Here is a 72,089-nt window from a genome sequence, read left to right on the forward strand (position 1 = left end):
CTTCCTCTCCCCCTCCTCCTCCTCCCAATCCCCCCGACCTACCTCTTTCCCCTCCCCACAGCACCTGTATATATGTATATATGTTTGTACATATTTATAACTCTATTTATTTATTTATTTTATTTGTACATGTTTATTCTATTTATTTTATTTTGTTAATACGTTTTGTTTTGTTCCCTGTCTCCCCCTTCTAGACTGTGAGCCCACTGTTGGGTAGGGACCGTCTCTATATGTTGCCAAACTGTACTTCCCAAGCGCTTAGTACAGTGCTCTGCACACAGTAAGCGCTCAATAAATACGATTGAATGAATGAATGAATGAATGAATGAATGAACTTAGGCCCTCTGATTCCTAGGCCCTGGCTCTATCCAGTAGTCCACGCTATTTCCCAGTTTCCTAAAGAAGCTCCAAAACTAGGACAAAGAGCCAAATCCATAGTTAAGCAGAAGAACCCACGGTTCAGCTGAATCCTGGCTTCCTTAAGCACAGAAACCCTTTTCCCATCTTCCGGTCTCATTTCCAGGGGAAGGGCAGGCCTCCGTGAAGCCCGCAGAGTGGATGGAGCAATTACCACAAGTTCCTTCAGTCACATTTATTAAGCTCTTATTGTGTGCGGGACATTGTACTAAGCTCTTGGGAGAGTACAATAGAGCAATAAACAAAAACACTCCCTGCCCACAGCAAGCTTACGGTCTAGAGGAGAGACTTCCATTATCCTCGGAACCCATAGGTAACCCGACCTGGAATTCCCTCCCTCCTTGGGAAGTGTTTAATTTGAATTGGGAAAATCCAACCAAGGGGGCAGGAAGAGACAGGGAGATATATGGAATCTGATGGACAGATAATTAATCAATCAATCAACCAATAGCACTGATTGAGCGCTTACTGTGTGCAGAAATTGTACTGAGCACTTTGGAGAGTAAACACAATAGAGTTGGTAGACTTCCTCACCTTCAAAGTCTTACTAAGGTCACATATTATCCAAGAAGCCTTTCCTGATTAAGCTCTCCTGTTCCCCTATTCCCTCCCCTTCCTGCCTGCATAGCCTATTCACTTGGATCCGTACCTTTTAAGCACTTCATATTCAACCTACCCTAAGCCCCTCAGCACAAAGTACATAATTTATTTATATTACTGTCATTCTCCCCCTCTGGACTGTAAACTCTTTGTGGACAGGGAAGTCGCCTATCAACTGTGTTGCACTGTACCCTTCCAAGCGCTTAGTACACTGTTCTGCCCAGAGTAAGTGATCAATAAATACCAAGGATTGTTTGAGTGTTTTGTGTTCTGTCATATCATGGAACCAAAATGTGTCAGTACACAAAAGACAAGCAAAATGCTGAACGTCATCAGAAAGAATATTGAAACCAAAAAATTGTTTCATCATGACAACAAATCATCATCATACAATGATGTCAGTCCACACAAGGATATGCGGTGTCATTTGAGAGAGGCAAATAAAATGGTTTTTTGTAATGCATTTGTTAAACACTTTTTATGTGCCAGGCGCTGTACCAAGAGCTGGGATAGATACAAGATAATCAGGTTGGACACAGTCCTTTTCCCACGTAGGACTCACTGTCTTAATCCTCATTTTACAAATGAGAAAACTGAGGCACAGAAAACTGAAGTGATTTGCCCAAGGTCACACAGCAGACAAGGGACAGAGCTGGGATTAGACCTCAGGTCCTCTGACTCCCAGGCTCGTGCTCCAGCCACTAGGCAATGCTGCTTCTCAGGTGTCACGGATAAAAAGGAGCTTCTGCAGGAGGCTGTTTGATTTTGAAGGTGGGGACGGGAGGCTACGGCCTAAGTAAACGTTGAGGGGCTCAAACTGGCAATGGGAAAAGGAGATGGAGCGGTAGAACAGAAGAGGTGGGAGGCAACAAACCCCCATAGGTGTGGCAGTGAGCACCAGAATGATCGTCATAACAGTGGACTGGCACACTGGACTGAAGGAAATCCAGATCCATACTTTGTGACAAGAAGCTGACACAGGAAGCAGGAAGTGACTCTGGATCTCCTCTCAGAAGGAGGGCTGTATCCTCCACTGTCACATTATAGTTGGGAGTGGAGGTAGGGACCTGTGAACAATCAAAATCATATATTGTAATTTTTTTTATATTTATTAACGCCTGCCTCGCATGCTAGGCAGTAAGCTTGTGGTGGGTAGGGAATATGTCTACCAATTCTGTTGGATTGGACTCTTCCAAACACCTACTACAGTGCTCTGCACATAGTAAGTTCTCAATAAATACTATCGATGTTGTTAGTCAACAGTAACCCAAAGGGGATGAGACGATGATGGAAGAGATCAGTCAAGAGCACACCCAACAACCACCCAATCAATGGTATTTATTTAGGACTTACATTGTATTTTAATGGTATTTATTATGAGCTTACTACATGCCAGGCACTGTACTAAGCAATGTAATAGATATGAAATAATGAGAACAGCATGGCTCATTGGTAAAGAGCACGGACTTTGGAGTCGGAGGTCATGGGTTCAAATCCCACTCCGCCAATTGTCAGCTGTGTGACTCTGGACAAGGCACTTAACGTCTATGTGCCTCAGTTACCTCATCTGTAAAATGGGGATGAAGACTGTGAGCCCCCCGTGGGACAACCGATCACCTTGTAACCTCCCTAGCACTTAAAACAGTTTTTTGCACGTAGTAAGCGCTTAATAAGTGTCATCATTATTATTATTATTAATGAGGTTGGACATAGTCCCTGTCCCACATAGTCCCCTGTCCTTAGAGTCTTAATCCCCATTTTACGGATGAGGCAATTGAGGCACAGAAGTCAAGCGACTTGGTCAAGGTCACATAGCAGACAATCAGTGGAGGCAGGGTTTAGAGCACAGGTTGTTTATTGGAAGTTAGAGGACCTGTGCTGTAACCCCGGCTCTGCCACCTATCTGCTGTGTGACTTTGGGCAAGCCGTTTAACTTTGCTTTGCCTCAGTTACCTCATCTGTAAAATGGGGATTAAAACTGTAAACCCCACGTGGGACAACCTGATTATCTTATATCCACCCCAGCTTTGAGAACACAGCTCGGCACATATTAAGAATATAAAAAATGCCATAATAATAATGAGACCCAGTTTTTTCCACTAGGCCAGGCTGCATACCGTATGCGGAGCCCAACACCAACTTCTTGGAAGGGCCCAGTAGAAGAGATGGTGGACCCATTTCTTGCCCACAGTGAGCTTACATTCTAGAAGGGTAGCTACAGTGACAGAAATAGTTGACAGTGATCAGTCAATCAGTGGTTTTATCGAGCACTTACTGTGTGCCTCTGTGCTGAGCACTTTACTAAGCATTTGGGAGAGTACAATAGAGTTGGTAGACATGTTCCCTGACCCCAGGGAGCTCGGATATGCATATAGGTGCTGCGGGGCCGAGGGTGGGCTGAATATCAAGTATCCAAAAGGTATGGATCCAAATGCATAGACGAGGCAGAAGGGATCCTGTAACACAAATCAATAGGATAGAATCAGAAACTCGCTCCTGAGAGCAGCAGGACAGAGGCTAGAGGAAAACAGAGATGCAGCTGAGGCTGGACACTCATCGCCCCACAATATCGCTTTCCAACTCTCCCTCCTAACCCTTCCCTTTCCTTCCCTACCTTTGAAGCCCACATTATTCGCCTCTACCACCCCCTCCAGATTCGTGTAGCCGTTATCTACCGCCCACCGGGCCCCACCTCCAATTTCTTTAACGATTTTGACCCCTTCCTCACCTTCCTTCTCTCCTTTTCCATGCCCACTCTGATCCTCGGAGACTTCAACATCCACATGGATATGCCTGGTGACTCCTCTGCCGCCCGCATTCTATCTCTCCTCGACGCTGCCAAACTCATTCTCCACCCAACCTCACCCACTCACCAACTTGGTCATACCCTCGACCTCATCATCTCCTGTCACTGCACTGTATCCACCCTCACCAACTATGAAATCCCTCTCTCTAATCATAATCTTCTCACCTGCCTCCTCACTCACACTGCTTTCCCCTGTAAATCCATTTTACTCCCTCACAGAGATCTCCGCTCTCTTGACCCCATCCATCTTTCTGAGCGCCTCACACCCCACCTCGCCTCCCTCTCCTCTCTACCCAGTCTTGATGATCAGATTACTGCTCTCAACTCTACCCTTTCTACTCAGCTAGACTCACTCGCTCCCCTTTTCCTTCACCACTCTCGCACCACTAACCCAAAGCCCTGGATCACTGCCACTGTCCTCTTCCTTCGCTCTTAACCTCGAGCTGCCGAACGCTGCTGGCGAAAGTCTAAACACCATGCCAACCACGTGAACCTCAAGTTTACCCTTTCCTGCCTTAACTCAGCCCACTCCTCTGCCAGACAAAACTATTTCTCCTCCCTTATTGACACCCATGTCCATCATCCCCGCCAGTTCTTCGGTACATTCAACTCCCTTCTCAGGTCCCCAGTTACTCCCCCTCCTCCTTCCCTCACCCCCAACGATGTGGCCTCCTACTTCATTGACAAAATTAAATCCATCAGGTCCGACCTCCCTAAAGTCACTCCCCCACTTTCTCCAACCCCCGGCTCTCAACACTCTCTGCTACTCTCCCATCCTTCCCAGCAGTATCCTCAGAGGAGCTCTCCTCCCTCCTCTCAAGTGCTACTCCAACCACCTGTGCTTCTGACCCCATTCCCTGTCATCTTATGAAATCTCTCGCTCCATCCCTTCTCCCCTCCTTAGCTTCCATCTTCAACCGCACACTCTCCACTGGTTCCTTCCCCTCTGCCTTCAAACATGTCCATGTCTCTCCCATCCTAAAAAACCCTCTCTTGACCCCACCTCACCTTCTAGCTATCGCCCCATATACTTCCTACTATTCCTTTCCAAAATCCTTGAACGAGTTGTCTACACGCGCTGCCTCGAATTCCTCAACACGAGCTCTCTCCTCGACCCCCTCCAGTCTGGCTTCCGTCCCCTACATTCCACGGGAACTGCCCTCTCAAAGGTCACCAATACCACCTGCTTGCCACGTCCAACGGCTCATACTCTATCCTAATCCTCCTCGACCTCTCAGCTGCCTTCGACACTGTGGACCACCCCTTTCTCCTCAGCACGCTGTCCGACCTTGGCTTCACAGACTCCGTCCTCTCCTGGTTCTCCGCTTATCTATCCGGTCGTTCATTCTCAGTCTGTTTTGCAGGCTCCTCGTCCCCCTTCCATCCCCCTACTGTGGGGGTTTCCCAAGGTTCAGTGCTTGGTCCGCTTCTGTTCTCGATTTACACTCACTCCCTTGGTGACCTCATTCGCTCCCACGGTTTCAACTATCATCTCTACGCTGATAACACCCAGATCTACATCTCTGCCCCTGCTCTCTCCTCCTCTCTCCAGGCTCGCATCTCCTCCTGCCTTCAGGACATCTCCATCTGGATGTCTGCCCGCCACCTAAAACTCAACATGTCCAGGACTGAACTCCTTGTCTTCCCTCCCAAACCCTGCCCTCTCCCTGACGTTCCCACCTCTGTTGACGCCACTACCATCCTTCCAGTCACACAAGCCCGCAACCTTGGTGTCATCCTCGACTCCGCTCTCTCATTCACCCCTCACATCCAAGCCGTCACCAAAACCTGCCGGTCACAGCTCCGCAACATTGCCAAGATCCGCCCTTTCCTCTCCATCCATACCGCTACTCTGCTCGTTCAAGCTTTCATCCTATCCGGTCTAGACTACTGTATCAGCCTTCTCTCTGATCTACCATTCTCATGTCTCTCCCCACTTCAATCCATACTGCACGCTGCTGCCCGGATTGTCTTTGTCCAGAAACGCTCCGGGCATGTTACTCCCCTCCTCAAAAATCTCCAGTGGCTACCAATCAATCTGCGCATCAGGCAGAAACTCCTCACCCTGAGCATCAAGGCTCTCCATCACCTCGCCCCCTCCTACCTCACCTCCCTTCTCTCCTTCTACAGCCCACCCCGCACCCTCCGCTCCTCTGCTGCTAATCTCCTCACCGTGCCTCGTTCTCACCTGTCCGCCATCGACCCCTGGTCCACGTCATCCCCCGGGCCTGGAATGCCCTCCCTCTGCCCATGCGCCAAGCTAGCAATCTTCCTCCCTTTAAGGCCCTACTGAGAGCTCACCTCCTCCAGGTGTCCTTCGCAGACCGAGCCCCTTCCTTCCTCCCCCTTTCGTCCCCCTCTCCATCCCCCCATCTTACCTCCTTCCCTTCCCCACAGCACCTGTATATATGTGCATATGTTTGTACTTTTTTATTACTCTATTTATTTATTTATTTATTTTACTTGTACATATCTATTCTATTTATTTTATTTTGTTAGTATGTTTGGTTTTGTTGTCTGTCTCCCCCTTTTAGACTGTGAGCCCACTGAGTAGGGACTGTCTCTATATGTTGCCAACTTGTACTTCCCAAGCGCTTAGTACAGTGCTCTGCAAACAGTAAGGGCTCAATAAATACGATAGATTGATTGATTGATCTGGACACCCACATGAGAGGACACGTTTTCTGCGACTCCTAACAATAATCCTTGGTATTTCCCTGAATCCGCATTTTTCCCAAACTCCTCATCAACTATTTTCTCCTGGCCTTTACTGATCATGGGGAGTCTTTGCAGCACCTTGGTCCAATGGAAAGAGTCAAGGCCTGGGAGTTAGAAGACCTGGGTTTTAATCCGGCTCCGTGACCTGGTAGCTGTGTGACCTTGGGCAAGTTAATCAATCATTAGTATTTATTGAGTGCTTACTCTGTGCATAGCACTGTGCTATGTGCTTGGGGGAGTACAACACAACAGAACTGGCAGACACGTTCCTGGCCCACAACGAATTTGTAGCCTAGATATGAAGATGTTTCACTTCCCTGTGCCTCAGTTTCTTCATCTGCAAAAGGGGGGTTTAATACTTGCTCTTCTTCCTACTTAAACTGTTTGGGACAGGGACTGTGTCAGATCTGATTAACTTGCACCAGCAGTTAGTCCAGTGCTTGTCACACAGTAAACGCCTAGGAAATACCATACAAACATCAGAAAATCTGTCATATGGGGATTAGGGACCGTAGGGGGCTCTCCAGTGAGGACAAACCGGGACTCTGGACTTCTCCAAACCCATTAGGGCAAAGGGGAAACTCGGCTCGCTTTTCAGGAGGGGAATCCCGGGGCCAGAACAGTCACACTGGATTTGGTTTGCAGCGGGAGAGAAAGCCTCTCCTTGTCTTTAGAGACGTGGCCCAGGCGCAGTCAGGAGAAGAAAGGAACCAGAGTTGGACCCAGGAAAAGACTCAGGGGTTTTTTACGTTCCCTCAGCTGAGACTCCCTCTAATCCACCTGCGGGTCTCCCAGCCCTCTCCCATACATCCGTCTCCTCTTTTACCCACTGACATCTTCATGTAAATCTTCCACCGTGGCCACGGCCTCCTCCTCGCTCTCAGGGCGCTGGATGCGCACCTAGGCCTGGGGGTCGGTGGACAGGATGGTCAGAAACTGGTCCAACACCAGAAGTCCCTGTTCTGGCCTCAGCCACAGATGACACAGCTCCCGCAGCTGCCCCAGGGCTTCACAGGGCCCGGACACTTCCCGGTTGTGGAACAACTGGAAGCGCTGGCCGAAATTCTCACCGTTCCCCTGTTTTTCCGCTCTCCAGATTTACTCCCGTCCCCCTGAGGGCTCCTCAATCAATCAATCAATCAATCGTATTTATTGAGTGCTTGCTGTGTGCAGAGCACTGTACTAAGCGCTTGGGAAGTACACGTTGGCAACACATATAGACGGTCCCTACCCAACAGTGGGCTCACACTCTAGAAGGGGGAGACAGAGAAGAAAACAAAACATATTAACAAAATAAAATAAATAGAATAGATATGTACAAGTAAAATAAATGAATAAATAGAGTAATAAATACGTACAAACATATATGCAGGTGCTGTGGGGAAGGGAAGGAGGTAAGGCGGGTGGATGGAGAGGGAAAGGAGGTGTAGAGGAAGGAGGGGGCTCAGTCTGGGAAGGCCTCCTGGAGGAGATGAGCTCTCAGTAGGGCCTTGAAAGGAGGAAGAGAGCTAGCTTGGCGGATGTGGGGAGGGAGGGCATTCCAGGCCAGGGGGACGACGTGGGACGGGGGTCGAGAGCGGGACAGGCGAGAACGAGGCACGATGAGGAGATTAGCGACAGAGGAGCGGAGGGTGCGGGGTGGGCTGTAGAAGGAGAGAAGGGAAATGGGGTAGGAGGGGGCGAGGTGATGGAGAGCCTTGAAGCAGAGGGTGAGGAGTTTTTTCCTGATGCGCAGGTTGATTGGTAGCCACTGGAGATTTTTGAGGAGGGGAGTAACATGCCCGGAGCGTTTCTGGACAAAGACAGTACGGGCAGCGGCGTGAAGTATAGATTGAAGTGGGGAGAGACAAGAGGATGGGAGATCGGAGAGGCGGCTGATACAGTAGTCCAGACGGGATAGGATGAGAGCTTGAATACGAGCAGGGTAGCGGTTTGGATGGAGAGAAAAGGGCGGATCTTGGCAATGTTGCGGATCTGAGACCGGCAGGTTTTGGTGACAGCTTGGATGTGAGGGGTGAACGAGACAGCGGAGTCGAGGATGACACGAAGGTTGCGGGCTTGTGAGACGGGAAGGATGGTAGTGCCGTCAACAGAGATGGGAAAGTCGGGGAGAGGGCAGGGTTTGGGAGGGAAGACAAGGAGTTCAGTCTTGGACATGTTGAGTTTTAGGTGGCGTGCAGACATCCAGATGGAGATGTCCTGAAGGCAGGAGGAGATGCGAGCCTGGAGAAAGGGGGGAGAGAGCAGGGGCAGAGATGAAGATTTGGGTGTCATTAGCGTAGAGATGATAGTTGAAACCGTGGGAGCAAATGAGGTCACCATGGAAGTGAGTGTAGATCGAGAACAGAAGGAGACCAAGAACCGAACCTTGAAGAACCCCCACAGTAAAGGGATTGGAGGGGGAGGAGGAGCCTTCAAAAGAGACTGAGAATGAACGACCGGAGAGATGGAGAGATCTCCATCTGGATGTCTACCCGCCACCTAAAACTCAACTTGTCCAAGATTGAACTCCTTGTCTTCCCTCCCAAACCCTGCCCTCTCCCTGACTTTCCAATCTCTGTTGACGACACTACCGTACTTCCCGTCTCACAAGCCCGTAAACTTGGTGTCATCCTCGACTCCGCTCTCTCATTCACCCCTCACATCCAAGCCGTCACCAAAACCTGCCGGTCTCAGCTTCTTAACAGTGCCAAGCTCCGCCCTTTCCTTTCCATCCAAACCGCTACCCTACTCGTTCAAGCTCTCATCCTATCCCGTCTAGACTACTGCATCAGCCTTCTCTCTGATCTCCCATCCTCGTGTCTCTCCCCACTTCAATCCATAGTTCATGCTGCTGCCCGGATTGTCTTTGTCCAGAAACGCTCTGGGCATGTTACTCCCTCCTCAAAAATCTCCAGTGGCTACCAATCAATCTGCGCATCAGGCAGAAACTCCTCACCCTCGGCTTCAAGGCTCTCCATTACCTCGCCCCCTGCTACCTCACCCCCCTTCTCTCCTTCTATAGCCCACCCCGCACCCTCCGCTCCTCTGCTGCCAATTTCCTCACCGTGCCTCGTTCACGCCTGTCCCGCCATCGACCCCCGTCCCACGTCCTCCCCCGGGCCTGGAATGCCTTCCCTCTGCCCATCCGCCAAGCTAGCTCTCTTCCTCCCTTCAAGGCCCTACTGAGAGCTTACCTCCTCGAGGAGCCCTTCCCAGACTGAGCCCCTTCCTTCCTCTCCCCCTCGTCCCCCTCTCCATCCCCCCATCTTACCTCCTTCCCTTCTCCACAGCACCTGTACATATGTATATATGTTTGTACATATTTATTACTCTATTTATTCATTTATTCTACTTGTACAGATCTATTCTATTGATTTTATTTTATTAGTATGTTTGGTTTTGTTCTCTGCCTCCCCCTTCTAGACTGTGAGTTCACTGTTGGGTTGGGACTGTCTCTATATGTTGCCAGCTTGCACTTCCCAAGCGCTTAGTACAGTGCGCTGCACACGGTAAGCACTCACCTCCTCCAGGAGGCCTTCCCAGACTGAGCCCCTTCCTTCCTCTCCCCCTCGTCCCCCTCACCATCCCCCCCATCTTACCTCCTTCCCTTCCCCACAGCACCTGTATATATGTATATATGTTTGTACATATTTATTACCCTATTTATTTATTTATTTCTTCTACTAGTACATATCTATTCTATTTATTTTATTTTGTTAGTATGTTTGGTTTTGTTCTCTGTCTCCCCCTTTTAGACTATGAGCCCACTGTTGGGTAGGGACGGTCTCTATATGTTGCCAATTTGTACTTCCCAAGCGCTTAGTACAGTGCTCTGCACATAGTAAGCACTCAATAAATACGATTGATGATGATGATGATGATTGATTGATTGACCGGAGAGATAAGAGGAGAACCAGGAGAGGATGGAGTCTGTGAAGCCAAGGTTGGATAGCGTGTTGAGGAGATGGGGGTGGTCCACACTGTCGAATGCAGCTGAGAGGGGGAGGAGGATTAGGGTAGAGTATGAGCCATTGGATGTGGAAAGCAGGAGGTCATTGGTGACCTTTGAGGGGGCGGTTTCCGTGGAATGTAGGGGACGGAAGCCAGACTGGAGGGCGTCGAGTAGAGAGCTGGTGTTGGCTCCTCATCTGGAGCCCCTCGTTCCGATGGAGAGCTTGGGTCCAGGACTCCAGGGCTGGTTCCCTCCTCGATTCTGCAATCAGCGGTCACTCCCACACATGCAAATCAACCCTGGAGCTTCCTCGAGCATCTCCTTGAGGCCATGGCCGAGAGAATGGAGCCTCCTTTCAGAAATTAGAGACACAGGCGGGAAGAGATCACACCCAAACCCTCCCTTCGGGGGGAGATTTTCTGAAGTGAAGCAAATCTGTTTTCAGGAAGAAGACCCAGGCCAAAATGTGGGGAAAGAAGGGCTGTACAAACTATCCAGAGACGAGGGCAGTAAGTAGGGAAAAGGGGAGAGAGAGGGAGCAGGATAAAGGCTCTGAATGAGGAGGCCAGGACCAGGGTTCTGCTCTAACTGGACACGTAAGCACTTAATAAATGCCATCATCATCATCAGCAGCATCATAAAAGGGCTCTCCCATTCATCAGAGGAGCAGATGTAGTCATACCGTCGAGCAGGCTGCCCTCCTCTAACTCAAATCCATATCCAGTAACGCCCAGACAGACAATATTCATTCTCACCCACCCTCGCCCAGAGCTGGCAGGTCTACGCTGCCTGACTCCAGCTCAGTACTAAGTCCTCCCGTGTTCCGGACAGGGGAGTGGAAACTGGTCGTTGGCAGAGCAACACGGGCAGGCTGGGTAGAACTGTCTCTGGCTCCACCCGGTCCCTGCCCTGCCCAAGGAATCGGACCATAAGTGCAGGACCACTTACCAATCAGTGCCACGGAAGTAGAAGGATCCAGAGTAGGAACAGTGAAATGGAGGCGTTACATCAACTGGAAAGATCTAAAAGGGAGAAAAGGCAGTGGATGGCTATTCAGCAGGGCCAGCTGAGTGGTGGCAGCAGTATTCTGAAAGAACATATCTGATTTCCCTCCATAACGTCTACCCTTTTGTTCAGATCAAACAAACATCCACCCTTCCGCCTCAAGAATTCCTCTTCCCTTCCAACTCGTCGGTATTTATTGAGCGTTGACTGTATGCAGAACACTGTGTTAAGTGCTTGAAAGCATTCAATACTGCAGAGTTGTAACCTGTTGAAGTAGGCAGTTTGGGACACAGTGAAAACGATGTCTGAGCTCAGAGCTGCTCGTGGACTTCGGTGACCCCAGCACAAGACAGGAGTAGCAGCTTGGTCTAGTGGTAAGAGCCCAAGCCTGGGAATCCCGGCTCTGCCACCTGTCTTTTGTGTGACCTTGGGCCCATCACTTTGGTTCTCTGGGTCTCGGTTTCCTCATCAGTAAAATGGGGATTCAATTAGCCTTTTTGTTTTTTTCACTGTATTTGTTAAGGGCTTACTATGTGCCAGGCACCGTACTTAGCTCTGGGGAAGACTCAAACTATTCATTCATTCGATCGAATTTATTGAGTGCTTACTGTGTGCAGGGCACTGTACAAAGGGTTTGGAAAGTACAATTCATCAATAGAGACAATCTCTGCCCACAACAGGCTTACAGTCTATAAGGGGAGAGACAGACATCAAAAGAAGAAAACAGACATCAATATAAATAAATACAATTATAGATATGCACATATATATACAGGTGTTGTGGGGTGGGGGTAGAACAAAGGGGGCGGGACGGGGCAATGGGGAGGGGAAGGGAGCTGAGAAAAAAAGGGGGCTTAGCCTGGGAAGGCCTCTTGGAGGAGGTGAGCCTTCAGTAGGGCTTTGAATGGGGGGAGTGTGATTGTTTGGCAGATATGATGAGGCAGGGGCATTACAGGCCAGAGGTGGGATGTGGGCCAGGGGTCACAGGCGGGACAGGCGAGAATGAGGCACAGTGAGAAGGTTAGCACCAGAAGAGCAGAGTGTCTGCGCTGTGATGCAGAAAATAAGGGAGGTGAGGTGGGAGGGAGCAAGGTGATAGAGCGCTTTGCAGCCAACATTGAGGAGTTTTTGGCTGATACCGAGGTTGATAGGCAACCACTGGAGATTTTTGAGAAGGGGGATAACATGCCCAGAATGCTTCTGTAGAAAGATAATCCGGGCAGCAGAGTGAAGTATAGACTCAAGTGGGGAGAGACAGGAGGTTGGGAGGTCAGAAAGGATGCTGATGTGGTAATTCAGTCAGGATGGCATGAGTGATTGTACTAACATGGTAGCCGTTTAGATGGAGAGGAAAGGGCGGATCTTGGCGATGTTATGAAAGTGAAACTGGCAGGGAGTTGTGACGGATTGGATATGTGGGGTTAATGATGATACTTTTAGACTGTGAGCCCACTGTTGAGTAGGGACTATCTCTATATATGTTGCCAACTTGTACTTCCCAAGCGCTTAGTACAGTGCTCTGTACACAGTAAGCGCTCAATAAATACGATTTAATAATACGTGGGAGTTAAGGATGACAACAAGGATCACACCAATCAGTTTAGACACAATCCCTGTTCCACATAGGACTCACAGTCTCAATTCCCATTTTACAGATGAGGTGTCTGGGGCCCAAAGAAGTCATGTGGTTTACCCAAGGTTACACAGCAGAGAAATTGCAGAATAGGGATTAGAATCCAGGTCCGCACTCTATCCACTAGAGCATGCTGCTTCTCGAAAGAAACAGATATGATCTGAAATGGGAAAAAATGCTGAAAACCAAATAACAGACACCATAAAAGAAGCTCAGTAGTAGATGTGCCTCAACGTATCATTTTGAAAACTGTGTGTGTGTGTTGCCCTGGGGAACTATGGGGGAAAAGGAAAGAAAAACGGGTCAGTGGGAAAGGATGACAGAGGAGGATAGAAGCCAAAGAGGCATTAGCATTAAGGGGTAGAAAGAATCATAGGAGGAGTGAGGATGTTTTAGGGAAAGGGAATGGGGAGAAGAGACTTTTCTTTCAAAAAGCCGGGAAATATGAAACACAGTAAGTCAGAAGCAGCCTCTGACTCAATCAATGGTATTGGTTGAGTGCTTACTATAGTAGTACTGTAGTAAGGGCGTTGTAAAGCACAATACAATAATCAGCAGAGCCGTTCCCTACCCACAACTATCTTACAGTCTAGAGGAGAAGAAAAACATTAATATAAATAAACTACAGATAAGGACATATGTGCTGTGGGACTGAGGGAGGAGTGAATAAAGGATGCAAATTCAAGAACAAGCGCGACGCAGAAGGGAGTGGGAGAAGTGGAAATGAGGGGTTAGTTGAGGACGGCTTCGTAGAGATGTGGCCTGAATAAGTCTTTGAATTGGGGATAGGTGGTCTGTTAGCTATGAAGGGGAAGGGAATCAAGACTCAATGCCTCCAGCCACATAGGAAGCAAATGAAAAACTACATCTTCCAGATTCTTGCAGACCTCTACCTCTTGTGATTCATCCGTGGCCCTAATTTTGCCACGAAGTTCTTAATTGAAAAAAAGAACAAAGTGGCTTTAAAGTACTCAGTCACCTTAATAATAATGAAACTTGTTAAGGGCGTACTATGTGCCAAACACTGTTTTAAACGCTAGGATTGATACAACTCAATCATGTTGGACGCATTTCCTGTCCAACACATGTGTCTCACATGGGGCTCACACTCTTAATCCCCATATTAAGTATGAGGTAACTGAGGCCTAGAGATGTTGAGTGATTTGCCCAAGGTCACACAGTACACATTGATTCATTCACTAGTATTTATTGAACGCTTTCTGTGTGCAAAGCTTTGTACTAAGCACTTGTGAGAGTACAATACAATCACAAACAGAAACATTCCTGCCCACAATGAGCTCACTGTCTAGAGGGGGAGATATACATTAATAAAAATAAATGACTAAATATAGAAATAAATAAATTATACGTATATAATTATATTGTATTATATATGTTGCGGGGGTGGGAGGGAGGATGAACAGCGCTGATTGGAGTGGGAAAAGAGGAGAGGAGGGCCTAGCCAGGGAAGGCCTCTTGGAGGAGATGTGCCTTCAATAAGGTTTTGGAGTAGGGGAGAGAAATTATCTGATTGATAAGAGGAGGGAGGGCGTTCCAGGCCAGACGTAGGATGAGGGGGAGACGTTGGTGGCGAGATAGATGAGACGGTGGTACAGTGAGAAGGTTAGCTTTAGAGGAACAAAGTGTGCAGGCTGGGTTGTAGTAGGATACTAGCGAAGTGAAGTAGGAGGGGGTAAGGTGATTGAGTCTTTTAAAGCCAATTGTGAGGAGGCATATGGCAGAGCTGGGATTAGAATCCCGATTAGTCTAACTCCCAAGCCTATGCTCTATCCATTAAGCCACGCTGCTCTATGCCTTCTCCTACCTCCTATGTTTCCCTCCTACTACAACCCAGCCCGCACTCCGCTCCTCTAATGCCTCTCACATCCTCTAGACTGTCAGTTCATTGAGGGCAGGGAATGTGTCTGTCATTTTCTTCTATTGTACACTCCAGAGGGCTTAGTACAGTACTCTACACACAGTAAGTACTCAATTACTACAATTGTCTATCACCCGCACATTCCCCACGGATAGTGGTGACTCACCCCTAGGGCCACACGGCCCCTCATTCATTCATTCATTACTATTTAGTGAGCACTTACTGTGTGCTCAGGCACTGTACTAAGCGCTTGGAAAGTACAATTCAGTGCCCGTGCCCAGCTCTCTCCAACACCCGGCAGGACGCCCAGACGTGTGTCTGCTCCTCGCCTTACCGCTCCACGTGGCAGCGGTCAGAGGCTTCCCCATACCAGTGGTACTTCCCGCTCCGCCCCGCCCTCCATCTGCCTCCCGGAGACGGTCAGTCAACCAATAATATTTATTAACGCTTACTGTGGATAGAACACTATAGTAATCTCTTGGGAGCGTAAAATATAACAATAAACAAACACATTCTTACCGACAATGAGCTTACAGTCTAGAGTGGGAGATAGACATTAGTATAAGTAAATACCCGACAGATATGGACATAAGTGCTGTGGGACTGGGACGGGGAATGAATCAAGGAGGCCGGTTAGGGGTGGGATGCCGGGCTGGAAGGGTCACAGATCTGGGGTTCCCCTGCCTCCGTGGACCACAGCTACACAGAGCCCCTTCATCATCCCTTTCTCAACCAATCACTTACTCACTCATTTAATTAGTTAGTCAGACAATCGTATTTATCTTTCCGTGTGCAGACCACTATACTAAGCAGTTGGGAGAGCACAGCACAGTAGAATCAGCAGACACGTTCCTTAGAAAAGGAGCGTGGTTCAGTAGAAAGAGCTCGGGCTTGGGAGTCAGAGGTCATGGCTTCTAATCCCGGCTCTGCCATTTATCCTTTGGGCAAGTCACTTAAATTCTCTGTGTCTCAGTTACCTCATCTGTAAAATGAGAATTAAGATTGTGAGCCCCACGTGGGACAATCTGATCACCATGTATCCCCCCCAGCGCTTAGAACATTGGTTTTCACATAGTAAGCGCTTAACAAATACCATTATTATTATTATGAGTTAAGTGCATACTAGGTGCCAGGCAATGTACTAAGAGCTGGGGTTGGACACAGTCCCTGTCCCACATGGAGCTCACAGTCTTAATCCCTATTTTACAGATTAAAGAACCGAGGCCCAGAGAAGTGAAATGACTTGCCCAAGGTCACACAGCAGGCAGATGATGGAGCCAGATTTAGAAACCAGGTCCTCTGACTCAGTGTCATGTGGGTAGGAAATGTGTTTACCAACTCGGTTGCATTGTAGTCTCCCCAGCATTTAGTACAGTGCTCTGCATAAAAAGAACTTATCAATAAATACCATTGATTGATCGACTGATTGACCTATCTCACCTAGCCCACATATTTTCTCTGGCCTGGAACTCTTTTCCACTTCAGATTCGACAGACCACCTTCCTCCCCGTCTTCCAAGCCTTATTAAAATCACATCTCCTCCACAAGGAACATTTTAAAGTCCTCATTTCCCCTACACACCATCCCCCTTGTATCACCTATGCATTTTTATCTGTACCCGCTGAGCACTTGATGTTCATCCCACTGAAATTTTATACATACTCTCACACTCCATAATTTACTTTAATGTCTATAAGATCGTGTAGACTGTAAGCTCCATGTCGCAGGCACCATATCTACAATCTTGATCGTATAGTACTTTCCCAAGTTCTCAGAAGAATGTAGCACGGGCCTAGCAGTCAGATGACCTGGGTTCCAATCCAAGTTGTCTGTTGTATGACATTGATTTGTTTGTTTTATGGTATTTGTTAAGTGCTTACTATGTGCCAGGCACTGTACTAAGCACTGGAGTAGATTCAAGGGAATCAGGTCAGACACAGTCCATGTCTCACATGGGGCTCACAGTCTTAATCCCCATTTTACAGCTGAGGTAACTGAGGTACAGACAAGTGAAGTTACTTGCTCAAGTTCACACGACAGACAAGTGGTAGAGCTGGAATTGGAACCCAGGTCCGGACTCTATCCACTAGGCAACGTTGCTTCAAGCTTGCTGCTTGGTAAAGACAATTCTCTGTGCCTCAGTTACCTCATCTACCAAATGGGGATTCAATACCTGTTATCTCCCCTACTTAGGTTGAGAACTCCATTTGCGACCTGATTATCTTGTTTATTATTGTTATTGTTATAACACTCACAACCAAGATCATTGCCCTAACCAACATAACCCTGATTATTATATCTGCTTCTAGTCTAGTTCAACATTTACCATGCCCACAAAACCCTGCATCCAACTTCTATAGTTGGATCAACAGGGCAGGGGGTGGCATGTAGGGGGATAGAAATCAGATTTTCTACCCTGGCTCTTGAATGTCAGAGGCTGCTCCTGCAAAACACATCCCTTCCCAAACCAGGAGAGCTGCTGCTGGGAAAGACTAATCAATCAATCAATCAGTAGTATTTATTCAATGATTACGGTGTGCAGAACATTGTACCAACTGCTTGGGAGAGTACAATATATTAGAGTTGGTACACACATTCCCTGTCCATAAGGAAAATACAGTCTAGAGAAGGAAATCAGACATTAATCAATCTATTAATGATATTATTGATCACTTCCTGTGTGCTAAGCACTGAACTAATGGCTCAGAGTTAGTGAACATATTCCCTGCCCACAACGAGCTTCCAGTCTAGAGGGGGACACAGACATGAATGTAAATAAATATTGAAGGAGCATACTGGCCAAAGCAGCCCAGCCAAAGAATAGGATCTATGCCGACTAGGATGGGGAAAAGTTCCCGTGCTATATTTTTTCTTTTCGAAAGCTTTCCTGCCCAAGAAAGTTGCTCATAGAGGCTTTCATGTCATGATTTCTCAGACTGTAGATGAGGGGGGTTTAGGGTGGGGGGAACTATGGCATACAACATGGACACCTGTATATCCAGTGCCGAGGGGGTGTCTGATATTGGCTTCAGGTAGACGAAGAATTCCGAAGAGGTGAAAAGAGTGACGATGAAGAGGTGAAGCACGAAGGTGGAGAAGAAGGCTTTGGCCCGGCCTGCGGCACCCAGCATTCTCAGCACGGCCCGGAAGATGCACACATATGAGACGACGATTAGCACGAAGCAGAGGAAACTTAAGTAGATGGCTGTGGCTAATCTCACATGTTCAGCGAAGTGGCTAGCAGAACAGGTGAGCCTCAGCAACTGGCGACCGTCACAGAAGAACTGGTCGACGTCGTTGGGGCCGCAGAAGGAGAGGGACAGAGTACTGGCAGGGTACAACACGGCGATCAGACTGCCGCTGAGCCAGCAGGCGGCAAGCATGGAGGCACGATCACAGCGGTGCATGATGATGTCATAGTGTAGGGGGCGCAGATGGCCACATAGCGGTCGTGGGACATGACAGTGAGCAGAGCCATCTCCGATCCCGCCAAGAAAATCACAAGAAAGACCTGGCCAGTGCAAGCCAGCAGCGAGTTGGAGTTGACGTTTGTGAGGGAGTTGAGCGTGGACTTGGGGACAGTGATGGAGATGTAGCAAACGTCTATGAAGAACAGGTTCCTGAGGAAGAAGTACATGGGGGCGTGAAGGCTCTGATCGAGGGCAGAGACGTGACGATGAGGAGATTCCCTGTCAGAGCCTCCAGGCAGGCAAGCAGGAAGAGTGTGGCATGGAACAGCTGCAGTTCCCGGTGCTCCGAGAAACCCAGGAGCAGGAATCTGGTCACTGTGGTGATGTTGATCAGCAGCTGGGAAATTCCATGAGCTGCCTTGGGGAGAGAAGGAGTTATCAGGAAAGGAACAAGCTCCAATCAAGTGTGGCTGCTAGGGCTGTTGGGACGTTTCTGGAGCAGCAGCGTGGCTAGGGAATCAGAGGGTCTGGGTTCTAGTCCCAGCTCCGCCACTTGTCTGCTGTGTGACCTTGGGCAAGTAAATATATTTCTCTGAGGCTCAGTTACTTCATCTGTAAAATAGAAATTAAGACTGTGATCCCTTTGTGGGACAGGGACTGTGTTCAGCCCGATTAGCTTGATGATGATGATGACATTTGTTAAGTGCCAAGTGCTATGTGCCAAGCACTGTTTTAATCTCTGGGGTAGATACAAGGTAATCAGGTTGTCCCACGTGGGGCTCATCGTCTTAATCCCCATTCTACAGATGAGGTAACTGAGCCACACAGAAGTGAAGTGACTTGCCCAAAGTCACATAGCTGATAATTGGTAAAGACGAGTTTAGAACCCACGACCTCGGACTCTCAAGCCTGGGCTCTTTCCACTAAGTCATGCTGCTTCTCTGTATCTACTCTGCTTGTATCTACCCCAGTGGTCAGTGCAGTGCCTAGTACATAATAAGCACTTGCGAAATACCAATATTGATATTATGGAGAAGACCCATCAATCAATCAATCATATGTACTGAGCTTTTACTGTATACAGGGTATTGTACTAAGTGCTTGGGAAAATACAAAATAATAGAGTTGGTAGACACTTTGGTAGACATCGAACAAATCCTGAATAGTAAGGGCAGAATCCAGAAGCCTAGCCCCTGGTCCCTCCCCGCTCAAGGGGCTCACTACGCACAATAGTAAAGGGTGCACCCCCAAGGCCAGAGCTCATGCTGGCCCATTGCTTGAGGGACAGTGCCAGTGTGGTACAAACCTGGGGCACTTTAGCTAATATAATCAACAGCGACTGGCCTCTGTGCCAGTCCGCGGAGATGCCGGTTGTCCGGCTTTTAGCAGCTGTGGTGGGGAAAGGCTCGAGGCCAAGGAGGGCAACGTGTGCCGCTGCTAGGAAGGACACCCACTGACCCTCGTGGTCTGCCGGTAGAGGAGACTGAACTGAGTACAAGTGGCCATATGGCGGGAACTAAAGGAATAGGTTCCCTACGGAGGACCTGGATGGGTTGCCCACCGATATGCTGAGGCTGCTGAAACTGGAAGGGCAGACCAACAGTTCCACTCACTACAGAGAAGGGAGACTAGAAAGGGGATCCGGCAGGCCCTGCCAAAGGACGGTGGCCACGGCCCTCTCACAGTCTGGGTGCTCTGCATGTGACCGTCCAAGTGAATGACCACCAAGAAGCCTCCTTTCTGGTAGATACTGGGGTTCTTCTGCGATTTTCACTAACCCCTGGGTCAAGTCTTACTTTTGGCCTGGAATGCCCTCCCTCCTCAAATTTGCCAGACAATTACTTTCCTCCTCTCAAAGCCTTACTGAAGTCACATTTCCTCCAAGAGGCCTTCCCAGTCTAAGCCCTACATTTTCTCATCTCCCATTCCCTTCTGTATCCCCTTGACTTGCGCCCTTTGCTTCCTCCATCCCAGCCCTATAGCACTTATGCATATATCTGTAATTTTATTTATTTATATTGATGCCTGCTTATTTGTTTTGATGTCTGTCTCCCTTTTCTGGACTATGAGCTCGTTGTGGGCAGGGATTGTCACTCTTTACTGTAGTTTCCCAAGCACTTAGTACAGTGCTCTGAACACAGTAAGCGTTTAATAAATATGATTGAATGAATGAATGAATGTTTAAACCTGCACTAACCAAGTTACCAAGTTTAGGTTTCAGGTACTAAACCAGCCTCTCATGAGAGATCAGTGTCTGACACTGCTGCTACCGGATACTTAACGTCTCCATGAAGAAAAGTTCCTGATGACAACCAGAAAGCATTTCTATTCTGTTCTAAACTACTGAAAAGATTGTGTGAATGTCTTGGAATTGGGTGGACCCTCACGTGTGTATAAGAGTGTGAATGTGTAGAGTGCTCTGCTTTAAGAGTTGAAAATATTGTATGAATGCATTGGGATTAAGATCCCCCTCATGTTTGCGTGTGTAGAATGGAGGATGATTTGGGAACGCCAAGAAGTTGAGATAATAGTAATACTAATAATTACACTGATGGTATTTCTTAGACGCCTACTATGTGTCAGGCATTGTACTAAGCGCTGGGGTAAATATTAGATAATCAGATTGGACACAGTCACAATCTTAATCCTCATTTTACAGATAAGGTAATTGAGGCACAGAAAATTTGAGTGACTTTTCCAAGGTCACATAGCAAACAAGTGGCAGAAACGGGATTAGAACCCATATCCTTCTGACTCCCCAGCCTGTGCTCTATTCATTACGCCATGAAGCTTCTACTTGGAGATTTGAGGTGATTCCTATAGAAAGATTATGTATATGGTTGTGGGGACAGGTTTGTTGGGGAATCAGAGCGGCGAAAGGCCAGGGACGGAAAACCCGAGTTTTATATAAAATTTACTCCGGAAGGCGAATTGAATTATTTAATGGTGGAGGTGCAATGAATTGAACTTCCCTTTCGGGAGGAATATGATTAATTAGTAATATTGGAGCTTCCCTAGTGGGAGGAACACACTCATGCGTAAGTCGCAAGTGGGTGAGGCGGCGAGCTCTCGCCACGTGCTTTCCCACTCGGGAAGAATCCACTTAAATTACGCGTGCGCGTGGTGAGGCGGCTAGACCTCATCATGTGCTCCCACTACACGGGAGGAATCCACTTGTGTACCCCGGCTGCAGCGGGGCACCTGGGTCCCACCCACGAGCGTTCGGCGAGACAGTCACCCGTCCCGCAGCCCTTCCCTCAGTGGGTCGGTCCTGGTTGCAGAGCGGGCGTCTGGCGCTCTGGGCAGAGAAAGACACGTGGGCCGCCGCCGCCGCTGCTGTTGTTGTGGCTGCGGCTGCTGTCCGTCTCGGTGTTCTGCCCAGAAGGTCAGAGGCGACAGGTATTTACATTAGCTGTGGCTTGTGCCATCCCGGCTTCCGTCCTCCACTTGCTCAATCTCCGCCCCTTTCATCCCCCATACTTTATTGGGTCGGAGGTGAGGGACGCTTATCATTCCGCCCCGCCCCCTCTGGCCAGAGAAGTTACGTCACAGGTAATATTTTGACCTTGGGATGGCCGAGGCCCAGGGTCACCTTGGCACAAGCAGAAATGATAATAGGTTGAGAAAAGGAAACAAGCGAAAGGCCTGAGGTTTTATAGCTAAGGAGATAATGTGGGAGTGAATATAGATGAGAGGGAATCCCTATGTCTCAGAAAGGAATGAGAATGTTGAAGAAAGAATTAGGCACTTCCCCTGGGGGTGGAAAGTGACCCCTCATTTGATGGGGAGGAATTGGCTGTACTCTGTGTCTGTAAAAGAGTGTGTAGAATGAGTTCTGTTAGAATGAAAGGAACGGTGTTATGAAGATGTGTATTGTGCTTTGCGAAGAGAAATTCCGAACTGAATTGGGGTAGCTCCACAGGTAGAGAGTCGTCTTACTGGTGTGGTGTTTTTAATATTTCCCCTTCCCTCAGATTCTTGAAGTCACTCAGTTAGTTACAGGAAATCTAGGGGGCTGGAGCTATCGGATTGGAAGATTCAAAAGGAATTTGTTACTTGAGGGAGAAAAAGCACCTCCCTCAATCAAAGGGTTGCTTCCCTCAAGTAAATGGTTGCCTTCCTCACTTGGGAGAGAATTTGCAATTGCTTTCTATTCTGAAAATCTACTGCATTAGAGTTTGCTTAAATTGATAAAAAGTGGTAAATAGAAAAGTCAAATACAAACTATACAGCAAGCCACACGGCCTAGTGAAAAGAGCATGGACCTGGGAGTCAGAGGAACTGAGTTCTAATTCCACCTGCACCACTTGTCTGCTGTGTGACCTTGGGAGAGTCACGTGACATCTCTGTGCCTCAGTTGATTCATTGGTAAAATGGAGATAAAGACTGCGAGCCCAATGTGTGACATGGGCTGTGCCCAACCTTATTTGTTTGTATCTACCCCAGCGCTTAGTACAATGCTAGGTACACAGTAAGTGCTTAACAAATTCCAAAACCATTATTATGTTCTCTGCTCACAATGACCTTAAAGTCTAGAAGGCAAGACAGACATTAATATATATAAATCCATTACAGATATGGATATAACGGCTGTGAGGCTGAGGTTGGAGTGAATAAAGAGAGCAAATCCAAGTGCCAGGGCGATGCAGAAGAGAAAAGGAAAAGAAGAAAAGAGGGCTTAGTCGGAGAAGGGCTCTTCGAGGGCATAATAATAAATAGTAATTATAGTATTTCTTAGGTGCTTACCATATGCCAAGCACTTTACTAAGCGTTGGGGTGGATACAAGCAAGTTGGGCTGGATGCAGTCCCTGTCCCGTGAGGGTCCCACAGTCTTAATCCCCATTTTAAAGATGAGGTAACTGAGGCACAGAGAAGTGAAGTGACCTGCCCAAGGTTACACAGCAAATAAGTGGAGTCAGGATTAGAACCCATGACCTTCTGACTTCCAGACCTGTGTTCTATCCACTGCACCGTCTGCTTTTCATAAGGCTTCGAAGGTGGGGAGACTGGTCATCTGTTGGATATGAAGGAGAGTGTTTCTAGGCAGAAACTGGATGTGGTCAAGGGGTTGGTGGTGAGATAGATGAGATCAAGGCACAGTGAGTAGGTTGGCGCTAGAGGAGCAAAGTGTTTGGGCTGGTTTGTAGTAGATCAGTGAGGTGAGGTAGGAGGGGGCAAGGTGATTAAGTGCTTTCAAGCCCTGTGGTAAGGAGTTGCTGTTTGATGCGAAGGTAGATGGGCAAACCCTGGGGGTTCTTGAAGATTGGGAAGACACCGACTGAACGAATGAAATATGGACTGGAATGGAGAGAGACAGGAGGCTGTGAGGTCAGTGAAGGACTGATGCAGTGGTTAAGGCAATGGCTGATTGCAGAAAACTTCCTGTCATCATGGGGGAGACAGAAGGGAGATGGGCATGCCAGCGCAGCCACAAAAGCAAATAAAAATCCAGGCACAACCCAGGGGTATTTCCATTCCAGTCAGCCAACTCGGAGCCATTTGCACTCTACCGATGTGCTTAGAGCTATGCCATTGAGAGATACTCTCTCGGTAGGGTTACTCAAAATGGGAAGGTTTAAGCTGAAGCATCAGACAGAGTTGATTCACCTGTGCTGGGCAGCAGCGGCATAGAAAAGAGTCAAAGAGACTCAAGTTTTTGCTATGTGGAAGAAGGCATTGGTAAACCATTTCCATATTTTTACCAAGAAAACTCTATGGAAAGACATATCAGAATGACTACAGATATAGTGAAGATGTAACGTTCTGGAGAAGATATATCTATTGAGTCGCTATAAATCCGGAAACGACTCGGTATTTGATGATGATGATCTGCCACCCTTTGTCCTCTGAGGTTGGTGTTGATGGTCCTGGCCTGGGTCCTGGGCTGGGGTCGGTCAAGTTGAAATCAGCCAGCTCTGGCAGGAGGTGGGTGAGAGTGAATGCTGTCTATTTGGCATGATGAAGGTCACACAGTCGAGCAGTATGCTCTCACAGTCTATGGAAACTGCAAGAGAAGTCACGTGGTCTAGTAACAGAGCCCAGGCCTGGGGGTCAGAGGACCAGGGGGTCTTGGATCATTCCCACTGTCCACCTCCTTCGCTCTTATACTCGAGATGCTGAACGCTGCTGGCGAAAGTATAAACACCACGCCAACCTTGTTCCCTTTAAGTTTATCCTTTCCTGCCTTAACCCTGCCCTCTCACTCTGCAAGGAAAAACTATTTCTCCTGCCTTATTGACACCCATACCCATCAACCCCGTCAGCTCTTCCGTACATTTAACTCCCTTCCCAGGCCCTCTGTTCCTCCCCCTTCTCCATCTCCCACCCCCAACGATCTGGCCTCCTATTTCTTCAGTAAAATTAACTCCATCACGTCGGAGCTCCTCAACGTCACTCCTCCCCCTTCTCCAACCCCCCCGCTCTCAACCCTCTCCGCTACTCTCCCATCCTTCCCAGCAGTATCTTCAAATGAGATCTCCTCCCTCCGCTCAAGTGCTACTCCATCCACCCGTGCTTCAGAACGCATTCCCTCTCATCTTATCAAATCTCTCGCCCCTTCTCTCCTCCCCCCGCTTAATTTCCATCTTCAACTGCTCACTCTCCGCTAGTTTCTTCCCCTCTGCCTTCAAGCATGCCCTTCTCCCCCATCCTAAAGATACCCTCCCTTGACCCCACCTCCCCTTCTAATTATCGCCCTATCTCCCTCTTACCTTTCCTTTCCAAACTTCTAGAACGAATCGGCTATACCCGCTGCCTCGAATTCCTCAACGCCAACTCTCTCCTTGACCCCCTCCAATCTGGCTTCTGTCCCCTACACTCCACCTAAACTGCCCTCTCAAAGGTCACCAATGACATCCTTCTTGGCAGATCCAACGGCTCCTACTCTATCCTAATCCTCCTCGACCTCTCAGCTGCCTTCAACACTGTGGACCACCCTTTTCTCCTCAACACGCTATCCAACCTTGGCTTCACAGACTCCGTCCTCTCCTGGTTCTCCTCTTGTCTTTCCGGCTGTTCATTCTCCGTCTCCTTTGCAGGCTCCTCCTCCCCCTACCATCCTCTTACTTTAGGGGTTCCTCAAGGGTCAGTTCTTGGTCCCCTTCTTTTCTCTATCTACACTCACTCCCTTGGTGAACTCATTCGCTCCCATGGCTTCAACTATCATCTCTACGCTGATGACACCCAAATCTACATCTCTTCCCTGCTCTCTTTCCCTCCCTACAGGCTCATGTCTCCTCCTGCATTCAGGACATCTCCATCCGGATGTCTGCCCACCATCTAAAACTCAATATGTCCAAGGCAGTCCAACAGAGTTGGTAAACATGTTCCCTGCCCACAACAAGCTGACAATAGAGGGGGATGGAAGGATGATGGAGGGACGATGGAGCGGTGATGGAGGGATGAGAGAAGGCCGACAGAGGGCCGATGAAATGATGTCAGCGAGACGCTGGAGTGGGTGACGTAGAACAAACAGCAGGTAAGTGCTGGTCCAGTTACGAAGACCATGCGACTGAGGAACTGAGCAGAGGTAGTGATTCCAGTACTAGTGGCTTGTGCTGTGGTATCTGCCACTGTGTCGTCCGTGGTTTCTGCTCCTTCAAACTCGCCTGCAATGCTGCCTTCGTCCGAACTTCAATCTGGAGGCCGAATGCGAGATTCTCCACAGACTCACTGGGGGCTGCTGGCCTCTCCCCGCCCCTCAATCTCCACCACAGGTCACACTCACTGGGGCAGCGTGGGGCTGGATGTCGCCGACCTCTCCTAGGTTGGGCTGGTCCCCTATCTCCCCTCGGATTCCTGGGTTCGGTCAGTCAAGGAGACATCTAGGAGCCCTCAGCCCCTCTCCACTCTCCCGCGGACACTGAGATGTTTCTCCAAATGGACCCCATTCCCCAAGATAAAGCAGCCGCCGCTCTGGGGGGAATCCCTTGAAGACCGGATCGGGGCCAAAAATAGTGAAGTGACTTGCCCAATGTCACAAATCAGATACGTGGTAGAACTGGGATTAGAATCCCGGTCCTCCTGACTCCCGGGCTCATGCTTTTTCCACTAAGCGACACTGCTTTTAATTTAGATAAATTGTGACTCTGACCTTGGTCATCCAGTTCATTCATTCATTCAATCGTATTTATTGAGCGCTTACTGTGTTCAGAGCACTGTACTAAGCGCTTTGGAAGTACAAGTTGGCAACATATAGAGACGGTCCCTACCCAACAGCGGGCTCACATTCTAGAAGGGGGAGACAGACAACAAAACAAAGCATATTAACAAAATAAAATAAATAGAATAAATATGTACGAGTAAAATATAGTAATAAATACGTACAAACATATATACATATATACAGGTGCTGTGAGGAAGGGAATGGGGTAAGGCTGGGGGGATGGGGAGGGGGAGAGAGAGGAGAGGAAGGAGGGGGCTTAGTCTTGGAAGGTCTCCTGGAGGAGGTGAGCTGTCAGTAGGGCTTTGAAGAAAGGAAGAGAGCTAGCTTGGCGGATGTGCGGAGGGAGGGCCTTCCAGGCCAGGGGGATGATGTGGGCCGGGGGTCGACGGCGGGACAGGAGAGAACGAGACACAGTGAGGAGATTAGCGGCAGAAGAGCGGAGGGTGCGGTCTGGGCTGTAGAAAGAAGAAGGGAGGTGAGGTAGCAGGGGGCGAGGTGATGGAGAGCCTTGATGCAGAGAATGAGGAGTTTTTGCCTGATGCGTAGGTTGATTGGTAGCCACTGGAGATTGTTGAGGAGGGGAGAAACATGTCCAGAGCGTTTCTGCGCGAAGACGATCCGGGCAGCGGAGTGAAGTATGGATTGAAGTGGGGAGAGACAGGAGGATGGGAGATCGGAGAGGAGGCTGATGCAGTAATCCAGTCGGGATGGGATGAGAGATTGAACGAGTAGGGTAGCGGTTTGGATGGAGAGGAAAGGGGAAAGGGCAAATTTCCCTCACCTTTCCCCTGCTCCTCTCCAGAGTCACTGAGCCTATCCAGGGCTGGAGAGCACTGAACTCTGCTGAGAAAGAGGTTCACTCTATCTCATCGATCCTGGACGCTGGTGGTAGTGACAGGAAAGTCTGACTGAGAGGTGAGAACTGTCAGGATCCTCCCTACATCTCCCAGCTGCGCTGCCCCCTCAGAACACAGCCCGGGTATTTCCTGGTGGATTCCCCGTGGGAGGACGTGCCCGGAACTACGCTGAGACTGCTGACTGTCCGGGAATCTCGGAAGGCCGGGATCGTGGGCTCCCTGTGGTCCCGGCCTCCACAACCTAAATGACTGTCCAGTCCCATGTGGTTCCCACTCTGGAACTCCTTCTTATGACAACATGAACAGATTAATCATCATTCCCTTTCTGTGATTAATAATAACGTTCTGGGTAAGATCTGAGATTTGGAACTTCATCCCTTGCCAGGGCTTGGGTCCATCTGAAAATGCAGCAATCCAACTTAGAAAGTTCCCTCTAGACTGTAAGCTCATCATGGGCAGGGAATGTGGCTACCAGACCTGTTATATTGTTAAATGGTACTCTCCCAAGCGCTTAGTACCAAGGTCTTCACATCGTAAGTGAAATTCACATAAATTTGATCGATCGATTGATATGCATTATTTTCCCCTACTGAATTCCTGTCTTCATTCTCCATTCCTCCCAAGTGCACCATCTCACTGTGCTTCGTTACCAGCTCCCCCACTCAGACCCCTACCTCATCACCTTTCCTCGGCATGGAATTCCCAGTACCTTCATTTGCACCAGACCACAGGTCTTCCCAACTTCAAAACTTCTTGCTGAAACTCTGTTAAATCCGCGGGACTTCCTCTGCAGCCCCTGGACCTCCAAGAAATCCAGGAGGAGGAATTCTGTCACTTCTGTGTGATTGGCCATTTCTTTCCTGCCATTTCAAGAGAGAAAGTCCCAATCACGAGTTCCAATGACGAAAGCAGAAATTCAGTCACTAATCACTTTGTGGGCAGGAAGGTGTCTACTTCTCCAGTGAAGCAGAGCCTGCCACTTCCTTAAAGACCTCCATGGGTGGAATCTCCTGCTCCAATTCCTTATCCCTGGTCTTAATTTACATGTCACCAAATCCTCTTCATGCTCTTTCATGGGCCCCCTCATTTTGGGTTCTCTTTGCTTGAGAAGCAACATGCTCTAGTGGAGAGGGCACAGGCCTGGGAGTTAGAGACCTGGGTTCTCATCCTGGCTCTGTCACATATTTTCTGTGTGCCCCTGGGCAAGTCACTTTAGACTGTGATCCCACTGTTGGGTAGGGACTGTCTCTATATGTTGCCAACTTGTACTTCCCAAGTGCTTAGTACAGTGCTCTGTATACAGTAAGCGCTCAATAAATACGATTGATTGATTGATTCTCTGTTGCCTCAGTTCCTTCATCAGCACAGCGGGCATTCAATACTTTATACCTACTCTAGAGCTGAGTCCAGTGCTTGGTATATCGTCCAGTGCTTGGTATATAGTAAGAATTTAACAAACACCATAATTAATCTCAATACAATATAGTTGGCAGATGCAATCTCTGTCCACAAGAAGCGTGAAGTCTCTCTCTCTCTCCATCTTTCTCTCTCCATCTCTCTCTCTCTCTCTCTCTCCCCCTCCATCCCTCCTTCTCTGTGCCCAACACCATCCGTTGTGAGGAGAAGTGGGAGAGTGTACCTCACAGAAATGCTTGGAACTGACATAGCCACAGCAATCATCCAATGGATGATATTTACGAGACACATACTCTGTACAGATCACTGTCCTAAATGCTTGTGAGAGTACAATAGAGTTAGAAGACATTACTCCCTTCCTTCAAGGAGCTTACAATCTAATGTGATAGATAGACATTAAAATAATTAAAACTAATTATTAAAACTAAGAGGAAGCCAGAGAGGATAAAGATGTGTCCATAAGTGCAATGTTGTGTGTGAGAGTAACCATGGTCATTGGGGAGGAAATACGGTGGGAAGATGAAAGAATAATCTGGGAATATCTTTTGATAGAGACGTGATTCTAGAACGATCTTGATTCAGAGAGTGATCATCTCCCGGATATGAAGGTGGAGGGAGTTCAAGGTAGGGGGAAAGCAAGAGATGGTGAGAAAGATAAGAATGAGGCAGGGTGGCATGAGAGGAATGAAGTGTGTGGGCTGGGGTATTGTGGGAGAGGACAGAGTTTAAGGGGAGAGGAAAAAGCTAAATGAGTGCCTTAAAGCCAGAGGTCAGGGTTTTCTGCTTGATTATGATTCCTTGCATTCATGCAGTCAATCAATCGATCAATCGATCAATATCCAACTTAGACTGGAAATCCCATGTGGGATAGGGACGGTGTCCAAACTGAGAAAAACCCAGTGCTTAGAATAGTGCTCTGCACATTGTAAGCACTCAATAAATACCATTGATTGGATGAAAGTTGACGACCTCCATCAAGCGACCACCCCACTGCACCTCCTCCAGCCCTTAGGCTGTTCTTCCAGCCCGCTGGTTCCCAAATGAACACCCCAGCGGCTCACCTGTAGTAGAGTTCAGAACCCAACACCGCCCCTCTCTCCCCGCCTCCGTTTCTCCAATTATAAAGTGTGGGCAGGGAGGGGCCCACCCAAGCCTACTTAACCTCTCTATCCCTCAGTTACCTCATCTGCCAAATTCAATCCCTGTTTTCCCTCCTACTTAGACAGTGAGTCCCATATGGGACCTGATCATCTTGTATCTACCCCAGCCCTTAGTTCAGTGTAATAGAGTATTACTGTATTTATTTATTTATTTTACTTGTACATATCTATTCTATTTATTTTATTTTATTAATATGTTTGGTTTTGTTCTCTGTCTCCCCCTTCTAGACTGTGAAACCATTGTTGGGTAGGGACCGTCTCTATGTGTTGCCAACCATTACTTCCCAAGCGCTTAGTACAGTGCTTGGCACACACTAAGCGTTCAATAAATACGATTGATTGATTGATTGATTCAGTGGTTGGTACATAGGAAGTGCTTAACAAATGCCACTATTATGATTGATCTCTACCCCCTTTTAGACAGTGAGCCCGTTGTGGGCAGGGACTGTCTCTATATGTTGTTGAATTGTACTTTCCAAGCGCTTAGTTCAGTGTTCTATCCACAGTAAACTCCCAATAAATGCGATTAAATGAATGAAAGAATTATTATTTTTTATTACTCTGATTGTCACCTCCATTTCATTCACATCCAGAGCACTTACACCCCCTTCTCATCATCAATGGTATTTGTTGAGTGCTTACACTGTACCACATACTTGGGAGAGTAGAACATAACAGAGTCGGTAGATATGTTCCCGGTCCACAACAAGCTTACAATCTTCCTGGGGAGATAGAAATTAATATAAACAAATAACCTATATAATTTAAAGATATGCATAGAGGTGTTGTGGGATTGGGAATGGGGCAGGTAATAAATACCCAAATATCACAGACCCAAGTGCATAGGTGGGGCAGAAGAGAGAACGAGCCAGGGAAAACAGGGTTTAATTAACAGGGTTTAAGTGCATCTCCCTTTTCGAGGAGATGCACGTTCAATAAGGTGGAGAGTGTGGCTGTCTGGTGCATATGAAGGGGAGGGAGCTCCAAGCTGTCTAAACCTGAAGCCCACTTATGCCACAGTGGACCTGGAGGTAAAACAACATGAGGGGTTCTGGGGAAAAAGAGAGCGTTTTCTCCCACCAATGGCAGGAGAACCAACTTTTCCTTCCTGAACAGTAGAGGGGAGAACTGAGTTGATGATTTAGAGAGAGGCAGCATGGTATAGTGGAAAGAACCTTGCCCTGGGAGTCAGAGACGTGAGTTCTAATTCCGTTTCCACCATATTCCTGCTGTGTGACCTTAGGCAAGTCCTTTAACTTCTCTGGGCTTCAGTTCGCTCATCTGCAAATGGGTGTTCAATATTTGTTTTCCTTCCTACGTAGGCTGTGAGTCCCACGTGGGAGTTGTTTTTCTTGTATCTACCCCAGCGCTTAGTTCAGTGCTTGGCACATCGTAAGCGCTTAACGAATATTCATTGATTCAATAATATTTATCGAGCGCTTACCGTGCTTAAAGCACTGTACTAAGCGCTTGGGAGAGCACACTACAACAATAAACAGGCACATTCCCTACCTACAAAGAGTTTACAGTCTGGAGCTGGGGGAGACGGACATTAATACAAGCAAATAAATTATAGATATGTACGTAAGTGCTGAGGGCCTTGGAGAGGGGAAGAACAAAAGGAGCATTTTCGGGGCAATGAAGAAGGGAGTGGGTAAAAAGGGGAGGGCTTAATCAGGGAAGGCCTCCTGGGAGAGATGTGACTTCAATAAGGCTTTGAAAGGGGGGAGAGTAATTCTATTTGAAGAGGGAGAGCATTACAGGCCAGAGGCAGGACATGGGCAAGGGGTCAGAGGTGAGATAGATAAAATAGAGGTACAGTGAGAAGGTTGGCATTAGAGGAGCGAAGTGTGTGGGCTGGGTAGTAGTAGAAGAGTAGCACGGTGAGGTAGGAGGGGGAAAGGTAATGGAGTGCTTTAAAGCCAATGGTGAGGGGTTTTCGTCTGATGCAGAGGTGGATGGGCAACCCTAGAGTTTCCTGACGAGTGGAGAAACATGTACTGCACGTTTTTGTAGAAAAACGATCTGGGCAGCAGAGTTAAGTATGAACTGGAGTCGGGGGAGGCAGGAGGCTGGGAGGTCAGCAAGGAGGCTGATGCAGTAATCCAGGCGGGATAGGATGAGTGATAGTATGAAGGTGGTAGCGTTTGGGTGGAGAGGAAAGGGTGGATTTTAGCGATGTTGTGAAGGTGGGACTGACAGGATTTAGTAATGGTCGAATACGTGGGCTGAATGAAAGAGAGGAGTCAAGGAAAAAAGAAAGTTCTAACATGTTTGAGTTTAGAAGCCAGAATGGCAGTATTCTTCCTGCCCTGAGCACAATAAAGCGTCACCAGAGAGGGATGGAAGGAATGACCCCTTGAGGTTGCTTCAGGCAATTCAATTCTATGATTGGATTCCCTGCCCTGTCTAATTGAGCCTCTCACCTCCTTGATCTCTGGGGACCAAAGAAAATGCCAAGTCAGCAGCACCTCCCTCCTCTCTATCCCCGTGCTCCTGAAACCCACCACCCAAGAGAGACGCTTTCAGCTGCAATGTCTACTGGGTCTAATCAGAGTTTTGCTTTTTGTCTTTTTCCCCAAGACCCCAGTTAACTTGCCCTAAATTTTCACCTCCGACCCTAGTCTGGCCTCACAACTGAGATGCAGAAGCCGAGAAAGAGCCCTTGGTCTCAGTTCTGCCTCTCCTCGTGATCGGGAGAGCGGATTCCTGATTTATGGCCTTCCATTCCACCACTGCGGTAGGATCTTAGTATCCCGTCTCGGATCTGCAGCTGTTGTGCTCATTCTACAGGTGGAGAAATTGAAGTCCGCTGCGGGGAAGATGCATTGCTACGGGAAACCGGTGATGTAGCCAACTTGGGTTCACCACTTTGATTTCCGGTTTCCATCCAAACTCCAGCTCAGCAGAAAGATACCCTGGGGTAAGGAGGCTATGTAGCCTACTAGTTTTGGGGAGAGGATGAGGTAGGATCAGACGTGGGCAGGGAATATCAGTCCTTTTCCCAGAGCCCTCTGAATGTTCAGGCTTCACTGGAGCTGCCCAATAGCTGGACCAGCCACCATGGGTGTTGTAGACCACCTAATTCCAAAAGATCCTTTCCTGTCTTAACCTAAGTGAGCCATTTTTTTTCATTGTTTTTGTCCCGTGGTATCTGTTTAGTGCTTACTATATGACAGATATTGTACTAAGCAATGGGGCATATTTCAGGTAATTAGGTTGGACACTATCCATGTCCAACATGGGGTTCACAGTCTTAATCCCAAATTTACAGATGAGGTAACTGTGGCACAGTGAAGTGAAGTTACTTGCCCAAAGGCACGCAGCAGACAAGTGGTAGAGGAGCTGGCTTAGACTGTGAGCCTCACGTGGGACAGGGACTATGTCCAGTTTGATTGACTTGTTCCTACTCCAGTGCATAGAACAGTGCTTAACACATAGTAAGTGCTTGGCCTAGTGGAAAGAGCACAGACCTGGGAATCAGAACGATCTGGGTTCTAATCCCAGCTCCACCACATGTATGTCGTGTGACCTTGGGCAAGTCACTTAATTCTTCAGGGCCTCGGTTACCTCATTTAAAAAATGGGGATTAAGACTGTGAGCCACATGTGGGACATGGACTGTGTCCAACCTGATTAGCTTGTATCTACCCCATCGCCTAGAACAGGGCTGGACTAATGGTAAGTGCTTAAAAAGATATCATTATCATCATCATTAACAAATATCATAAAAATATTTATAGGGCTGGGTCACGTACTTACGTGACAATGTGACTAAGGACCATTTTCCTGGAGAGGTGAAGGGGTCTCAGGAATCCATGTTCCAAGATCCTTTCATACATATCTTCATTTTATGTATGAAATTCTTGGTCATTTTAGTTAATTCTCCCTGTAAACTGTAAACTCCTTGTTCACAGGGAACATGTCTATCGACTCTGTTGCATCACACTTTCCCAAGAGCTTACTATTCATTCAGTCTTATTTATTGAGCACTTACTGTGTGCAGAGAACTGTACTAAAAGCTTGGGAAGCACGAATCGGCAACATGTAACAGACGGTTATATAACAAACGGTCCCTACCCAACAGCGGGCTCACAGTCTAAAATGGGGAGACAGACAACAAAACAAAACAAGTAGACAGGTGTCAATACCATTAAAAATAAATATAATCATATAGATATACACATCATTAATAAAATAAATAGAGGAATAAATACGTACAAATATGCACAAGCGTTGTGGGGGGGAAGAGAGTAGGGCTGGGGGGTTAGCGAGGGGAGGAGGAGGAGAAGAGGAAAGGAGGGCTCAGTCTGGGAAGGCCTCCTGGAGGAGGTGAGCTCTCAGTAGGGTTTTGAAGGGAGGAAGAGAGCTAGTTTGGCGGATGTGTGGAGGGAGGGCATTGCAGGCCAGAGGCAGAACATGGGCCAGGGGTCGACGGCGGGACAGGCGATAACGAGGCATCGTGAGGAGGTTAGCGGCAGAGGAGCGGAAGGTACAGGAAGGGCTGTAGAAGGAAAGAAGGGAGGTTAGGTAAGAGGGGCAAGGTGATGGAGAGCTTTGAGGCCGAGAGTGAGGATTTTTTGCTTGATTCGAAGGTTGATAGGCAACCACTGGAGATTTTTGAAGAGGGGAGTGACATGCCCAGAGCGTTTCTGCAGAAAGATAATCCGGGCAGCAGAGTGAAGTATAGAGCGAAGCGGGGATAAACAAAAGGATGGAAGATCCGAAATGGGTCTGAGGGAGCTGAGTCTTGGAAATACTGAGTTTTAGGTGGCAGGTAGAAATCCAGATGGAGATGTCCTGAAGGCAAGAGGAGATTCGTGCCTGAACGGAGGGAGAGAGAACAGGGGTGAGGATGGATATTTGGGTGTCATCAGCGTAGAGATGATAGTTGAAGCCATGGGAGCGAATGTGTTCACCAGGAGAGTGAGTAAAGATGGAGAACAGAAGGGGACCGAGAACTGTCCCTTGAGGAACCACCTACAGTAAGGGCATGGGAGGGGGAGGAGGAGCCCGCCAAGGAGACTGTGAATGAACGGCCAGAGAGATAAGAGGAGAACTAGAAGAGGACGGAGTTTGTGAAGCCAAGATTGGGTAGCGTATTAAGGAGAAGAGGACGGTCCACAGTGTCGAAGGAGGCTGAGAGGTCTGGAAGGATTAGGATAGAGTAGGTGCCATTGGATCTGGCAAGGAGGAGGTCATTGGCGACCTTTTAGAGTGCAGGTTCGGTGGAGTGTAGAGGACGGAAGCCAGATTGGAGGGGGTTTAGGAAAGTGTTGGAGTTGAGGAATTGGAGGCAGCGACTGTAGACGGCTCTTTCTAGGAGTTTGGAAAGGAAAGGTAGGAGGGAGATAGGGCGATATCTAGAAGGGGCAGTGGGGTCATGAGAGGGTTTTTTTAGGATGGGGGAGACGTTGACATGTTTGAAGGCAGAGGGGAAGGAACCAGGGGAGAGTGAGAGATTGAAGATGGAAGGTAAGAAGGGGAGAAGGGAGGGGGTGAGAATTTTCATAAGATGAGAGGGAACGTGGTCTGAAATATAGCTGAGTGGGGTGGCTCTTGAGAGGAGGGAGGAAATCTCATCTGATGATACTGCTGGGACGAATGGGAAACTAGGAGGGAGGGATGAGAGGGTGGGCGGATGCAGGTGGGGTGACGTTGGGGTTCTCAGACCTGATGGTGTTAATTTTACTAATGAAGTAGGTGGCCTGAGCGTTGGGGGTGAGGGATGGAGGAGGTAGTTAAATGTCCGGAGCAGCTGACGGGGGTGATGGGCATGGCAGAAGAGAGGGCAGTGTTAAGGCAGGACAGGATAAATTTCAAGTGAACACGTCTGGCGTGGTGTTTAGACTTTCGCCAGCAGGGTTCAGCAGCTTGAGCAAAAGAGCGAAGGACTTAGAGAGTGGAAGTGATCTAAGGTTTTGATTTAGTGGTGCGAGAGCGACGAAGTGAAAGGGGAGCAAACGAGTTGAAAGAGTCGTTTACACGTGCTGCCTCGAATTCCTCAACACCAACTCTCTCCTCGACGCCCTCCAATCTGGCTTCCGTCCCCTACATTCCACGGAAACTGCCCTCTCAAAGGTCACCAATGACTTCCTGCTTGCCAAATCCAACGGCTCATACTCTACTCTAATCCTCCTCGACCTCTCAGCTGCCTTCGACACTGTGGACCACCCCCTTCTCCTCAACAGCTATCCAACCTTGGCTTCACAGACTCCGTCCTCTCCTGGTTCTCCTCTTATTTCTCCGGTCGTTCATTCTCAGTTTCTTTTTCAGGCTCCTCCTCCCCCTCCCATCCCCTTACTGTAGGGGTTCCTCAAGGTTCATTTCTTGGTCCCCTTCAGTTCTCGATCTACACTCACTCCCTTGGTGACCTCATTCGCTCCCACGCCTTCAACTATCATCTCTACGCTGATGACACCCAAATCTACATCTCTGCCCCTGCTCTCTCTCCCTCCTTTCAGGCTCTCATCTCCTCCTGCCTTCAGGACATCTCCATCTGGATGTCTGCCCGCCACCTAAAACTCAACATGTCCAAGACTGAACTCCTTGTCTTCCCTCCCAAACCCTGTCCTCTCCCTGACTTTCCCATCACTGTTGACGGCACTACCATCCTTCCCGTCTCACAAGCCCGCAACCTTGGTGTCATCCTCGACTCCACTCTCTCGTTCACCCCTCACATCCAACCCGTCACCAAAACCTGCCGGTCTCACCTCCGCAATATTACCAAGATCAGCCCTTTCCTCTCCATCCAAACCGCTACCCTGCTCGTTCAAGCTCTCATCCTATTCCGTCTGTATTACTGTATCAGCCGCCTCTCCGATCTCCCATCCTCCTGTCTCTCCCCACTTCAATACATACTTTACACCTCTGCCCGGATTGTTTTTGTCCAGAAACGCTCTGGGAATGTTACTTCCCTACTCAAAAATCTCCAGTGGTTACCAACCAACCTACTCATCAGGCAGAAAATCCTCACCCTCAGCTTCTAGGCTGTCCATCACCTCGCCCTCTCCTACCTCACCTCCCTTCTCACCTTCTACAGCCCAGCACAAACCCTCCGCTCCTCTGCCACTAATCTTCTCACCGTGCCTCGTTCTCACCTCTCCTGCCGTCGACGCCCGGCCCACGTCATCCCCCTGGCCTGGAATGCCCTCCCTCCCCACATCCACCAAGCTAGCTCTCTTCCTCCCAACAAGGCTTTACTGAGAGCTCACCTCCTCCAGGAGGCCTTCCCAGACTGAGCTCCCTCCTTCCTCTCCCCCTCCTCTGCCTCTCCATACCCCCGCCTTACCTCCTTCCCTTCCCCACAGCACCTGTATATATGTATATATGTTTGTACGTATTTATTACTCTATTTATTTTAGTTGTACATATTTATGCTATTAATTTTATTCTGTTAATATGTTTTGTTTTGTTCTCTGTCTCCCCCTTCTGGACTTTGAGCCCACTGTTGGGTAGGGACCGTCTCTATATATTGCCAACTTGTACTTTCCAAGCGCTTAGTACAGTGCTCTGCACACAGTAAGCGCTCAATAAATACTATTGAATGAATGAATGAATGAGTTGAGTTGAGTAGAGAGGGTGGAGTTGGGAGTAGTAATCTGGTCATCAGGGTTTGGCAGAGAGGGTAGGGAGGAGAGGTGGGGTGTGATGCGCTGAGAGAGATGAATGGGGTCGGGAGGGTGGAGGTCTCTGTGGGGGAGTAATATAGATTTACAAGGGGGAGGAGTGTGAGAGGAGGCAGGTGAGAATGTTATCATCAGAGAGAGAGATTTCAGAGTTGGTGAGGGTGGAGATAGTGCAGCCGTAGGAGATGATGAGGTTGAGGTTGTGACCACGTTGGTGAGTGGGCGAGGTGGGGTGGAGCAGGAGGTTGGCAGAGTCAAGGAGAGATAGATGGTAGACGGCAGACGAGTCACCGGGGACACACATGTGTATGTTGAAGTCTTCGAGAATCAGAATGGGCATGGAAAAGGAGAGAAGGAAGGTGAGAAAGATGTCAAAATTGTTAAATAAATTCGAGGTGGGGCCAGGTAGGCGGTAGATGACAGCAACAAGAATCTGGAGGGGGTGGTAGAGGCGAATTATATGGGCTTCAAAGGAGGGGAAGGAAAGGGAAGGGGGAGGAGGGTAAATGCGAAAGCGACATTGGGGTGCGAGTAGGAAGCCGAAACCTCCTCCTTTCCCGGTGATTCTTGGGGAGTTGGAGAAGAAGAGTCCTCCGCTGGAGAGAGCAGCAGAAGAGACCGTGTCATCCGGGGTGAGCCAAGTTTCGGTAAGGGCGAGGAGGAGGAGAGAGCTCGGTAGGAACAGGTCAAGGATGAAAGGGAGCTTACCTATAATGGAGCCTGGATTCCATTGACCACACCTGGCAACAGCTGTTGATGGAGGGGAGGAGGGGAAGGGTGCGAGGGGTGGGGAGGTTTTGGATTGGAATGAGTTGGCGGAGACCTGGGCAGGGATGGGGGGATTAGGGATGGTGATAAGGAAGGAGAACTGGGATGTGGCGGGGCGGGGAGGAGGGGAAGGAAGGGATTGGAAGGGAGGGGTTGAGGGTTGGAGCTGGTACAGAGAGATTCTGGGAAGGGGATGGGGATGAGGGGTGGGAGTGTGGGAAAAAGAGGGAAAGACCTGGGTGGGAGAGGGGAAGGGGAAGGTGAGGACTGGGAAGGGCAGATGGGAGCAGGGGAATTGATAGTTTATGGTGCGTTCAGCGAGGTAAATGACAGCACAGAGAGGGGTTAACAATTAACACGCAATAGTAACAATAAAATAAGCAGATGATGACATCACAGAGAGCACCTAGAAATTAATATGCAATAGCAACAATAAAATAAGCAGATGATTACATCACAGAGAGCAGTTAACAATTAACAAGCAATAGCAACAATAAAATAATTGAATGATGCCCAGAGCAGAAGGTTCAATTGTCCATGGATCAGTCAAATCAAAAAGACTAATGGCAAGGAGAGTCCAGCGGCTTTTGGCATAATATAGTGCTCTGCAATTTATGTATTTTTATTCATGTATGTCTCCCTTTCTAGACTGTAAGCTCATTGTGGGCAAGGAAAGTGTCGTTGTACTATACTGTCCCAAGCGCTTAGTACAGTTCTCTGCTCACAGTAAGCACTCAATGAATACTATTGAATGAATGATCGAATTAATTAATGAAGTAGAAGCAGCATGGCCTAGTGGAAAGAGCATGGACCTTGGAGTCAGAGGGCCTGGGTTCTAATCCCATCTCTGCCAATCGCCTGGTAGGTGACCTTCGACAAGTTACTTACCTTCTCTGAGCCTCGGTTTCCTCATCTGTAAAATGAGGATTCAATATCTGTTCTCTCTCCTACTGGACTGTGAGTTCCAAGTCGGGCAAGGACGGTGTCTATCCTGATGAACCTGTATCTACCACAGTAGCTTGGCACAAATCTCTCAGGGGGCAGGGAACCTGTCTACCAACTCTGTTACATTGTACTGTCCCAAATGCTTAGTACAGTGTTCTGCATAAAGTAGATGCTCAATAAATTCCACTGATAGATTGAGTAGCCAATACCACAATTATTATTAGTAGTAGCAAAAATGTATCAGGATGAAAAATAGCTGAGTAAATCTTTAAATAAAATATGAAGATATGCATAGGTGCATAACTGCATAAGTGCTAAGGTTAGGAATGCCATTTCTGTTAAGCAATGGGCTGGAGAGTATGGGTTCCTGTGAACTAAACAGTGGAGGATTTCTGAGGAAGAGGGATTTGACACTGGGGAGAGTTGTGGTGTTGGATTGGGAGGTGGGGAGGAAGGCGATCAGACTATTAAGGGCTTCTTAAATTATCTGGAGATCTGAGTGAGCAGCAAAAATCCTCAACTGCAAAATGGGCTTCCTTATCTGTAAAGTGGCTTTCAATTCTGTTCTCCCTCCTACTTAGAGTGTGAGCCCCACGTGGGACGGGGACTGTGTCAAACTTGATTACCTTGCATCTACCCCAGGTTTAGAACGGTGCTTGGCATTCAATTCAATCATTTTTATTATAATGATGACATTTATTAAGCGTTTACTATGTGCAAAGCACTGTTCTAAGCACTGGGGAGGTTACAAGGTGATCAGGTTGTCCCACGGGGGGTTCACAGTCTTCATCCCCATTTTACAGATGAGGGAACTGAGGCCCAGAGAAGTGAAGTGACTTGCCCGAAGTCACACGGCTGACAATTGGCGGAGCCGGGATTTGAACCCATGACCTCTGACTCTAAAGCCAGGGCTCTTTCCACTGAGCCACGCTTCTTCTCCGAAGCATGTTCTTATTGAACACATACTGTGTGCGGAGCACTGTACTAAGCACTTGGGAGAGTACAGTAAAACAATAAACAGTCACATTCCCTGCCCAAAACGATCTTACAATCTAGAGGGGGATAGAATAAAGGCTTAAGGAACATGGTAAGTACTTAGCAAATGATAATATCATCACCAGAATATCCAAGTGGACCCTAATTTAACTTGGAGTTGATTTTCTCATATAAATACCTGTTCTAAATTAGAATTTATTCCAGAACCTATGGAAAAAGAATACGAAATTCCACTTGGTGCTATGTTCTCTAACATTGAGATTAAACTACTGTTTAATCTTTATTAAAGCAGCTCATAGCATAAATTCTATTATTGAGATACGGCACGGCCTAGTGGGAAGAACCAGGACTGTGGATTATGAACATGGATTGTGTTCAAACTGATTAGCTTTTATCTACCTTAGCACTTAATCCAGTGCCTGGCACATAGAAAGCCCTTTACAAATGCCATTAAAAAATGGAGGATACCGAGAGTCCTGGAAGCAGGTGGTCAGCAGGATTCCAGAGGAAATGGGTGTCTGTTTGGTCCAGAGCCTAATCAGTAGTGACTAATGGCTATGTGGTCTGAATATTTGTTAAAGCATTTACTATGTGCCATGCAGTATGCTAAGTGTTGGGAAAGAATAGCAGTCTTGACTAGTGGGATGTACATGGACCTGAGAGTCAGAGTATTTGGGTTCTAATTCTGCTCCACAACTTGTCAGCTGCGTGACTTTGGACAAGTCAATTCACTTCTCTATGCTTCAGTTACTTCATCTGTGAAATAGGAATCAAGATTGTGAGCCCCATGTGGATGTGGGTCACCTGGTTAATTTGTATATACTCAGTGCTCAGTGTGTAGCCTCGTACGTAGTAAGGACTTAACAAATACCATAAAAAATATGCCAGTGAGTATTAGAAAGGACCCCTGGCCCTCGAGGGGTTCATAGCCTGATTAACTTGTAACTACACCAGCCCTAAGAACAGCACCTTTCATATTTTAAGTGATTAGTTAGAGTAGCAGCATGGTCCAGTGGAAAGAGCCCGAGCCTGGGAGTCACAAATCCTGGGTACTAATCTTAACTCTGCCACTTCTCTGCTATGTGACCTTGGGCAAGTCACATCACTTCTCGGGGCCTCAGCTACCTCATCTTTGAAATGGAGATTATGACTGTGAGCTCTGGTGGGACATGATTTGTATTCCACCTGATTAGCTTGTATTGACCTCAGTGCTTAATACAGTACCTGCCACATTGTAAGCATTTAAAAAATACCATGACGAGAAAAAGAGAGGGAATTTATTCATTCATTCAGTCGTGTTTATTGAGCGCTTACTGTGTGCAGAGCACTGTACTAAGCACTTGGGAAGTACAAGTCGGCAAACTATAGAGACGATCCCTGCCCAACAGAGGGCTCACAGTCAAGAAGGGGGAGACAGTCAACAAAACAAAACATGTAGACAGGTGTCAAAACCATAAGAATAAATAGAATTATAGCTATATGCACATCATTAACAAAATAAAGAGAATAGTAAATATGTACAAGTAAACACAGAGAGTAATACATATGATTGCTTGCTTGAAGAGAACACGATAACATTGAGTAGGAGTCATTGGATTTGACAGGAAGGAGTGGAGAATGGAACAGGGTTGATGGAGAAGGAACAATAGAAATGCTCTTTCCTGTAGACCAGTGAGACTAGACTCCTCCTTTAATAATAATAATGATGGCATTTATTAAGCGCTTACTATGTGCAAAGCACTGTTCTAAGCGCTGATGATGATGGTATTTGCTAAGAAATTACTACACTCCCTACACTGGGTTAGATGCAAATCATCAGATTGGACACAGTCCCTGTCCCACATAGAATTCACAGTCTAAATAGGAGGGGGAACAGGTGCTGAATCCCCTATTTGAAGATGATGGAACTGAGGCACAGAAAAGTGAAGTGAGTTGCCCATGATCTCACAGCAGACAAATGGCAGAGACATAATTAGAACTCAGGTCCTCTACCTCCCAGGCTCAGTATCTTCACTTCGCCAGGCTTCCCTCAAGTGGATTACTCCATCCTCCTCTTACCCCAGCAAGAAAGAGGGTCGGTTCATCCCGGAAATGAAGTTGCTGGAGAAGTTCTTCCCCAGAACGGCCTTCACCTTCTTGTTCCTCAGACTTTAGATGAGGGGGTTCAAGATGGGGGGCAGTACTGTGTAGAACACGGACACCAGCAGGTCACAGTCTTTTAGACTGTGAGCCCACTGTTGGGTAGGGACTGTCTCTATATGTTGCCAACTTGTACTTCCCAAGCGCTTAGTACAGTGCTCTGCACACAGTAAGCGCTCAATAAATACGATTGATGATTGATAGTGTAGATGGGGAGGATGAGAGCGGCTTCAGATGGGCAAACGAACCCATGAAAACGTACAGCGAGACCACGGCGAGATGCGGCAGGCAGGTGAAGAAAGCTCTGGCCTGGCCTCAGAGAATCTCATCCTCCGTGAGGCACAGACAAGTGAAATGACTTAATCAAGGTCACACAGCAGGCAAATGGAAGAGCCAGGATTAGAACCCAGGGTAATAATAATAATAATAATAATAATAATAATAATAATAATAATAATAATAATAATAATAATAATAATAATAATAATGGTATTTCTTAAATGCTTACTATGTGACAGGGACTGTACTAAGAGCTGGAGTAGATGCAAGCAAATCGGGTTGGACAGAGTTCCTATCCCATGTGGTGCTCACAATCTCAATCCCCATTTTACAGATGAGGTAGCAGAGGCATAGAGAAGTGAAGTGATTTGCCCATGGTTCCACAGCAGACAAGTGGTGGAGCTGGGATTAGAACCCATTGCCTTCTTTGATTCCCAGTCCCATACTCTTTCCAGCAGACCACATTGCTTTTTAAACTACTCAGTTTTATTTATTGAACGCTTACTGTACTGAGGCCTGGGAGCATGCAATATAATAATATTATCAAGTTGGTAGACGTTCCCTGCCCACCATGAACTTACAGTCTAGAGGGTTTGACAGCATTGAAATAAAAACAGCTAGAGAGGTGTTTACTCCCCATTTGACAGAAGAGCAACCTGAGGCACAAGGAAGCTAAATGACTTGCCCAAGGTCACAGCAGAGAGTACTGAAGCTTGGACCAGATTTCCAGTTTTACAGGGACATCTTCGCCTTCCACACTGCCATCTCTTTTGGAGGATTCCTACAGGATCTACCCACCTTACACAACGCTGATTCTTTGGACGGGAACCTCCCCGAGAGGTTGCCCAGTGCCAGCAGGCAGAGCTGGTGCTTGAATTGGCCTAGAGGATACAGCCCGGGCCTGGGAGTCCCAGGACCTGCGTTCTAATTGCAGCTCCACCACTTGTCTCCTGTGTGACTTTGGGCAAGTCACTTCAATTCTCTGTGCCGCAGTTACCTCATCTGTAAAATGAGGATTAAGAATGTGAGCCCCATTTTGAGACGGGGACTGTGTCCACCCCGGTTTGCTTGTATCTTCCCCTGAACGTATTTCGGTGTCTGGCACAGAGTAAGCGCTTACCAAATGTCGCAGTTATTATTATTAGTAGTAGTAGTATTATTAGTATTATTATTAGTTCAGGGTCTCTCAATTCACAGGGGAATGTTATTTCCCCCAGACCCACAGGAACTGTGTCTAACCTGATTAGCTTATATCTACCCCAGCACTTAGAACAGTGCCTGGCACACAGTAAGCCCTTAGCAAATATTACAAACGAAGCAAGCAAGAACAACAGCAGGGCTTAACTGAAAGCGAACTGACAAGCTGCTGACTGTTCCGTTTGCCAGCGGAGCCATCAGGAGAGGCCTTGGGGGTCCTCCAGAGAAACTCAACTGCAAAGCTCTTCAGTGATTCACCAGTAATGAGGTCCCAGTCCCATCCTCCAAGGTGCCCCTTCCCCCAGGAAATCCTGGCCGCTCCTAATAAAGGGAAGTTAGAAGCAGCCATTGATGCTTTCGCCCTTGGTGAGCCAAGGTGAATGGGGACCAAGACGTCTGGAAATCCTCTTCCTCCTCACCGTGGGTTTCCAGGCTCGAAATGAAAAGCCAGAGATACGAACCAACAGGAACAGTGAAGCCAAGGCCTGATGCTGTGAGTCTGAATGGGAGGTAGAGGAAGAGAGCAGGCCAGGGAGGGAGTTTTACAGAAGAACTGCAACTGGGAGAAATGAAAATAGGAATCTCTCCCATTTTCTTGTAGAAGAAAAGGCAAATACATCCATACTCCCCGTCTTCATCCTCCTCATTAATAATTATGGTTTCTACTGAATGCTTCGTATGTGTCAAACACTGTCCTAAGCGCTGGTGTAGATGCAAGGTAACCAGGTTGGACACAGTCCCGGTACCAAGTGGGTCTCACAATCTAAGTCAAAGGGAGAACAGGTGTTGAATATCCATTTTCCAGATGAGGTAACTGAGGCAGAGAGAAGTTGAGTAACTTGCTCAAGATTACACAGTAGACAAGTGGCAGAGTTGTGATTAGAACCCAGGTCCTCTGACTCTCAGACATTTGATCTTTCCACTAGTTCATGCTGCTTCCCAGTAGTTATCCTCTTCCTCCTTTTTCCATTTTTTAATTATATTTGTTAAGCAATTACTATGTGTCAAACACTGTTCTAAGTGGCTGGTGTAGCTTCTAGGTAATCAAGTCAGATATAGTCTTTTCCCATATTTGTCTCACAGTCAAAGTACTCAATCCCCATTTTACAGTTCAGGAAACTCAGGCACAGAGAAATTAAGTGACTTTTCCAAGGTCACACAGCAATCAAGTGGCATTGGTATGTTAAGAAAAGTGCCTTCTAAAGGCTTTGAATATGAGGCAGAGTAATTGTCTGTCGGATATGAAGAGGGAGGGAGTTCTAGGTAAGATGCAGGACATGGGCAAGGGGTCAGCAGTGAGGTAGATGAGATAGAGGCATAGTGAGTTAGCACTAGAGGAGCTAAATGTGTGGGCTGGGTTGTAGAACGAGAGCAGCGAGGAGAGGAGGGGTGGTCAAAATGATTGAGTGTTTTAAAACTGATGGTGTGGTGTTTCTTTTTGATGCAGCTAAGATCCACTGTTTAGTTGGACCAATGAGAGAGGGAGAAATATTGAACTCTCTAATGGACATTCCAATGAATGGTGAAGAGAAACGTGACTCAACTGTCCTTTAGACTGTAAGATCATTGTGTTTTAGGGGACGTGGTATTGTATTTTCCGTGTACTTAGTACAGTGCTCTGCACACAGTGAGTGCTTAATAAATACAGTTGATTGATCCATTGATTGAGCAACTGGACTGAAGATGTGGTCTGACTTGTGGGATAACATTTATGAACAAAGTACCCCCTGGAGCCTTGTGGATAGGAAACGTGTCTATTAACTCAGGGTTTTTTTTCCTTAATCGTATTTGTAAAGTGGTTACTATATGCGAGGCACTTCACTAAGAACTGGGGTAGATACAAGTTAAGCAGGTTGAACACAGTCCCTGTTCCAACTCGGAGCTCAGTCTTAATCGCCACTAATCCCCAAGGTCATACAGCAGACAAGTGGCGGAGCCAGGACTAAAACCCAAGTCCTTCTGATTCCCAGCCCCATGCTATATCCATTAGGCTACGCTGCCATTAAACGTAATCAAGGAGAAGCGGCGTGGCTCAGTGGAAAGAGCACGGGTTTTGGAGTCAGAGGTCATGGGTTCAAATCCCGGCTCTGCCAATTGTCAGCTGTGTGACTTTGGGCAAGTCACTTAATTTATCTGTGCCTCAGTTGCCTCATCTGTAAAATGGGAATTAAGACTGTGAGCCCCCCGTGGGACACCTGATCACCTTGTAACCTCCCCAGCGCTTAGAAAAGTGCTGTGCACATAGTAAGTACTTAATAAATGCCATCATTATTATTATTATCATTAATCAAGCAATCATAGTTATTGAGCACTTACAGTGTGCAGAAGTTCTCTGTTATATTGTACTCTCCCAAGAGCTAAGTACAGTGCACTGTACAAAGTAAGCACTCAATAAATACCATTGATCGCTTCCATGAGGTTCAGCTGGAGTCTTCATTAAGAGTTAGCTAAAGTGAGCCGAGAAGAACACAGCTTTTGTCAAAGCAACTACCAGTTAGATCGTGGCACCTTGGCATCAGGAAGAAGTGTGATCCAGGGGAAGAAAGAACACAGTCCTTGGAGTCAGAGGCTCTGGGCTTTAATCCCTGTTCCACCACTTACCCTCTGGGTGACTAAACAAGTGAATTCGCTTTTCTGTGCTTCAGTTTCCTCATAAAAATGATCTGGGCAGCTGAGTGAAATGTGGACTGGAGTGTGGAGAAACAGGAGGTAGGCTGGTCAGCAAGGAGGCAGATAATCAAGGTAGGAGAAAATGAGTGCTTAAATTAGGATGGAAAGGAAAGGGCAGATTCTAGCAATGTTGTGAAGTTATAAACAACAGGATTTGGTGACACCGAATGTGAGGGTTTAATGAGAGAGATAAGTCAAGGATAATACAAAAGTTATGGGCTTGGGAGTCTGGGAGAATAGTAGTGCTGCCTACAGTTATGGGAAAGACAGGAGAAAGCAGGGTTTGGATGTGACATTGTGGAGTTCCGTGTCGGATGTGTTAAATGGGTGGCATCAGTGGGACATCTAAGTAGAGATGTCCTGAAGATAGAAGAAAATACAAGACCGCAGAGAAGAAGAGAGGCCAGGGCTGGTGATGTAGATTTGGAATCATCAGCATAGAGATGGTTGTTCAAGCCTTGGTAGTCAATGAGCTCTCCAAGGGAGTATGTGTAGATAAGGAAAGAGGATAAATGAGTATGTTTGAAAGCAGTGAGGAAGGAATCATTGGAATGTGAATTGTTAATGATCAAGGTGAGGAAGGGAAGCAAGGAGGGAGCAAGTTAATTTATAAGGTGCGAAACGATGGACTTGGAGGTACAGTTTGAGAGCGAGGATTTTGAGTGGGGATTTGAGAAACCGATCTCCCTAGTGGGTTGTGCCGTCCAGGTCTTCTCCGTGGTCTGGTTTGCCAGCTCAGAGCTGTTCATAATCACGGCCATGTCCTATGACCGCTGCACTGCCATCTGCCTCCCCCTGAGCTGCGAGGTCGACATGGCTCGAGGGCCTGTGGGAAGATGGCCGCTACCTCCCGGTTCAGTGGGGGCCTGTTCGGAGTCTTGTTTTCAGCTTCAATCTTCTCCCTGTCCTTCCAAGGGTCCAACATCGTCCAGCAGTTTTTCTGTGTTGCCATGTACCTGCTCAAGATCACTTGCTCCGAGTACCACGTCACCATCAATGTGAACGTCACCTCCGGGGTAGCATTAGACATCAACTGCTTCATTCTCATCATCGTTTCGTATGTCCACATTTCTGGTCCGTGCTTTGGATGCCAGCCGCTTAGGGCCACTCCAAGGCCTTCTCGACTTGCTTGCCTTACCTAGTAATGGTCACCGTCTTTCTCTCTTTGGCCACCATTGCTAATCTCAAGCCCATGTCAGACTCCCCCTAGCCGCTGGATCTACTGGTGTCCATCTTCTATACCATGGTGCCACCCCCTCTGAATCCCCTCCTCTATAGTCTGAGGAACCAGGACTTGAAAGCCTCTCTGGAGAGAATCCCAAAGGGGAAATTTCTAATCCCTCCTCTATGGGACGAAATGTCCATATCCTTTCACTGATTACCTCATCCCTCATCAGCCTGCGTACAAATTCAAAGACAAAATCCAGCGACTGAAGATTTGTCAGTGTCTGGGAGGGAAGCTGATAAGACGTTTGTGACTGACAATTCATTGTTTGGGAGACATCAAGACCTAATGGAATGAACACGTGGCTGGGAGTCGTAAGACTTGAGATGTTTGCCCAGTTCTGCCACCGGTCTGCTGGGCGACCTTGGTCCACCAACCTAAACTCTCTGGACCTCTCTGTAAATCAAGATTCAATATGTGCTCTCCCTTTCTCTTACCCTCAGAGCCCCTGTGGACTGGGAAATATGTCTCTTCTGATAATTCTGTTTCTACTCCAACACTTGACAGTCTTTTGCAAAGTAAATTCCTAATAAACTCAATAATCATAATGTTGATACAACTAATAATGATAAAAACCAGTATTATATTAATTTTAAGATCACTCTTGGTGGTTATGAAAATCGAAAAATAGCTCAGTGACAATGGGGAAGGGAAGAAACCATGGAAACTCCACCGCCCATTTTTGACTGGTAAAATACTTGCCGCCCAATCATCGATCCATCCACCCTTCCATCCATCCATCTATCCATCCACCCGTCCATCCATCCATCAATACATCCATGCATCCAGCAATCAATCAGTCCATCCAACCATCGTATTTATTGACCACATCCATTGACCATTGACCACAAAACTCTGTAGTAAGCTCTCAGGAGAGATGAAAAGAGATATAATTACAATATTCCTGCTCTACAGGAGATTATGATCTAATGGGGGAGATAGACCCAGACACATAATATATTATGTAGAGGAGGAAGGAGGGAAGGGAAAGATAAGAAAGTGGGTGAACGCTTGATTCACTAGTACAGTTTCTATAGTTGGTATGAACACAGCTTCAACGGATTTGCAATCAGGACATGTCAGAAGAAGCAGCGTTGCATAATAGATAGAGCGTGGGGCAGGGATTCAAATGGACATAGGTTCTGATCTCTTTTCCACACTCATCTGCTGTGTGACCTTGGGCAGAGTTGCTTAACGTCTCCGTGCCACAGTTCCCTCATCTGTAAAATGGGGATTGAGATGTGGGGCCAACGGGGGTCATGGACTCTGTCCAATCTGATTAGCTTATAACTACTCCAGCACTTAGTATAGTGCCTAATGTGTAGCAAGTTCTTCACAAAGGCCATAAGAAAAAGTTACAGTTGGCTGGTTAACTGACAGATTGAGTGTCTCAGATGGAGAATTAGACAAAGGTGAAACTATTTACAGTGGCTAAAGACTGTCGTTGAAAACAGGAACTGTTGGGAAGCTGGGATGCAGATGCTGCTGTCTCCACGGGAACTCTGAGGGCCGGCACAATCGCTAATGTTGCAGTGACTGGGCCCTTGTTTCCCAGGACCCTCACGAACCATGTGACCATAGGGTGCTTGGCTTGTCCAGGCTACGAGATCCCTCGGCACGGCCCCGAGTCACCCGCCAGGGATCCCCCTCGAAGTAGCTCTTTCTTTATCTACAGGGACGGGGGCCATCTGGAGAGCTTCTTGGGTTCTGAGGGAGAGCGGAGAGGGAGCAAGGGCACCTCTCTGTTCCTTCCTGGCTGACCGAACCTAGGAGTCTCATGGGAAAGAGGGGACCAGCCAAGCCCTGCAGAGGTCAGCGACACCCAGCCCTATAATGCCCCGGTGAGAATGACCGGGGTTGAGTGGGATGGAGGGGCGGGGGGAACAAGGATGAGGATGAAAGAGATGGAACCAGTCTAAGGCCTAAGTTGGGGTTCGGACCTGTGCCACGGCCACTAGATGGGAGATGCGGGCCTGTAGGAGGAGAGGTGTTTTCCAGTTCAGTAACCCCCAACCATCCTACACATCTCCTTCCTTCTCAAACCTCTCTACCATGCCAACCACCAGCGGGGCTACGGTGCTCCAGCCTTCGGATTTCAGAAGTGATTTCGGTCTTCAGTGAGTTCCAGAATCCCTTGCAGAGGCTAAATGAGAGGTAGGGCTGAGAGAGTGTGACCAGCTTTGGACAGCCACTGTCACTGTCAGAAATTCCTCTTTTAAGAGTTATTCCCAAATGTTAGAAGAAGACAAATAATGGGAAAGTTTGGAATACCTGCCCTCGAGAACTTTCCAGTCTACTGGGCTATGTTGACACCATATAAGTTACTATCGGTCATTCAATCTTGAATAATATTTACTGAGCACCTACTATGTGCACTAAGCCCTTGGGATAATAATAATTGCGATAATAATAATGATAGTAACGCTAGTTTAGCTCTTACTGTGTCCCAAGCACTGTCCCATGCACTGGGATTGATACAGGTTAAGCAGGTTGGATACAGTCCTTGTTCCACATGGGGCTCACAGTCTTAACCCCCATTTTACAGAAGAAGTATGTAAGGCTCAGAGAAGTTAAATGACTACCCCATGGTCACACAACAGACATGAGGCAGGGCCGGAATTAGAACTCAGGTCCTTCTGACTCCTGACTCCCAAGCCCATGTTCTATCCACTTTATAACACTGCAACAGACACATTCCTTGCCCCTACTAGAAGGAATAAAACCCAGAAAGATTAATATGCAGTTATTGGGTGCCATTTTACAGATGAGGGAACTGAAGCCAAGAGAAGTGAAACGACTTGCCCAAGGGCCCACAGCAACAAAGGAACAGAGGCAGGATTAGAACCCAAGTCCTCTGACTCCCACTAAGATATTTTTGGGAGAGTACAATAGAAAAAACCTGGTAGGAGCTCTCAGTCAAGAAGGGAACTCCTGGACCCATGCTTTTTCCATCAAATGGGGATGGAAATGAGTTGATTTGCGCTTGAGGTAGGTGACGTGGGTTTAGAGGGCTTCGAAATGAACAGGAATGCCTTCCCTCCGCACATCCGCCAAGCTAGCTCTCTTCCTCCCTTTAAAGCCCTACTGACAGCTCACCTCCTCCATGAGGCCTTCCCAGACTGAGCCCCCTCCTTCCTCTCCCCCTCCTCCCCTTCCCCACCCCCTCTCCTTACCTCCTTCCCCTCCCCACAGCACCTATATATATGTATATATTTTTGTACGTATTTATTACTCCATTTATTTATTTTATTTGTACATATTTATTCTATTTATTTTATTTTGTTAATATGTTTTGTTTTGTTGTCTGTATCCCCCTTCTAGACTGTGAGCCCGCTGTTGGGTAGGGACCGTCTCTATATGTTGTCAACCTGTATTTCCCAAGCTCTTAGTACAGTGCTCTGCACACAGTAAGCGCTCAATAAATACGACTGAATGAATGAATGAATGAATGAATGAATGAATGAATGAATGAACAGGGGAAGCTGGTTGGAGGAGGGGGGCATTTTACAAGTGCTCAGAATTCTGGAAGAAATGTGCTCTCTTTGATTTTGAGTGGATAAGAGAGGGAGTTCTGGTCTAGGATGGAAACGGGGGAATCGATCCTGAGTAGCAACTAGAAAGTTCCATTGAGAGCTGAGAAGGCGAGTTGAACGATGAAAAGGGGGTGCAGTGCAGTCATAGGATGGAGAGCCTTCAATCCAGTTGTGAGTTTTTGTTCCTTGTGGAAAGACACAACTTGTCATGAGAGAAGGTATAGGAGAGGAGAAGATGTAGGCTGAGAGATGGTTTAGGAAAGAACTAGATGAATGTTGAGGTATGCATAAGTTTGTGTGTGTACAAGTGTGAATGCAGATATGTGAACAAATTGAATAATTTTGGAGTATGCATGTTTTTTTGTTGTTGTTGTTTGTCTTATGGTATTGTTAGGTGCTAATTATATGCCAGGTACTGTACTAAGCACTGGGGTGGATACAGGCTAATCAGGTTAGACACAGTCCATGCCCCACATGGTGCTTCAAGTCATAATTCCCAATTTACAGACTAGGTAACTGAGGCACAGAGAAGATCAATTGCTGGCCTTACTTCATAGAGCAGACAAGAGGTGGTGACAGGATTAGAATCCAGGTCCTTCTGCCTACCAAGCTCGTTCTCTCTCCACTAAATGTTTGAATTTATGTATAAACGCACTACTTGTTGGACTACAAAACCACTGAAAAAAATTCACAACAGTCATGTTCATATCTTTATGTTCTTCTGATCACTGCTATCTGCTATTCATTTGAGCTTTGGTCTCCTCAACCAAAAACAATTCCATTGATATTTATTAAGTGCTTACTATGTGCCAAGCAAAGTATTCAGTGCTGGGGGAGATTCAGGACAATCTGGTAGAATACAGTCAGTGTCCCACGAGGGATTCACAGATTAATTAGGAGGGAAAACAGGTATCGAATCCTCATTTCACTATTGAGAAACTGACATATAGAGAAAATGTCACTTTCCCATGGCTATGCAGCCGACAAGTGGGAGAGTTGGGATTAGAGCCCAGGTCCTCTGACTCCCAAGCCTGTGTTCTTCTCGTAGTGCACCCTGCTTCTACACAGTTCGAAGCTTGGTGCTTCAATAGAATGGAAGCTTCTTGGGGCAGTGATCATATGTACTAGTACTGTGTCATTTCTACGTACTCAATGAATAGAATTGATTGACTTACACTTTTTCCTTCACCCCAATCATACGTGTTTCTAAATTGAAGTCTTCCCTCCCTCTTCCTATGCAGGGATTCAACATCATTCCCCAGAAATGATCAATGTCTCCACAGTGAACTTCAAGATCATTTTGAATTCAACAACTGAATCCTCTCCATAGAGAATCACCAGAAAGTGTCCTGTCAATTACTTCACTCATCCCATCAATTGTCTCTAACTTTGGCTCTTCCCTCATCGCATGCATAGAGTCAATGCTGCCTCCCAAAAATGCCGTATGTCTCCAGCGTGCCAGGATTCCTCCTGCTGGGTTTCTCGGAGGTCCGAGAGCTGCAGCCGGTCCACGCTGCGCTGTTCCTCCTGGAACAGCTGTTCCTCCTCATCGTCCAGTAGTTCTTCTGTGACGTCCCCACCCTGATGAAGATCTGCTCTGAGGACCATTTCGCCATCGATGTGAGCGTCACCGGTGGGGTGGCTTTAGGTGTGGTCTGCTTCGTCTTCATCATCGTCTCCTACTTGCACATTTTCCAGGCCGTGCTGAGGATGCCGGCTTCCCAGGGCCGGACCAAAGCCTTTTGCACCTGCCTGCCTCACCTTGGTGTCATCACCATATCCCTCTCTACGGGCGTCATCTCCTACCTCAAGCTCATGTCTGCCTCCCCCTCGGCCCTGGACCTGCTGGTGTCCATGTCCTACACGGTGGTGACCCCAGCCCTGAACCACGTCATCTACAGTCCGAGGAACAGGGACATGAAGGCCGCCCTTAGGAGGGTCCTAAATAGGAGATTCCTCCTCTCTCCTCTAAGGGACAAAATATTTGTTTCCTTTTGCTGACGATCCCATTCGTCATCAGAGTTCTGACTGTGGAGGTATCCATATAAAGAGCTGTCCAAAGAGAAATTTCAGCGCCTGAGGATTTGTCAGTATCTGGGACAGAGGCTGATAAAACATGTGACTGTAAACGAGGTGTGGGCAGGGATTGTCCCTCGTTATTCTGAATAGTACTTTCCAAGCGCTAGTACAGTACTCTGCACACAGAAAGCATTCAATAAATATGATCGAATGAATGAATGAATGAATGAATGAATGGCAAGTGAATGTTTGGGCCGCATCTTGGCTTAGTGGAATGAGCATGTGGCTGGAGTCATGAGATTTGAAAGGTCTGCCTGGTTCTGCCACTGGCCTCCTTGTATCCTTTTGGTCCAGGCACGTAGCCTCTTTGGGTCTCTCTGTAAAGTCAGGGTCCAATATATGTTCTCTCTTTCTCTTACAATCTGAGCCCCTGTGTGTCAGGAAACGTGTCCGTTCTGATTAGTTTGTTTCTACTCCAGGACTTGGCAGTCTTTTGCAAGCAAATTCTTAATAAATTCAATAATGATAATGTTGATACTACTACTGATAATAACAATAATTCTATGAATTTTAAGATCACTCTTGGTGGTTATGAAAATCAAAAAATTGGAGGACGACAAGGGAGAAGGGACGCAATCATGGAAACTGTCCCCCATATCTGACTGCCTGTTTACTTATTTCGATGCCTGTCTCCCCGCTGCTAGACTGTGAGCCCGTTATGGTCAGGGATTTTCTCCATTTGTTGCTGAATTGTTCTTTACAGTGCTCTGCACATAGTAAGAGCTCAATAAAAACAATTGAATGAGTGAAGGAGGGAATAATCAGGTTGGATATAGCCCTTGTCCATATGGAGCTCAAAGTCTAAGTAAGGAGGGCATAGGATTTAATCCCCATTTTACAGATAAGGAGACTGATGTACAGGAGAGGTGAAGTGGCTTGTCCAAGGTCACCCAGCTAACATGTGGCTCAGTGCTGGGGTAGATACAAGATAATCACGTTGGACACAGTCCCTGTCTGACATGGGACTTTCAGCCTCTCGGGGGGGAGGTAACTGAGGCACTGGGAAGTGATGTGACTTACCAAAGGTCACATAGCAGATGAGTGGTGAAGTCGGTAATAGAACCCAAGTTCTCTGATTCCAGACTCTTTCCACTAGGCTAAGCTGCTTCTAGTCTCCAGACACTAACTGAGCTTGCCAATCTGTCACTCCATACCTCTGTGTTGAGGGCTCTGATTCTCCACTGGTTACTCGGAATAACCAACTGTACTCCCTCAGTGAGGATATAAGGATATATCCCATTTCTATTATGGTATTTGTTAAGCATTTACTTCGTGTCAAACACTGTTCTAAATGCTGGGATAGCTACAGATTCAATCAGGTTGCAAACAATCACTGTACCACATGAGGTTCAAAGTCTATGTAGGAGGGAGAACATGTATTGCACCTCCATTTTACAGATGAGGAAAATGAGGCCCAGACCTGCCCAAGTTCACCTGGCAAGTATTCGGGAGAGTCTGGTCTCTCGTGCTCAAGTTCTTTCCACAAAGTCATGTTGTATCCCTATTCAGAAGCGTATCCCTCTCTCCCTTTCTCTCTCTCTCTCTAGATAAGGGTATACATATTTAGAAGAAGATGCTATTGTTGCCATAGGAACATCAGGGGCCAGGACCGTTGCTGCATTTGGAAGTGCCAAGTCCTTATCTCCAGAGGGTTCTCGTGTCGCCTGACCCACAATATCCCTCCACAGGGGCCCATGCCAGTCCTCCAGGGATCCCCCTCTGAGCAGCGACTACTTTATCTTCGGGGATGGGGTCCATCTGGAGAGCAGATCAGCATCCATGGGAGAGCGGAGAGTGGCTGAGGGCTCCTGGCCGTCCCCTTGAGGCTGACCGAACCCAAAAATTCAAGGAGAAAGAGGAGACCAGCCCAGTCCAGAGAAGGTCAGTTTTCCCCTGCCAGCCCCAGCTGTCCTGGTGAGAGCGAGTGGAGGTGGAGAGAGAGGCAGGATGGAACCAGAAGGACAAAGCCAGAGATAGAACCATTCTGGGGAGACTCTCGTACTCGGGGAACAGGTTAAAGTTCATAAATCTCCCCTTTATGACTCTCCAGATGGCGGCCTTCATGTTCTGGTTCTTCAGGCTACAGATGAGGGGCCTCAGGGCAGGGGGTACCACTGCGTAGAACACGGACACCAGCAGGTCCAGCGTCGAGGAGGAGTGTTAGAGCGGCTTCAGATGGGCGGTGATGTCTGTCAAAATGACAATGATAACTATGGTGAGGTGAGTCAGGCAGATGGAAAAAGCTTTGGCCCGGCCCTCGGTGGTCGGCATCCTCAGCACGGTCCAGAAGAACTGGACCCGCACAAGGACAGGGAGAAGGTTGAAGCTGAATATAGGACCCCAAACAGCCCCCCGCCGAGCCAGGAGGCAGCGGCCATCTTCTCACAGGCCCCTTGGTTCATGATGGCCTCATAGTGCAGGGGGAGGCAGATGGCGGTGTAGCGGTCATAGGACATCGCTGTGAGGACAAAATACTCTGAAGCGGTAAACAAGATCACCAGTAAGAGCTGAGCCACATAGACTAGGAAGGAGATAGAGCTGTCATTAGTCAAGGAGATGGTGAAGGATTTGGGGAGGGTGACGGAGATGAGACAGAGGTCGAGGACACATAGGTGCCTGAGGAAGAAGTACATGGAGGTTGTGGAGGAGCCGGTCGAGGAGGTGACGACGACGGTGAGGAGATTCCCCGTCAGGGCCACCAGGTAGGTCATGAGGAGCAGCGCGGCATGAAGCAGCTGCAGCTCCCGGACCTCTAAGTATCACAAGAGCAGGAATTTCGGCACTTTGGTGACAGTGAACATTTCCTGGAGATTCCCGAGACCATCTACAGGGACAAGGAGCAGTTTAGAATCTCGTTGGGGTGACAGAAAATAAAATAACAACAAACACGCAGATGAAGGAAAAGTCCTTTGCACACAGTTAGTGCTCAATAAAGATGATTGAGTGAATGAGTGAATTCAAGTAATCAAGGATATTTCCTGAATGTTTACTGTGTGCAGAGCATTGTACTAAGCGCTTAGGGGAGTACAAAACAACATTCCCTTTGCACATGGAAAAGCAGCATGGCCTAGTGGAAAGAGCGTGGTCCTGGGAGTCAGAGGACCTGGGTACTATTCCCAGCTCCACCACTTTCCTTTTTTGTGACCTCAGACAAGTCACTTCACTTTGCTGTTCCTCAGTTACCTCATTGTAAAATAGGGTTTAAGACTGAGCCCTAGGTGGAAGAGAGATTGTGCCTGACCTGATTATCTTGTATCTATGCCAGCGCTTAATACAGAGACTGGCACATAGTACGTGCTTAGCAAATATCATTTTTAAAAAGCCTCCCTCCTCACACACCCAATGAGTTCTAAAGGTTTAGTACAGTACTTTGCACACAGTAGGTGCTCAATTAATACGGTCGAATTAATTCAAGAGCCAGTGTTCTTCTCCCAGGCCCCTCAGAACCCAGAGTTGCTTCAGAGCCATGAGAATTGGCTAGAGAGGCAGGGGCAGAGGAAGGCTGAGATATGAAAATGAAAATGAACCCTCCAGGAAGGAATCAGACCAGGAGGGAACAGACCAGCTGAAAATGGGGAGGTCATGGATAAATAGTCACCTCCAGGTTCTTGTCTTAATTTCCTGCGTTAGAGATATTTTCTGGACTAGAAAAGCAACGTGGCCTAGTGGATAGAGCACGGACATGGGAGTCAAAACAACCTGGGTTCTAATCCCAGCTCTACCACCTGTCCGCTGTGTGATCTTGGGCAAGTCACTTCATTTCTGTGTGCCTCAGTTCCCTCATCTGTAAAATGGAGATTGAGACTGTGAGTCCCAAATGGGATAGGGACTGTGTCCAACCCAATTTTCTCATATCCAAACCAGCACTTGGTACTTTGCCTGGCACATGGTAAGTACTTAACAAATACTATTATTATTATTATTATTATTATTATTATTATTATTATTATTGTCCAAGAGGCCCCATCCAGTTTGGAGTCTGAACTGACAGAATTGCCCTAAACCCACCTAGATCCACTCTGCCTTCCACTACCCAAGCAGGAACAAGGAGAATCAGATACCTGTCAGATTACCTTTCACCCCTTGTTTTTAGATTGTGAACCCCTGTTTGGGACGAGGAATTATCCAGTCTTTTCTTTCAACAAAGCTTTTTGTACAGTGCTCTGCACATCGTAGTGGCTCAATAAATACCATTGTGTAGCAGAAATAACCAGCTCTGTTAGGGGATATGGAGACTGCTCTTCTCGGAACATTTTTCACTGATCTGACCCCGTCCATCCCCGCCTCCCAACAAGGAGATCCGGCGGATAGAGAGAGATGGAGATGCCGCCGGGAGGGAAATGTGTTCCGCGTGGAGATGTGAGGAGACAGGGGAGTTTACTCTCGTTCTCTGTCACCGCCGGGCCCCGTGAACCCTTTTCCTATTCGTGTTCTCCCCAGCCTAGACTCATCGCTCAGTCTGGGGCGAGTAGGAGCTGGTCTCTGCTGTTCTACAACCACCCCTGTCCCCTCAGCTCCCGGATGTCGGCCACAGGGGGGTCTCCGGGAGATGTAAAGGATCTGGCTCCTCTTCCCTCCAGCTAGGAACATGATGGGCTCTTGACGAGGCTGGGCCTTTCTGGAAAATGTTCCTGACACTCCTGGGGGATTCCTCCTGGGGAACGGGCCACACTTTGGACTGAGGGCCAATTATGTCCTATTCGGGGCTGGCCTCCCTAGGGGCCGGCATCTTTGGGGCCTGACCCCAAGGACAGGGTAGCGGCCCTGCTCCAGGCAACCAACCCGTGAGGAACATGTGACCCTTTATAACCACATGTGTCTCACACGGAGAAACTCCAATCAGCCTCACTGCGGTCAGTACTTTCTGTTTCCAAACCATCTTCCTAACCTGATCTGGGGTTCACTCTTGGTCTTGGCCATTTGATTCGTCTACCTCCTCCTCCCCGACACCCCATGACCTATTCTGGGATATGTCCAGTGTCCAGCACCCAGATTCTCTCCCCCTACGACACCACCTTCTTCCCCTTGCCTTCTCACCAACATTCCCCAGGTATAAAATCCCATCTCTTCCAAGAGACTTTCCCAGACTAAGTCCTCATTTCCCTTACTCTTTCTCCCTCTGCATCACCTGTGAACTCAGATATGTCCCCTTTCAGCACTTAATTTTTTATTACCCCACCCTCAGCTCACAGCACTTATGTCCATCTCCATAATTTATTTATTCATTAATTCATTCATTAAGTCGAATTTTGGACTAAGCTCTTGGAAAGTACGTTTCAGCAACAGGTAGAGACAATCCCTACCCAATGACAGGCTCAGAGTCTAGACGTGGGGAGGCAGACAACAAAAGAAAACAAGTATAAAGGCATTAGTAGCATCAAAATAAGTAAATAGAATTATAGATATATACACATCATTAACAAAAGAAACAGAATGATAAATATATATGTGCATATATACACAAATGCTGTGTGGCGAGGAAGGGGGTAGAGCAGAGGGAGGGAGTAGGGGTGATGGGGAGGGGAGGACGAGCAGAGGAAAAGGAGAACTTAGTTTGGGAAGGCCTAATGGTGGAGGGGAGCTCTCAGTAGGGCTTTGAAGGGAGGAAGAGAGCTAGTTTGGCGGATGTGAGGAGGGAGGACATTCCAGTCCAGAGGTAGGACGTGGGCCAGGGGTCGATGGCGGGACATGGGAGAACGAGGCACAGTGAGGAGGTTAGTAGCAGAAGAGTGGAGTATGCGGGCTGGGCTGTAATTTATTTTAATGCCTGTCTACCCCTCGAGGCCATAAGCATCTTGCGACAAGGGAACGTGTCTACCAACAGGCGTAGTGGATACAGCATGGGCCTAGGAGTCAGAAGGTCATGATTTCTAATCCCAGCTTTGCCATGCGTCTGCTGTGTGACCTTGGGAAAGTCAATTGACCTCGCTGTGCCTCAGTTACTTCCTCTGTAAAATGGGGTTTGAGGATGTGAGCCCCAGGTGGGGCAGGGACTGTGTCCAAGCCAATTGGCTTGTCTCCATCCCAGCACTTAATACAGTGCCTGGCACAGAGTAAGCACTTAACAAATGTTGTAATTATTATTATTACTCTCCCAAGCCCTTTGTACTGTGCTCTGCACAGTGTAAGCACTTAATGTATTCCATTGACTGATTGGTTAATTAGGAAACTGAAATTCTAATTCAAGCCTTTCCACTGAACCAAGCCTAGATTTTCCTCTCTGGAAACTGGGGCAAAATATCTACTTTTCCTCACTCCTAAACAGTGGTCCCGTGTGAACGAGGGAGTGTGTGCGATCTGATTGTTCTGGATCCACCCTAGACTGTTACACGGTGAGTATTTATTGAGTACTTACTGTGTGCAGAGCACTGTATTAAACACTTGGACGAGCACAATGCAACGGAATTAGCAGACACGTTTCCTGTCCATAAGGAGCTGACAGTCTAGAGATAGTAGAGAGATATACAGAGAGATAGATATAAATATAGATATAGAAAGAGGTATAGATAGAGACAGATATAGATGTCTATCTATAGTGTACTATATCCTATACTAAGAAGCAACATGGCCTAGTGGCAACAGGACTTGGGAGTCAGAGATTGTGGGTTCTATTCTCAGCTCTCCCACTACTCTGTTGTGTGACCTTGGGCAAGTCTCTTAAGTTATCCGTGTCTCAGTTACCTCATCTGTGAAATGGGGATTCAAACTGTGAGCCCTGTGCGGGGCAACGACTGTGTCCAACCTGATTAGCATGTATCTATCCCAGCACTTAGAACAGTGCTTGGCACATACAAAGCATTTAGCGAATAGCATAAAAAAGGAAGACATATAATTCCTGACTCCAAGGAGCTAATAGTTTACTGGAAGAAAAGCAGTGTGGCCTAGTGGAAAGAGCACAGACTTGAGAGTCTAATGACCTGGGTTCAAATCCCAGTCCTGCCCCTTGCCTGCTATGGGACTTTGGGCAAGTCACTTCACTTCTCTGTGCCTCAGTTTTCTCAACTGTAAAATGGGGATTTAATACTTAGACTGTGAGTCCCACGTGGAACAGAGACTGCGTCTGACCTGACAAACTTGTATCTACCCCAGCACTTAGAACAGTGCCGACACATAGTAAGCACTTAACAAATACCACAAAAAAAAGTGAGCAGGATAAAGAAGCATATAGCAGGAAGTTGTAAAATGAATAAGGAGGAAATAAATTTCAGGCCCTTGGTGACTTCTGTCTCACAGGAAGGCGTCAAGGAGGCTGGCCCATTCTTTTAACCTACTGGTTCCTCCTGATTTCCTGGGTCAGTAACTTTCACGTTCGTCTTGCCCTACTACAGCCCAGCCCACATGCTTCCCTCCTCTAATGCCAGCTTACTCACCGTGCCCCGTTCTCATCTGTCACCGCGCCGACCCCTTTCCCACATCCTGCCCTAGGCATGCCCATACTAATCTCTTGGGAGAGCAGAATACAACAAAATTAGTAGACACGTTCCCTGTCCATAACGAGCTCCCGGCTCTGACTCACTAGTCAAGCCGGAGCTGGGATTTCCTGCTTCCCCCTGGCTTCAGGTCCCGTCGACATTCCCCCGACCCCTCAGTGTCCCCCTGATTGTCTGCGAGCCTTCTAAAAGGGGAGAGGACACAAGCCTCCCCCCACCCCCCGTTCTCTCTGTCACAAGGAGCCGGGAGGCTCTCAAGATGGTGACGTTTTCTCTATTTCCCAAAGCTTCTGGGTCATCTGGGGGTGATTCTAAAGAGGAGACGAGGGCACCGCTCTTCAAAGGAGTCTGTGAATTGTGGGATGGGCTCTCCGAGGTCTTTCAGGCCCTTGGTGACTTGTATCTCACAGAAAGGCATCGAGGAGGCTGGCCCATTCTGTTAACCCGCTGGTTCCTCCTGATTTCCTGGATCAGTAGCTTTCACGTTCGTCTTGCCCTACTGCAGCCCAGCCCACACGCTTCGCTCCTCTAATGCCAGCTTACTCACGATGCCCCGTTCTCATCTATCTCCCCGCCGACCCTTTTCCCACATCCTGCCCTTGGTCTGGAGCTCCTCCAACATGTAACACGAGAACACTACTGTCTCCGTCTTTGAAATTAATAAATTGCAGTGCCGGTTAATATGCAAACAGATACATAGGTAGATAGAAAGTAGATGTATATATGCTCAGGATAGGAATGGAGTTCATAACGAATGAGAGTGTGTTAAATTAATTAGATTGTGTGGTGAGGTGATTTAATCAGGAAAACCTCTCAGCGGAGGTGGGATTTTAGGGAGGCTCTGAAGGTAAAGGATTTGGAAGGGAAGTAGTTCCAGTTAGGGAAACAATAGCATGATCTGGAGAAGGGTTGAGGGTAATTTGGGAGTCAAGAGTCAGGTACATTTGGAGGGTGATCTTGGGAAGAGGAGTGAAAGGTGTGAGGCAGGAGAACGGGTGGGTGGGATGGAAAAGAGATGGTGGGTGAGATGGGAAAAGATGGTGAGACATTTTTAAACCAATGGTCAAGAGTTGTTGGGGAGGGAGCACATATACTGTGTTTTGGGGAGAATCCAATACAACAGAGTTGGTAGACACGTTCCCCACCCACAACAAGCCTACTGTCTAGAGGGGGAGACAGGCATTAATATAAATACATATTTAATTGTCTGCAATTTAAATATATGTATGTAAATGCTTGGGGGTAAGGGTGGGTCAAAGATCAGACCACCCCAAATGTCTCAGATCCAGGTGATAAGGTAATGCAGAAGGAAGAGAGAGCCTGGATAAAAAGAGGGCTAATTCGGGAAAGGACCTTTAGAGATGTGATCTTAATAAGACTTCAAAGATGGAGAAAGTGGTGTTCTGGTGTACATGGTGGAGGAGTTCCAGGCCAAGGGCAGGATGTGGGAAAAGGGTAGGCGGGGAGATAGATGAGAACGGGGCATCGTGACTAAGCTGGCATTAGAGAAGGGAAGCGTGTGGGCTGGTCTGTAGTAGGGCAAGACGAACGTGAAAGTTACTGACCCAGGAAATCAGGAGGAACCAGTGGGTTAACAGAATGGGCCAGCCTCCCCGATGCCTTCCTGTGAGATAGAAGTCACCAAGGGCCTGACAGACCCCGGAGAGCCCATCCCACAATTCACAGACTCCTCTGAAGAGCGATGCCCTCGTCTCCACTTTAGAATCACCCACAGATGACCCAGACGCTTTGGAAAATAGAAAAAACGTCACCATCATTAGAGCCTCCCGGCTCCTTGTGACAGAGAGAAAGGGGGGTGGGGGGAGGCATGTGTCCTCTCACCTTTTAGAAGGCTCGCCGACAATCAGGGGGACATTGAGGTGTCGGAGGAATGCCGACGGGACCTGAAGCCAGGGGAAAGCAGGAAATCCCAGCTCGGGTTTGGCCTGGTGAGTCAGAGCGGAGAGCTCGTTACGGGCTGGGAACGTGTCTACTAATTCTGTTATATTCTGCTCTCCCAAGCGATTAGTATGGTGCTCTGCGCAGAGTAAGCGCTCAGTAAATTTGATTGAGTGCGTGAGGAGAGGTTGTGGGGAGGAGAACGTGTTCTCCATGGGAAATTCAAGGGAAACAAATGATAGTGTTAGGAGGGCACTGAAGAGTTGAAGAGAGGTGTGAACTTATACAACCACCTCCTCCCGATCGAAACCTTACTGAAGGCCGGTCTCCTCCAAGAGCCTTCCCTGACTAAGCCCTCCTTTCCTCTTCTCCCATTCTCTTCTGCATCATCCTGATTTGCTTCCTTTATTCTCCCCACCCTCTGTCCCACAGCATATATGTGCATACATATCCCTAATTCATTTATTTATATCAATGTCTTTCTCCCCCTCTAGATTTTCAGCTCGTTGTGGGTGGGGAATGTGTCTCTAATATTGAGATATTGTACTCTCCCAAGGGCATAATTCAGTGTTCTGCACACAGTAAGCGCTCAATAAATATGATTGATTGACTTGGTGGATTTGGAGTGAAAAGACGTTCCAGATTGGGAAATGGCATGAGTGGTCAAGAGCAGCATGCCCCGAATATGGGAATCAGAAGGACCTGGGTGTAGTACCAATTTCTGGCTGGGTGACCTTGGGAAAGTTGCTTCACTTCTCTGGACCTCATTTTTCCTGTTGTACGTCCTGCTTAGACTGTGAGCCCCATGTCGGGCTGTGGACTGTGTCCATCCTGATTAACTTGTGTCTACTCCAGCGCTTCCACAGTGTTTGACATAGAGTAAGCATCCAAGTCCTCTAGACTGTAAGCTTGTTGTGGGTCGTACTCTCCCAAGCGCTTAGTACTGTGGGCTGTGCACACAGTAAGTGCTCAATAAATGCATCTGACTGAATGACTGCATTTAACAAGTACAGTAAAAAAAAGGGAGAGAGAAAGAGTGAAGTATTGAAGAAAGCCAGTCCACCTGGGGACTACGATAATTATAATGATAATTAATAATTATGGTATTGGTTAAGCGCTTACTAAGTGATAAGCACTGTTATAAGCGCTGGGGAAGATACAAGGTAATCAGGTTGGACACAGTCCCTGTCTCACATGGGGCTCACAGTCTTAATCCCTATTTTACAGATGAGGTAACTGAGGGCCAGAGAAGTGAAGTGACTTGCCCAACATCACAGAGCAGATGATTGGCAGAACAAGGAGTTAGAGAGCCCTGTTGAGATAGAAAGGGACCGGAGAGTCTGGTGGTGGTGAAGTCAAGCACTCGTTATGATTCTTACTTCCTGTATTTATTCAGGACTTACAATGGGCTAAGCACTATTCAAAACGCTGAGGTTGATACGGGAGACTGTAAGCTTGTAGAAAAAGACCGTAATCATGTTGTGAGCAGGGAATGTGTCAGTTATATTGTCATAATGTACTCTCCCTAGCAATTAGTCCAGTGCTCTGCACACAGTAAGTGCTCAAGAAATATGAATAATTCATTCATTTATTCAATTATTTATTGAGCGCTTACTGTGTGTGTTCAGAGCACTGTACTAAGTGTTTCTGAGAGGTCACTTCAACAATGAAGACAATCCCTGCCCACAACGGGCTCACAATCTAGAAGGGGGAAGACAGACATCAGAACAAGTAAACAGGCATCAGTAGCATCATTACAAATAAATATAATTATGGATATATACAAATCATTAATAAAAATAGAATTAGTATTAATATGCACTTCTATACACAAGTGCTGTGTGGCAGGGAGGGGGCTAGAGTAAAGGGAGCGAGTCGGGGCTATGGGAAGGGGAGAGGGAGCAGAGGAAAAGGGGGGCTTAGCCTGAGAAGGCCTCCTGGAGGATGTGAGCTTTCAGTAGGTCTTTGAAGGGGGAAGTGTGCTAGTTTGGTGGATTTGAGGAGGGAAGGTGTTCCATGCCAGAGGAATTGACTGACCAGCTGACTGTGGGTAAACAGATAGGACATGGTCCCTGACCCACATGGGACTTCCAGACCAACACGTGGGGACACCAGATAAAATCTCCCCATTTTACAGACAAGAAAACCTAGGCACCAAGGGAATAAGTGACTTGCCCAAGATCTCATACCAAGAGCAGGGCAGAGATCAGAACCCAAATCTACTAACAAGTCCGTGCCTTTTCCACTAGGTTACACTTCTGCCTCTGGGAGTGGCAGACACTCTACCCCAGCACTTATTCATTCATTCATTCAATCGTATTTATTGAGCAGTTACTGTGTGTAGAGCACTGCACTAAGCGCTTGGGAAGTACAAGTTGGAAACATATAGAGAAGGTCCCTACCCAACAACGGACTCACAGTCTACAAGGAGGAGACAGACAACAAAACAAAGCATGTGGTCAGGTGTCAAGTCATCAGAATTAATAGAAGTAAAGCTAGATGCACATAATTGACAAAATAAATAGAATAGAAAATATGTACAAGTAAAATAGAGCATTAAATCTGTACAAACTTATATACAGGTGCTGTGGGGAGGGGAAGGAGGTAGGGTGGGAGGGATGGGGAGGGGGAGAGAAAAAAGGGGACTCAGTCTGGAAAAGCCTCCTGGAGGAGGTGAGCTCTCAGTAGGGCTTTGAAGGGAGAAATAGAGCTAGCTTGGCGGATGTGCGGAGGGAGGGCATTCCAGACCAGTGGGAGGACGTGGGCTAGGGGTCGACGGCGGGACAGGCTAGAACGAGGCACAGTGAGGAGGTCAGCGGCAGAGGAGTGGAGGCTGCGGGCTGGGCTGTAGAAGGAGAGAAGTGAGGTGAGGTAGGAGGGGGTGAAGTGATGGAGAGCCTTGAAGCCGAGAGTGAGGAGTTTTTGCTTGATGCGTAAGTTGACTGGTAGCCACTGGAGATTTTTGAGGAGGGGAGTAAAATGCCCAGAGCGTTTCTGCACGAAGATGATCCGGGCAGCGTGAAATATAAACTGAACTGGGGAGAGCCAGGAGGATGGGAGATCAGAGAGGAGGCTGATGCAGTAATCCAGTCGGGGTAGGGTGAGAGATTGAACCAGCAGGGTGGCGGTTTGGTTGGAGAGGAAAGAGCGGATCTTGGCGATGTTGCGGAGGTGAGACCGGCAGGTTTTGGTGAGGGATCACATTGACCTGACATAATCAGCATTTAAATAAATCCCAAAGTCATTGTTAGAATAGCAATCAAATGAACACCCACCTCCCGGCCCCATCACTGGGTATCACTGGTCTGAAACAAATTCCTTCTTGTCGTACCCAAAGGAAGTCTTCTGCAAGAGATGGTCAACTTGACTGGAGTGACGTAATTCCTCTTGTGGGGTTCTTGGAGGTCCGGGAGCTGCAGCTGGTACAGGCCTCGCTGGTCCTCCTGGTCAACCTGGCGGCCCTTATGGGAATCTCCTCATCGTCGCTGTCACCACCCTCAACCGGCACCTCCACACCCCCATGTACTTCTTCCTCAGGAACCTGTCTGTCCTTGACCTCAGCCTTATCACCATCACTGTCTCCAAATCCATACAAAACTTCCTGACCGACCGTAGAGATATCTCCCTCATGGGCTGTGTCACACAAATCTTCTCTGTGGTCTGGTTTGCTGGCTCAGAGCTGTTCGTCCTCACGGCTATGTCCTACGACCGCTACGCCACCATCTGCCTCCCCTGAGCTAGGAGGTCGGCCTGGCCCCAGAGGCCTGTGGGAAGATGGTCTCCGCCTCCTGGCTCAGCGGGGGAGTGTTTTGAGGCTTGTTCTCAGCTGATACCTTCTCCCTGTTCTGCAGATTCAATGCGCTTCACCAATTCTTCTTCGATACCCCCTCCTTAGTAAAGGTCTCTTGCTCTGTCATACTCGCGGCCCTGAACACGATCATGGCCACCGGTATCTCCCTGGGGGTATTGCGCTTGGCCTCCATCATCGTCTCATACGCGCGCATCTTCAGGGCCATGCTGAGCATGCCGGCCCCCGAGGGTCGGGCCAAAGCCTTCTCAAACTGCCTGCCCCACCTCGCCGTCTCTGCTGTTTTATTCACCACGGTCCCCTCCTCCCACTTGAAGCCACCGTTCCTCTTCCCCTGGACATCGGACCTGCTGGTGTCCGTGTTCTATGCCGTAGTGCCCCCCGTTCTCAATCCCTGGCCACGTCCTACCTCCGGCCTGGAATGCCCTCTCTCCACACATTAGCCAAACCATCTCTTTTCCTCTCTTCAAAGCCCTATTGAGAGCTCACCTCCTCCAGGAGGCCTTCCCAGACTGAGCCTCCCTTTTCTGCTCCTCCTCCCCTCCCCAACGCCCCCACTCCCTCCCTCTGCCCTACCACCTTCCCCTCTCCATTGCATTTGTGCATATTCATTAATATTTATTCCTCTATTGTATTAATGATGTGTATATATCTATAATTCTATTTGTTTTGATGGTATTGATACCTGTCTTCTTGTTTTGTTTTGCTGTCTGTCTCCCCCTTGGTGGGAAGAGTGCCCTATCTGTGAATTCACCACCTTCCTCCACCTGAGCAAACCACAGCAAGGACATAGATCTGCTACACTACAAGGTTGTGGAATGGGAACTGTCCCAATCAGATAGACACCCTGGGAATACGCGGAGAGCTGACCAGTAGAATGGGGCTTCATATATAAGAGACACTGCTGCTATTCTTAGAGGTAGGCGTTTAGACCGAGAACTACAGATCCTGTCCTGCTGATTAGGACTCGGACCCACTCCCGTGCTTGCTTGCTGCTCTAAAGCTATGTGAGTACACCCAATAAAAAGGCAGAACTGATCACTGTGGCTCGGTGTCTGGTCTTCGGCTCGTCGTAGCCCAATATAAAGAACCCGGAGCCGCCCGCAGGTCGGTGACCCCACCTGACTTGGGGGACATTTCCCCACACCCTTCTAGACTGTGAGCCCGTTGTTGGATAGGGATTGTCTGTGTTGCCGAATTGTACTTTCCAAGTGCTTGGTACAGTGTTCTCCACACAGGAAGCACTCAATAAATACGATTGAATTGAATGAATATCTCGTTGCCAACATCCTGCCTTTGGCCTGGAATGCCCTCCCTCTTCACATTATAATAATGATGGTATTTATTAAGCGCTTACTATCTGCCAGCACTCTTCTAAGCACTGGGGTAGATACACGGTAATCAGGGTGTCCAACATGGGGCTCACAGTCTTAATCCCCATTTTATAGATGAAGTTAACCAAGGTACAAAGAAGTTAAGTGACTTACCCAAGGTCACACAGCTGATAAGTGGCAAAGTTGGAATTAGAACCCACGACCTCTGACTCCCAAGCCCGTGCTCTTGCCACTGAGCCACACTGGTGAAATCTACCCCCGGCAATATTTCTACAAACCTAATTATTAGGGAAGACATACTCATGCTTACACATCATAGAGGAATCTGGTGAGAAGCAATATGTTTTAGTGGATAAAATACGGGTCTGGGAATCCGAAGGACCTGGTGTCAAATCTTGGCTCTGCCACCTATCTGCTCTGTGACCTTGGGCAAGTCATTTCATTTCTCTCTGCCTCAGTTATCTCAACTGTAAAATGGGGATTAAAAATGTGAGCCCCTTGTGGGACAGGGGCAGTACCTGACCTAATTTACTTGTATCTACCTCAGTTTATATTGATGCTACTGATGCCTGTTTACTTGTTTTGATGCCTATCACCCCCCTTCAAGGATGTGAGCCCGTTGTGGGCAAGGACTGTCTCTATTTGTTGCTGAATGGTACTTTCCAAACACTGCGCTCAATAAATACGATTGAATGAATGAATGAATGAATCTCAGTCCCTTCCTTAGATAACTCTGCCTAATTTGTGAGAAGCAGCGTGATTTAGTGGAACGAGCATGGGTTTGGGAATCAGAGGTTGTGCATTCTAATCTCCACTCCACCACTTGTCAGCTATGTGACTTTGGGCAAGTCACTTAACTTCTCTGTGCCTTAGGTACCTCAATCGCAAAATGGGGATGAAGACTGTGACTGTGAGCCTCTTGTGGGGCAACCTGATTACCTTGCATCTAACCCATTGCTTAGAACAGAGCTTGGCACATAACAAGCGATTTAAAATATTATTGTTATTATTATTATCATTATTATCATTAATATTTGTATCCAGGAGGGATAGCAGGAAATTCTGTGGAACAAGGTGGTAGGATCAACGTGTCCTGGAGTTCAAATCCTCCATCTTCATCCCACCTCCCGTCTCTAACTCTCCATTCCTCCAAGTCAGGCCCCTTTCTTGGAGACCCTACCCAGTTCAACCACACACTGAGCCCAGAACACGACTACTGTATCCCACTCAATCATCTCCATTCCTTCTCCCGACCCTGAAATTCCTCTAACAGAGAGGTGCCTCCTCTTTGAGAAGCAGCATGGCCTAATGGAAAGAGCTAGCATCTGGAATTCCAAGAACCTGGGTTCTAATCCCAGCTCCACCGCTTGTCAGTCGGTCAGTCGTATTTATTGAACACTTACTGTGTGCTCAAGCACTTGGGAGAGGGCAATGCAACAATATCAAAGACACATTCCCTGCCTGTAATGTGCTTTTGATATATGACTTAAGCAAGTCATTTCATTTCTCTGTGCCCTAATTCCCTCATCAGTAAAATGGGGAGTCAATCCCTGTTCTTCCTCCTACTTAGGCTGTGATCTCCATGTGAGATCTGATTATCCTGTATCTACCGCAGTACTTAGTACACTGTCTGGCATATAGTAAGTACTTAACAGAGTATGAGCCTGAGAGTCAGAAGGACCTAGGTTCTAATCCTGGTTCTGTCATGACCTCGTGCAGGTCATAAACTTTTCTGTGCTTCGGTTACCTCATATGTAAATTGTGGATTCAATACCAGGTCTTTCTACTTAGACTGTGAACCCCATGTGGGACAGGGGTAACATATGTACCTCATCATCTAGAACGGTGCTTGACACATAGTTAGTGTTTAACAAATATTATAATAACAACAACAATAATAATAAAAATAATGATGATGACAAATAACTTCTACTCACGTGTCTGTATTGTTCCTGCTAACTGTGAGGGCAAACTCAAGGATAATCCGACTGTGGCAGAAGAAGGGTGAGGCGGCATTTGTAAGCTTCCATAGTGATGATTACTCTCTCTCTGTGTGTGTGTGTGTGTGTGTGTGTGTGTGTGTGTGTGTGTGTGAATAAGTGTACTTCTGAAGCATGAATCCATTCTGAGCGTTCCAGACATTTGTGGCAATTTCCAGAATCCCCTCCCTGCTGCCTGATAATCTGGGACTCAGTAATCCCTGATATTTTCCCTCCTGATTTGAGGTGGTGATTATTAACCCACGCCCCCGAAATGACCTGGAAGTTTCCCAGTTTCTATCCAGCATGGCCTAGTAGAAACTCAGAGGACCTAAATTCTAATTTCAGCTATTCCACTTACCAGCTGTGTGGCCTTGGGCAAATAGCTTCACTTTTCGGGGCCTCAGTGTCCTCAGTAAATGCAATTTATTAAGCGGTAAAATAACCTAGCACTTGGGAGAGTACAGTACGACAGATACACTATCCAACCTTGGCTTCAAAGACTCCGTCCTCTCCTGGTTCTCCTCTTATCTCTAAGGTCGTTCATTCTCAGTCTCTTTTGCAGGCTCCTCCTCCCCCTCCCATTCCCTTACTGTGGGGGTTCCCCAAGGTTCAGTTCTCGGTCCCATTCTGTTCTCGATCTACACTCACTCCCTTGGTGACCTCATTCGCTCCCACGGCTTCAACTATCATCTCTACGCTGATGACACCCAAATCTACATCTCTGCCCCTGCTCTCTCCCCCTCCCTCCAGGCTCGCATCTCCTCCTGCCTTCAGGACATCTCCATCTGGATCCTAGCCAGTGTACTAAGCTCTGAGACAGATGCAAGCCAACCAAGTAGGACACTATCTCTATCCAACACGGGACTCACAGTCTAAGGAGGAGGGAGAATAGACAACACAGAAGAGAGGGCAAATATAAATGAAGGCCTAAATCAGAGAAGGCTTCCTAGAGGAGATGTGATGTTCGTGGGGCTTTGAAGGTGAGGAGAGCGGTGGGTTCTCAAATATGAAGGAAATAGAAGATGTGGGCAAGGGGTTGGTGTTGAGGTAGGTGAGATGAAGGTACAGTGAACAGTCTGGTGTTCGAAGGATAGTTGTGTGAGAGCTCTCCCCATCTTCAAATCCCTCTATAAACCCACCTTGTCCAACAAACCTTCTCCAGAAAAAATTCCTGTACCTTGAGCCATATCATCCTTCAGTCAACGCTAGCCCTTAACAATTAAAAGTCATGAGAAGCAGCGTGGCTCAGTGGAAAGAGCACGGGTTTGGGAGTCAGAGGTCATGGGTTCTAATCCCCATTCCACCACTTGTCAGCTGTGTGACTTTGGTCAAGTCACTTAACTTCTCTGAGCCTCAGTTACCTCATCTGTAAAATGGGGATTAGGACTGTGAGCCCCACATGGGACAATCTGATCACCGTGTATCACCTAGCGCTTAGAACAGTGCTTTCCACATAGTAAACGCTTAACAAAAGCCATTATTATTACTATTATTACTATTATTATTATTATTATTATTATTATTATTATTATGTCCATACTTCTGCTCGATTTATGTTTACTGACTGTCGTAAATCATTTTACGTTTGCCTCCCTCATTATCGTTAAATCGTTTTGACAGAAAGGTACATAGCACTTTCTTGTGCTGTACTTCCCATGCTCCTAGTAACATCTACCATCTATAAAATGGGGATTAGGACTGTGAGCCCCACATGGGACAATCTGATCATCGTGTATCACCTAGCGCTTAGAACAGTGCTTTCCACATACTAAGCACTTAAAAATGCCATTATTATTATTATTATTATTATTATTATTATTATTATGTCCATATGTCTGCTTGATTTATGTTTATTGACTGTCGTAAATCATTTTACGTTTGCCTCCCTCATTATTGTTAAATCATTTTGACAGAAAGGTACATAGCACTTTCTTGTGCTGTACATCTCATGCTCCTAGTAACAGCTATCATCTCAAGTGGGCAGTCAAAGAATGCTACTACTACTTCAATCAATCATATTTCTTGAGCACTTAGTCCACAGAGCACAGTACTAAGCGCTTGGTAGAGTACAGTACAACACACCACAAACTAACCTTCTCACTTTACCTAGATCTCATCTATTTTACCACCAACCTTTCTCCCATTTGCTACCTCTGGCCTGGAACCCCCTCCCTCCTC

Source organism: Tachyglossus aculeatus, chromosome 3 (genome assembly GCF_015852505.1).
Source record: "Tachyglossus aculeatus isolate mTacAcu1 chromosome 3, mTacAcu1.pri, whole genome shotgun sequence".
Taxonomy (NCBI): Eukaryota; Metazoa; Chordata; class Mammalia; order Monotremata; family Tachyglossidae; genus Tachyglossus; species Tachyglossus aculeatus.